The sequence below is a fragment of the Salvelinus sp. IW2-2015 genome, linkage group LG18 (genome assembly GCF_002910315.2).
Source record: "Salvelinus sp. IW2-2015 linkage group LG18, ASM291031v2, whole genome shotgun sequence".
NCBI classification, from domain to species: domain Eukaryota; kingdom Metazoa; phylum Chordata; class Actinopteri; order Salmoniformes; family Salmonidae; genus Salvelinus; species Salvelinus sp. IW2-2015.
The window spans coordinates 27,367,280-27,439,368 of NC_036858.1; positions in this window are offsets into that span (position 1 = coordinate 27,367,280).

The window sequence follows — 72,089 nt, forward strand, 5'->3', positions numbered from 1 at the left end:
GCTGCTGAGGTTGCTCTTTGTTTACCTTTCCTTCATTCCCTTCCTCTTAGTCTATCTGCCATTTGTAAATCCACATCCGTGCAGTACAGGTGTTGATTAATCCTCTCGACATTTCACCCAGACATTCTTTCACTCTTATTGGCATTCTTACTGCCACCAAGCGAGCACAGGGAAAATAAAGAGTTGCCCTGGTATTTTGGAAGCTCCTCTGTAGTCCAACTTACACGGGCTAGCTGCTGTGATGGCCTACATTATGGAGTTTATGGGCTGTGGGGTGTGCGTGTGTGTGCGTGTGTGTGTGTGTGTGCATACTGTACCAGTCAAAAGTTTGGACACATCTACTCATTCAAGGGTTTTTCTTTATTGTTCTATTTTCTACGTTATAGAATAATAGTGAAGACATCAAAACGACGAAATAACACATATGGAATCATGTAGTAACCAAAAAAGTGTTAAACAAATCAAAATATATTTTCTATTTGAGATTTTTCAAAGTAGCCACCCTTTGCCTTGATGACAGCTTTGCACACTCTTGGCATTCTCTCAATCAGCTTCACCTGGAATGCTTTTCCAACTGTCTTGAAGGAGTTCCCACATATGCACTTGTTGGCTGCTTTTCCTTCACTCTGCGGTCCAACTAATCCCAAACCATCTCAATTGGGTTGAGGTCGGGTGATTGTGGAGGCCAGGTCATTTGATGCAGCACTCCATCCCTCTCCTTGGTCAAATAGCCATTACACAGCCTGGAGTTGTGTTTTGGGTCATTGTCCTGTTGAAAAACAAATTATAGTCCCACTAAGCGCAAACCAGATAGGATGGTGTGTCGGTGCAGAATGCTGTGGTAGCCATGCTGGTTAAGTGTGCCTTAAATTCTAAATAAATCACTGACAGTGTCACCAGCAAAGCACCACCACACCATCACACCTCCTCCTCCATGCTTCATGGTGGGAACCACACAAGCAGAGATCGTTCATCTACTCTGCGTCTCACAAAGACAGGGCGGTTGGAACCAAAAATCTCAGATTTGGACTCATCAGACCAAAGAACAGATTTCCACCGGTCTAATGTCCATTGCTCATGTGCCTTGGCCCAAGCAAGTCTCTTCTTCCGATTGGTGTCCTTTAGTAGTGGTTTCTTTGCAGCAATTCGGCCATGAAGGCCTGATTCACGCAGTCTCCTCTGAACAGTTGATGTTGAGATGTGTCTGTTACTTGAACTCTGTGAAGCATTTATTTGTGCTGCAATCTGAGGTGCAGTTAACTCTAATTAACTTCTCTTCTGCAGCAGAGGTAACTCTGCATCTTCCTTTCCTGTGGCGGTCCTCATGAGAGCCAGTTTCATCATAGCTCTTTATGGTTTTTACAACTGCATTTGAAGAAACTTTTAAAGTTCTTGAAATTTTCCGGATTGACTGACCATGTCTTAAAGTAATGATGGACTGTCATTTCTCTTTGCTTATTTGAGCTGTTCTTGCCATAATATGGACTTGGTCTTTTACCAAATAGGTCTATCTTCTGTATACCACCCCTACCTTGTCACAACACAACTGATTGGCTCAAGCACATTAAGAAGGAAAGAAATTCCACAAATTAACTTTTAACAAGGCACACCTGTTAATTGAAATGCATTCCTGGTGACTACCTCATGATCTGGTTGAGAGAATGCCAAGAGTGTGCAAAGCTGTAATCAAGGCAAAGGGTGCCTACTATGAAGAATCTCAAATATAAAATGTATTTTGACTTGTTTAACAATTTTTTGGTTACTACATGATTCCATATGTGTTATTTCATAGTTTTGATGTCTTCACTATTATTCTACAATGTAGAAAATAGTAAAAATAAAGAAAAACCCTTGAATGAGTAGATGTGTCCAAACTTTTGACAGGTACTGTATGTGTGTGTGTACGGGGGGGGGTTGGGGGTGGCTGCTCTCTCCTGCACGATGGGAGAGGAGTAAAATACATTCCCCTGTTTGGCTTAGCCACATGCCAATCTTGACATTACCTCTTTACACTTTTACAGCATGATCATGTCAGACATGATCCAGCATCACTAGATCTGCCTGGTGAGAAAATCAATCTGTGTCTTTGCCGTACCAGCATCCTCACACACACATACCCAATGCTACCTTACCATTGTTTGTGCAAAATATGACTGTACAGACCTGCTGAGCTACAGGGCTTAAACATTACAAGTACAACTTAAGTACTTTTAGAGTTACTTTATTTGGTATGCAACATAAGAGGTCATAACTGTGGACGTACAGTATTTGTGAATCATCTCTGAAATCCCACTATGTGTATGTGTATGGGATTGCTATGTACATGGGATGGATGTTTGTGTTTGTATGTGTGGCACTGGCACAGCAGTAACGAGCAGCAATGTGTGCTGCCGTTGTGACTTTACTGTGACTGTGATACGCCTGACTGTGGTTGACTCCACACAGGAGCTGAAATGAATTTCATGGTGGCAGTTCAGCCCCAGATAAAGGTTTCTGTTCATTAAAAAATAAATAAGTGAAGGGGGAAGAAAATGATCTGTCAACACGTATTTTATGTAACGCTTTTTTTTCTGTCTCATTACAATTTCAGAGCGGTGTTTTTTTCCCCCTAAATTCAGATGGAACATTGTGCTCCAACTAATCAAACTAAAAGTATGATCGTATTTTGTAATGGGTGCTTTGAACTTCTGAGAACTCCCTGATGCACAACAAATGCATGTACGTACGTGTACACTCACACACGTACACGCACACACTGCCTAGTCTGAGTCTGAGTACTTCAGACTATTCTTTCATGTTATTTACCTTCAGAAAGTATTCACACCCCTTGACCTTGTCCATATTTGTTGTGTTAAAGCCTGAATTTAAATTTGATAAAAAATTGTATTTTGTGTCACTGGTCTACACACAATACCTCATAATGTCAAAGTGGAATTATGTTTTGAGAATCTTTTACAGATTAATTCCAAATGAAAAGCTGAAATGTCTCGAGTCAGTAAGTATTCAACCCCTTTGTTATGGCAAGCCTAAATTAGTTCAGGAGTAAACATTTACTTAATAAGTCACAGTTGCATGGACTCACTCTGTGTGCAATAATAGTGTTTACAATGATTTCTGAATGACTACCACATCTCTGTACCCCACACACACAATTATCTGTAAGGTCCCTCAGTCGAGCAATGAATTTCAAGCACAGATTCAAACACAAAGACCAGGGGGGCCTCGGGAAGGGCACCTATTGGTAGATGGGTAAAAAAACAAACAGACGTTGAATATACCTTTAAGCATGGTGAAGTTATTAATTACACTTTGGATGGTGTATCAATACACCCAGTTACTACAAAGACACAGGTGTCTTTCCTATCTCAGTTGCTGGAGAGTAAGGAAATTGTTTATGGATTTCACCATGAGAGCAAAGGTGACTATCAAACAGTTTAATGGCTGTGATAGGAGAAAACTGATGACGGATCAACAACTTTGTAGTTACTCCACAATACTAACCTAAATGACAGAGTGAAAAGAAGGAAGCCTGTACAGAATAAAAAATATTCCAAAACATGTATCCTGTTTGCAATAAGGCACTAAAGTAAAACTGCAAAAAATGTAACAAAGAAATTTACTTTATGTCCTGAATACAAAGCATTATTATGTTTGGTGTCACGTGTGCTCCCTCTCCGGCCTCTAGGTCACCAGGCTGCTCGTTATGGCGCACACCTGTCACCATCGTTACTCTCACCTGGACTCTATCACTTCCCTGATTATCTTCCCTATATATGTCACTCCCTTTGGTTCCTTCCCCAGGCATCATTGTTTCTGTTTCAGTTTTCTGTCTGTGCGTTGTTCGTGTTTCTTGGTTTGTATTATGTTTCATTTATTTATTAAAACACTCACTCCCTGAACTTGCTTCCCGACTCGCAGCAAACATCATTACAGAATGACGCCTCAACAAAGGGAAGCATCATTCTTTTTCTAGTGGGAATGACGTCAGGTCCGGGAGCCGCTACAGGCTCTCATACCTCCGACAGTTCGCCAGGCTCCCCTGCCTCCGCCGGTTCGTCAGGCTCTCATTCCTCAGCCGGATCGCCAGGCTCCCCTGCTACAGTCGGCTTGTCGGGCTTTCATGCCTTCACTGGATCGCCAGGCTCCCCTGCTTCCCCCGGCTCATCAGGCTCTCATGCCTCAGCCGGATCGCCAGGCTCCCCTGCTACAGTCGGCTTGTCGGGCTTTCATGCCTTCACCGGATCGCCAGGCTCCCCTGCTTCCCCCGTCTCGTCAGGCTCTCATGCCTCAGCCGGATCGCCAGGCCCCCTGCTACAGTCGGCTTGTCGGGCTTTCATGCCTTTACCGGATCGCCAGGCTCCCCTGCTTCCCCCGGCTCGTTAGGCTCTCATGCCTCAGCCGGATCGCCAGGCTCCCCTGCTTCCCCCGGCTCGTCATGCACTCATGCCTCAGCCGGATTGCCAGGCTCCCCTGCTTCCCCCGGCTCGTCAGGCTCTCATGCCTCAGCCGGATCGCCAGGCTCCCCTGCTACAGTCGGCTTGTCGGGCTTTCATGCCTTCACCGAATCGCCAGGCTCCCCTGCTTCCCCCGGCTCGTCAGGCTCTCATGCCTCAGCCGGATCGCCAGGCTCCCCTGCTTCCCCCGGCTCGTCAGGCTCTCATGCCTCAGCCGGATTGCCAGGCTCCCCTGCTTCCCCCGGCTCGTCAGGCTCTCATGCCTCAGCCGGTCTGTAAGGTTCCCGCACCCCAGCAGGCGACAGATTCCTGCGCATCAGCAGGGGTGATCGGTCCGCTCCTGATCCCCGGGATCGTCCCATTGGTTGGCGTCCTARGGCTGGAGCCGAACGCGTCGGGGATACCGTCACGTGTGCTCTCTCCGGTGCTCTAGGGCGCCATGCTCCCGCGTCTTAGTTGGACTGACAGGTTTCCCGTGCCTCAGCAGAGGTGACCGGATCCGCTCCTGATCCCCGGGATTGTCAGTTGGTCAGCGTCCTGCGGCTGGAGCCGCGCGTCAGAGAGGGGGTACTGTCACGTGTGCTCCCTCTCCGGCCTCTAGGTCACCAGGCTGCTCATTATGGCGCACACCTGTCACCATCGTTATGCTCACCTGGACTCCATCACTTCCCTGATTACCTTCCCTATATATGTCACTCCCTTTGGTTCCTTCTCCAGGCGTCACTGTTTCTGTTTCAGTTTCCTGTCTGTGCGTTGTTCGTGTTTCTTGTTTTGTATTATGTTTCATTTATTTATTAAAAAACTCACTCCCTGAACTTGCTTCCCAACTCTCAGCGCACATCGTTCCATTTTGTGGCAAATCCAGCACAACACATCACTGAGTACCACTCTTCATATTTTCAAGCATGGTGGTGGCTGCATCATGTTATGGGCATGCTTGTCATTGGCATGGAGTAGGACGTATGGAGTGGCGCAGCACTCTAAGGCCCTGCATCTCAGTGCTAGAAGTATCACTACAGGCACCCTGGTTAGAATCCAGGCTGTATCACAACTGGCCGCGATTAGGAGTCCCATAGGGCGGCGCACAATTGGCCCAGCGTCGTCCGGGTTTGGCCGGTGTAGGCCGTCATTGTAAATAAGAATTTGTTCTTAACCTACTTAGCTAAATGGAAAACGGAATAGAGTTCAGCACAGGCAAAATCCTAGAGGAAAACCTGGTTCAGTCTGCTTTCCAACAGACACTGGGAGACAAATTCACCTTTAAGCAGGTCAATAACCTAAATCACAAGGCCAAATATACACTTGAGTTGCTTACCAAGGATGACATTGAATGTTTCTGAGTGGCCTAGTTACAGTTTTGACCTAAATTGGCTGAAAATCTATTGCAAGACTTGCAAATGGCTGTCTAGCAACGATCAACAACCAACTTGACAGAGCTTGAAGAATTTGAAAAATAATCATTTGAAAATATTGTACAATCCAGGTGTGCAAAGCTATCAGAGTGTCACGGCCGTCCAAGGGAGGAGACCAAGGCGCAGCGTGGGATGCATACATACTTCTTTATTTCAAAGAACGAACACTAAACAAACTAACAAAATAACTGTGAAGCTATACAAAAATGAGTGCTGACAGGCAACTACACATAGACAACTACCCACCAATACAGGTGGGAAAAGGCAACCTAGTATGGTTCTCAATCAGAGACAACGATAGACAGTTGCCTCTGATTGAGAACCACACCCGGCCAAACACACAGAAATACAAATCATAGAAAAAAGAACATAGAACGCCCACCCAAATCACACCCTGACCAAACCAAAATAGAGACATAAAAAGCTCTCTACGGTCAGGGCGTGACACAGAGACTTACCCAGAAAGACTCACAGCTGTAATCGCTGCCAAAGGTGATTCTAACATGTAATGACTTAGGGGTGTGAATACTTACGCAAATTAGATAGTTCTGTATTTCATTTTCAAAACATTAGCAAACATTTCTAAAAACATGTCTTCACTGTGTCATTATGTGGTATTGTGTGTAGATGGGTGAGAAGAAACAAATATTTAATACATTTTGAATTCAGGTGTCACGCTCGTCGAAAAGAGTGGACCAAGATGCAGCGTGGTATGTTTCCATCTCTTTTAATAGGAAGAGAAAAACTCAAAGAACAAAAACAATAAAGCGAAACGTGAAGCTAATAATAGTGAACACAGGCAACTATACATTGTCAAGATCCCACAAAGCACAATGGGGAAATGGCTACCTAAATATGATCCCCAATCAGAGACAACGATAAACAGCTGCCTCTGATTGGGAACCACACCAGGCCAACATAGACATACAATTCCCCTAGATAACCCACCCTTAATCACACCCTGACCTAACCAACATAGAGAATAAACATCTCTCTATGGTCAGGGCGTGACATCAGGCTGTTACACAATAAAATGTGGAATAAGTCAAGGGGTATGAATACTTTCTGAAGGCACTGTAATTCCACTTGAATTATGTTTTTAGCTTTCGTAATTCATATCTCGAAATTCATAACAAACCAAATGCCTCTGTAGCAAATTTAAAAACATTTTTTTTTTTGCATAAACCTATTTATTTCTACAACAACACACTTACTCATCACAAATTGTAAGCAATCCAGTAACGGTGCCTCTTAAAGAAATTGACATTGGGAAAAGAAGGTGGGCTATCAGCTGATCATTGATGTTGGTGATTGATGTAATCTGCTAGTTAGCTAGCTCTATTTCTTTTACTGATTGCAATTCACATCTATGTCTTTTGCCTCTTTCTGCTATGCATATTAGCCAACCAGACCAAATACTGATGATGTAGGGTAAATCAAGTGTTATCAAGTGTTAATCAAATGTTATGCTGCTGTGGCAGTGCTGTTGATATTTAAACTAGGTAGCTAGCTACGCACACTTGACCGGTGACCGTATCTCTCAAGCCATGTATGTTTGGATACAGTGCGTGCGCAATCTCCATACAGGCCAGGCTGGGAAAAAGGCGTACAGGGCAGATCAACACGCGCAACCAACGGACAGGGTGGAGGGTGGCGAACTTGACGACAACTTGAGGGCAGTTGGTTCCAAACAACAATGACCAAAAATAAACTATTATGGGGAAATGATACCGCTACCCAAAAGGGCACTTTGGAGACTGAAAGGGCACGTGCATGCCAAATAGCATGCAATGTAATGTACACGTATTGGGCTTCTGACAATGGTTATTAGGGAATATGGGTTTAAGTTTGACAAGAAATCGCAAACAATACTTGAGCATGTGTGAAATCTCCATGTAAGCAGATTGTAAAGCACTGTTTCTAATGTTAAGGTGTTTATTACATTTGTTTTGGATTTCCGTAATGGGAAACCAGATGATTTCTGTTCCATACTGATGGAATCATGGTGCAAAGTTGACTTGTGAAGTTCGTGCAGTGTTCAGTCTTATAGTTCAAGACTATTTTGAGAGGGATCGATTATATTTAATTCCTTCGAAAATTGTTTGCCGTTGGAAGAGAGTTTTAGCTCCCTACTGAGTATTATGCAAAGAGGCAGCAACCCAACCAAAGGTATTTTTTAGGGTCAGGTTGAGAGCTTACTGATGGAGTAGTGTGAGGAATCTTGGCTTCTGCACTTATCTGGTGTGCAGAGCGTGGGGCACTTTCCTCCCTCTCTCCTCCATTTATTATTATTTATCTCTGGCACCAAACTTATCAAAATAATGTGGAGTAAGATCATTTTTGGCTTGCGCCTGACAAACTGATATAAATTTCAATCTGACTCTAACAGAAGTTTTCGTTTTGCCAAGAGTGCAAAAAAAAAGGCATGGGGATGTGGGGTATACACGTCTTGTGAACGAACACACGTTAAAATGTTACCATGGGAAAAGAGTTGTTGGCTATCGGGTTCTAACAGACATGATTTTGACTTGATTTGTGAAACTTAAATTKTTTTCCAATTGCATCTACTACTGCCAACATGTTTCCTCTCCATTACTGGTCCGCGAATCACCAAATGTAGATCACTATTCTATATTGTTTACTTTGATCATTATTACCACCTGTTGTGAACTCCAGTTCACAGTGTGGTGAGCATATTCTGTGAATTAGATCCAGGCCCTCTCTAACATGATACAGATTCAATGTGTTTCAGACTGGGTCTCCTCAGAGCTCATGAGAGCTCAGAATAGCAGACTGAGCTAAACCTACCGAGGTGGCAAACCCGTCTGGCTGGGACGCCAGTCCATGATGTGTGCCATCTCCAACCGGGTCCAGTTTGGCACTGGAAATAGTGAGGGGGAATCTTGCACCCTCATTACACCTCAGCCACTCTAATTACAACCTGCTCAAGAGCTGTTATCCTACACCTCACGGTGACAATGACAGCGCCTCCTCTTAGGAGCCCGCTTCTCTTGGCTTTGTGACAACCAGGGACGAGGTCCGTGACGCAACACAACACCCCTGCAAATAAATGAAGGCCCTCCTGCCTCCTGGAAAGTTGCCTCAGCAGGGACTGACTAAACGGTGATCTGTTGAGGGCATTGGTATGTATTAGTAGTAGCATTTGTAGTAGTACATTAGTAGTAGTAGTAGTAGTAGTAGTAGTAGTAGTAGTAGTAGCTGCGGTTGCTGCTGATGATGAAGATGATGARGATAATGAGGAAGATTATGGCGATGATGATATAGTTCATTCTGTCAGAGGTTAGTTAAACCAGTGTGAGTCATACCTCAGAGAAATCAATTTGTACAGCAGAAAGCAAGGTGTTCCATGGTCTGCTATCACACACACACAGTATTGTTTGAGATCCTATGTTATGCTGACAAATCCTCTTGTGGCAGCAATCACCTAAGCGTCTTCCATGAAAGGGATGTACTTACTCCACTTATTTCAGAATTGATTGTGTTCATCACTAATCCAAAGATGTTTTTTTTTATGTAATACCCACCATCTAATCATTCTTCGCATACCAGGGGCTTGTTGGACAAGATATAACAGAATGTAATTGTTTTGTCAGTTGATCGTGTAGAAAAGCCTAGATAACTCCTGGAATAGGAAACAAAATCAATGGCATGCAATTGGAGACAAATTCACTCATATACTCCAATAAATGGAAAATCTATGATAGATAATTATATGATAAAGTCATAGATAATAAATATATAATGCAGGGAGTTGAATTTCTAAAATCCATAAGCAGCTCACATGAATTCTCATAAAACATACGTGTGTTTAAGTATATTGTCCAATAAATAAAGTCCTTGAGAACTATAGCGTGAAGCGATAGCTTTCTCAGTCCTTGCTGAACATAAACATGTTACACAGCATAATGTTTTTATGGGTGGTCACATTAGGCTGCTCAGCTCTTAAAAGGTTTATGATGACCATTTAGCATCACGAGAGCGAAGCTTAACATGGCCATGTCAAGATAACATGCAAGCATCAGTGTTGTTTTCATTGGCTGTCAGAATAGATTTTACAGTGGCTAGAGGGAAGAGGGGCATATTATTCTCCAGCTAGGGCTGTCACTGCTGGAGAGGGAGGACAGGGACAGCAGCCTCAAAAATATAACATGAAAAGGAAAGAGTCTTTGTGTCCAAAAAGACGATGAGGAAGTGTACCAGACAGAAGATAACCCATAGAAATAGAATTACTAGAACATGCATCCCTATTCAAGTCAATGTAGCCGTGACAAATTTCAGTGGTCTGCGGGGCTTTTCCATTCTAGTAATTATATTTCTATAGAATAACTACACCAGAGTAAGAGGATGATGAGGGCTGCATTCTATTACAGAAAATTGTTCCTTCCGATCTGTCCCTGTTTACTTTCCTTTGCAGCTCTGATGGGAATGGATAGGGCCGAAACTAGGTGGAGCTATTGCTGATACATCTTCCCAGGCGTTTGACATTTGTGAAGGGGAGTGTACACGAGCAGAAGAGAAGTGTACAAGAAGAGAGGGGACAATGTTTTGGAATGAAATGCGGGCTAAGAGGGGGAAACAAGAGTAAAGGGAGAGAGGGTATGGGGGACTGGGTCAGAATAAGATGTTATGGGGAGGTAGTAAGAGGTCCTGCCCCTGTCCTACAGAGTTAGGAAGTGGACTCAGACTTTGAATTTAGGCCTGGACATAGCCTAAAAGTTAAAATATGTCATCTTCTCTGTAGTCTCATTATCTTACTCGTGGCCCTTTAGTCTCCTGAAGATGACACCCAACAGAAAATAATCTCAGGGGAGATTGTGTAGCAGTAATGCTGAGTTGAAATCTGCGGACTAAATGATTACTCTTTGCCTCTATCTCCCCTATCATCCATGCATACATAATAAATTAAGGCTGGGGTTTGGGAGAGATGAGTAATCTGGTTTCATTGCGTCTCTCGCCTCTCTCTCTCATCCACTCACCCCACCACACAATTGTCAGATGGCACAGGCAGCTTAGTCAACCCTTAGCTATAGGCCAGGATAATAATTGCTGTATTAATTGGTGTTGTCCAGGCTAGACAGAATATAAGAGATCCCACTGGGGCTAATAATTAATGTTTTTTTCCCCTCTCTCCCGCTCTACTCTCCCGCTCCTTCTTTCCCTCCCTTTTCACCCTCCCCCTCTCCTGCTCTCCCCGTGTCTGCTGTAGTATCATTAAGAAAGGGCTTCTTCCAAGAATCGAGTAGTTAGATATCAGAGTCTCATTAGAGTATTTTTAGTTAAGACATGGGCAACAAGAGTATTGCCTGTGCTCATTATGTTTATTTAGATTCTGTAATCTTGTGCTTCAGGAGAAGAAAAAAAACGATATGTGGATATCATGTTAGCCCTACCAGTTCACAGTTGTATGTAGGGATGAGGCAGTCTGATAAAGTCTGCTGTAGAAGCCTGTACTAAATAAATGACGCAGACTTGATGAGAGCTTGACTCGACTGTGGTCCGGTCAGTTACAAAGTACTAATGCCAAGGAAGCCTAATATACAGCAGTCCTTACAGCTTTAAGTCCGATCCTCATCCTTTACTGCCCTCAGTTATGGGTTCAACACTGCTGTTTCTCAACGGTTTTCACATCCGCTCTATTTATACAGGCATTCTGTATACTTCTGGTTTTACAAATAGTAGGCTCATGACTAGATTGTCTGTTTATAGAGAGTGGTTTAGCTACCGGTGTCCTTGCTGGTGTGAAGCGTCTTAATTTGCTTAGGTAAGGATCCAGCTGGGTAAATGGGTAATGTGGAACTATAAGCTCTGTGAGTCAGTCTGTAGATTTGACTGCCAAGCAAACATTATGAAACGCATAGAGGAGCTCAGAGCATTTTCATACAGCCACCTTCAGGAAATGGATAATTACATACTGTATTATGTCGTATCATGTCTAAAAGCACAGTAACGGGCTGCCCAGTGTTAGTGAATACACTATATTTTCCCCTCTAARAGCAAAATAGTAATAACAACAGAGAGTATGCATGGTCTCATACTTTTTTACTTGGATACCTATATTACTCAAAAGTGTCTGTCTCACAAATTGAAAGAACAAGTTGAGTTCATGTTGAAATTTCTATATTTTCTAACCTTTTAATAGCATGAAACGTTTGTCTTTGTTGACCATAAGCCGGATATGGAAGTCCCACTGGCTTGAGTGACTTTCCAGCCTAAAGCCAGCATTAGCAATAGATAAACATCTCTCCAGAGAAACCTGCTTCATTGAAAGGACATTTGTCTGGCATAAGGAAATGTAACACAAATATAGGAGAATATGATTCAGCATACCTTCTATAACTTGTTATGGGGTAGTTAGTGCCGAAACAGAAGATATTACAATTAACAAGCTTCTCTAACAGTAACTTGAGGTTACATCTGGCATGTTAGCGAGACAGTCGAATAAATGTCTTCCCTGATGTCCTCTCCCAGCAGTATTTACTATACAAGGTAATTGTACCCACAGCCATAATAAGACAGAATCGAAGCCCAGCAACAAACAACTTCACTGTAACAACGTGCTGAGGGAATTGGCCTCAGGAACACAGGTAAGCGAAGCTTTTCTTTTGCAAACAGACAGGGAATTAAGAGCTTGTTTAGGGCTCACTTTGTTAACCGTCTTGACAGGGTCATTTGACCATCTGGTTTAATTACAGGTACTGACACACTCCCGAGCCAATGCTTAGGTGTCACCCATGCAGAGGTGCAAATTACTTTCCACTTTAGAGGAACGGGGTTATGCCACAAATCAAACTAATGGCATTGATCGCCCCCAAGCTATAGCACAATCAACTTAAGTGACCATGCTAATCAATTTCTAGGGTTTCCTTTTTATCCTGTTCGGTCACCCAGATGCCCCCTATTAAGTTGTATTGCTTCATAAGCATGAACACAAAATACTGTGGATATGATTATAGTGTAACTTTAAGGACATGAATGCTAGGTGATCAAATTTGAGGAATGGAATCCTATTTCAGTGTATAAAACTGTAGAAAGTTTGAAGACTTGAATGTAAACATAACTTTGTGTCCCTTCCACGTGTCAACACCCTGTGAAAATCTATAGTAGTAGTAAGAAGTATGTGCCTCACTTGACTCCACATTACATGTGTACACATGTGCACAATGTAGGAAAGAATYTTCCCTTACAAAAAAAACACACATAGAGTTCACATGTCAACACCACCTTTTCACGTGAGAAGAAAAACATGTATTGGCATGTGACTTTCAGAAGCACATGTAACATTTGTGGTTTACCATGTGAAAAAGTTTCTTCGTGAAAATGTCTCTTTCAGGTGAGGAATTGCAAGTTCACATGTGAAAATCAGTCACGTGAAAATCAGTCACATGTGAAAATGTAGTTTGCAGTTTCACATGTAAGAAAACTCCACATTGCAAGTTCACATGTGGTGGTGAAGTAGTGTTATTCTCCTCACATGTGAAAGGGTGTTGTTAACATGTTGCAGTAGCGTGTTTTCACATATGGAATTGCAAATTCTGTAATGCCATTCTGTAAAAAGGTAACTTAGCCTACCTGAGTATAATAAAAAATGATATTTGTTTATTTCTGAGCCATCCATCCGGAGTGTTACTGCTGCAGGCACATCCTTCTCTTCCTCTTACATTGGTCAGTGGTCGTTGGAAGAAGCCCACTGAAAAAAAACGAGAAGCTAGCGTGCTCCTTATTTACCCTTTTCTTTCATGTTAAAATTTGTGCTGTCAGAGTTATCAGTTAACTAAATTGAACTTTTAGTAATTTTAGTGCACACATTTTTTATTGCATTGTCTGAAAGCATTCACAATACACTGAAAACATCCAAAATGCATTATCTATACAGCTTAAAACAACATTGCGATGTCAAAGCAAGTTGCCTTTGAGGTTAAAGAAAGTGCGTTTATCAATTCACCTGTTCTTTTCACATGCTTTTTTCACATATTTTTCTGTAAGGGTTTCCACCCGCTTCTTATTTTCGAGGCAAAGGTATATGAAGCCGTAAGGCAAAATCAAAATCAAACAGCTGCATTCTCAACATACCTAGCTTGCAACACACTGGCAGTTAACTTAGATTGTAGTGAATGCTTGATTCTTGGTATGTGTTGGTGGTACCCTTGCGGGTCTAACTAACCTCTTTCTCTCACATTTCAGTTGACGTGGTGACAAAGCCACAGTCATACTGCACTGTCTGTTGACTCCATCAGAACCTGTTGAAAGAGAGTCCTTCACTTCTTTATTCATAAAAAATACATCCCTCCAAGACAAATGGAGTGACTGAAATGCTTTCTTTCTGTGGTAGGTTGGTTTCAGTTCAAATGAAGTTGTAACCTCATTGTCGTTCAGGTCTAAAAAGAACCAGTCGTTATAGCGGATGAACAGAATGTCCTTTCTTTCAGCTCTTCTGTCATTCAGATTAACAAGCCTGAGTGCTGATACACGAACCCTTTAACACACACACAACCTGTCCTAAAGGACTAAGGGGACCAATGGTAATTAGGGAGGAGTCACACGGAGGCAATCAGTGTCACCTTCCAAATGCCACATTATACAGTATCCTAAACTCTAGACATGAATCCCACTTATTATCTCAAAAAAATAATAATAATACAAATATGAATATTTTAGTAGACTATATGGTCTCACTTGACATGAACAACAGCTACAATAACATTTTAAATTTGACTTTCTTATTTGCACTATAAGGTGTAGACCAGGGTCCCACTTTAGACGAACAACAAATGTAAAGGCTTTATGGCCTTCATAGATGCTTCACTATTTATTAGCACATTTCCCTCGACATACAGGCCTAAATAGGCCTTATAAAGGGTATACGGCTTGGATTTGAGAAAGGTGGACTGAAACTCAAATCTAAAAGATGTGCCTTTTCACATGGGTACACAGTCGTTTTTTTATCCAAGCAGAACAGTGTCTCACTGATCTGTTCCTGCAGGAGCCTGGTGTGTCGTCAACCACCCAACCCAGGCAATAACTGTCATTAATAACTGTCATTAATTAGTCTGATAAATTACGTTCAAAACAGTGACATGTTTAAATAGTCCAATTTAGCTCAAATCCTAAATGAGATATTACATCAAAAGCCAGCCATTTCTCGCATTTTTTTCCCATTTGAAAAGCCACGCTGCCTTCCTGAAAGCATTTTAAACGTTACGATTTCCTCAGATGATAAAGCGGCACCTTTTAATGAAATTCTAATTAGTAATTTCATGGACTTTGTAACTAACCATATCTGATTAGTGCACATTTTCACAGCCCTGCTTTAATTAAGAACACTTATAGTACAGTTTCAAACAATTCCCCTTTCAAAGATTAAGCAAATGTGTTGGAAACTTACTTCGTAAACAACGAATGTTGCAATTTTGGTGTGTTAGATTTTATTTCCTTTTTTTTGCTCCATATTTGGTTTGTTGTTCTTTAATGCTTTTTGTCCATGTGCATGAAAAAACACATTAACAGTCTTGTAACAAATCTTTGCAGAAATGATTTAGTTCTGCTGATGAGGAACAAAAATCTTCTTCCTCGTCATCAGTTCTGCAAAGATTTGACCATATGTAGTCTCCTTTTAAACTTTACAACGGAATAAAGCAGGGTTCCTGTCAGGAATATCACCGAAGGTGGCTCCCCTTCCCGTTCGGGTGGCGCTCGGTGGTCGTCGTCACCGGCCTACTAGCTGCCACCGATCCTTTTTTCCTTTTTCGTTTGGTTTTGTCTAATTGTTTTCACCTGTTTCTTGTTGGGGTGTTAGGGTGGTGTTATTTAAGTTCGATTAGCCCGCTTGTGTTTGTGCGGGCTTGTTTTCTGTATTGTGAGAGGTGTTCTTGTTTATTGGGTTTTTCGCTGTCCGGTTTGTTACCAAAGTGTACTTAGGTGGAGTGTATTACGCCTATGTTTGGCGTTACCTTTTGTACCCTTTTTGGTTGGACATTAAAGCGTGTTTTTCCCCTATCCTTTGCTCTCTGCGCCTGACTCCACACCCATTCACTCTTTGAACGTTACAGTTCCCCAACTGGCGGCCGGCCCGCGGGTGGTTTTATTTGGCTACTGAAGTTTTCTGAGCAAAAAAAAGAGAAAAAAACCCCAACAGGAAATCAGCTCCAAGTTATTTGAATTTAAGAAATCTATTCCCAAGTATTCCATGCATAATAGAGAGACACTTGTGATCATATACAAATGTAAGCAAGGTTTGAAATGATGATGTTTTTAGTCAAACATGATATCTCTTTGGGCTTCTTGGGGTCAATCTGCACTCGACAAATGATTTGTAATTATGTTCCGGCACCCCCAACCATTCGCTCAAGAAAGAATTGACAGAATCTAGTTGATTATCCCTGGAATAAAGGCTAATACACTTTGAATTCTTATTCACTTGATTTCATCAGACCATATTTGTCTGTCTACACTCAGAGTATGTGATTTTATTCACTATTCCTTTAGGATATCATAGGTCCTTAGCTTTACATGTTTTCACATTTTGTAAAAAATTAGTATGCACTGGTCTGTAGTAGAAACGTACAAACTGTTGACCAGAGCCCCAATAAAACATAATTTGATTTCACTTCCATTCAAATATTTTTGTACTCGAGAAATAAATCTAGGTTCTTGAATTTGAACTTTGGCCCGGAGTATGAACTGGACTGGAATTAGTATTAATGTTCATCAGGCCTCTGTGTGGTAGTCTTTTCCTCACAATGTAGTGCTTTTGACACAGACTTTACCCAGTGGCCCTAGAGTCGGCCCCAGAGAGGGCCCCTGTGGAACCTCTCAGGTCCCTAACCACTGAAGTGTTTCCACGGTGGTGAACTGTTTCAATCTGACTGACATCCCAGCGTTGGAGAACACATTTAACCATGCACCGAGCATGACAGACCCCCTCACCCCTACCCTCTGCGAGGTTGATAACAACCGGATGACGTGGCTTCCGCTTTGGACGATAACAAGGCGACACTCCATCTTAACTCTTCCTCCACATTTACTAGATTGGTTCAACAGTGCAGAAAAGGACCAGAAAGAAAGAAACATGGCTCAGGCATTTTTTTACGTCTGCTACGTTAGGTTACCTCACCCCCTACCTTCTTGCCCCATCCATCTTTTTTAAACATGGAGTTCACCTTGTCAAGTCAAATGCCGGACCCGTAATTTGGACTAATAATTACCAGACATCACCACAATGAAACATCAGTGTCTGAACTTCTTTGGGCCAAACTGAATTTTAATACATTTGGAAAAGGTTGGCCAGAGGCAGGAACCCTGCACACTGGGAAAAGGAGTGCACATGTGGAAGCACTTATAGGATGTGATAAATGATTTTAAATCCACAGCTTTCCACAGAATGGAAATTAGCGCGAACAGGTGTTAAATGTGAACCACTGGTGCATTTTTAATCTGAAAGAAAACGTCCAGGTCTTTGGGCCAGATGTTGGGGGCTGGGGATGGGAATCGGCTGGGGCATTGGTGAGTGTTCATGGCCTGAGGTGGAGATGTGCGGAGGCCCTATTTGCATGACCTCTCGCTCCACTGAGAAATAACGGATCGCTTGTATCAGCTGTTCTCCTATAGGGAAAGAGAACCTTTCGTTTTGCCTGCCCATCGGCGACCACACTGCACCTCTGCTATTCCAAGACAAACAGCTTTTCTGTAGAGGTTGGCCTGTAAAGAATATCACTAATATTTTTATGTATCCTAATGATAACATTTGTAAACTTATTCCAGATATAATTCAAAATAGTGTTTTAGGGCTGAGTAATATAATAACAGCCAAACGTCCGCAACAGAACGTTTCCAACACTTCTGGCAATATTACAAATTTGTATTGGTCCATAAGATGGATAACTGCCATAAATTGGGCTTTCGTCAGGAAATGGCCAAGCATAATATCCATCAGAAGTGCCTTTGTTTTCCATCGGAAATTTTCAGCCAGGAGTCAAACTTGAACATTACCTAAATGCCCATGATTTAATTAACCTTAGGTGTCACCTAAGAGAGACATGCTGGATGTGACGAGTCATTTACATTGTCAGAGATAATGAAGGAATAACAGAAAGGCAAATACAACCGGCTCTACAGAAACAACTCCAATACAAATGAAGAGAAGGAAATGGGATCATGTTTCATGCTGGAGCACAATACATTGCCTCTAATTTTGGACAGCCTCAATCTGAGCAGTATGCCAGCCTCCCCATAATTTCCACGGATTATTTGGTGCATTACACCATCATCTAATTTTCAAGGATCTCCTCACTCAATTATATACCCTCAACACCCCCCCCCCCCCTCTCTCTTTCTCACACACACGTACCGTACACACAAACACTAAACTAGTTGCTGTATGCAGGTTGACGTTTATTGTCGTGAGTCTTGCCCTGGAGGCAGAACTAAATTTCATAAAAATTCATGAAAATAACAATTTGCTTTTTGGTCTTAATAAAAGGTTAAGCTTAGGCATTAGGGTTAACAGTGTATTTAAGGTTAGAGTTAAGGTTAGGGTTAGCTTTAAAATCCGATTTTATGACACAGCACAGTATACTAAGCACTCTGTTCTCCGTTTCTCTCTTACCTCCCTTTCCTTCCCTTCCCTCCTCTGTCAATCTCACTTTCACTATTGATTTCATGGAAAGTTTCTCAGACACACATGGATTGTCCACTTGTTTTCACTTGAAACACTCTCAGGTTGTTTTGTCCCAGCTGTCTAAACAAGGACATTAGGCACGTTCTGAGGCTGGAGTGATGTTGATGCGTTCTATATTTTCTTCGTCCTGAGAGGATCCCACAGTATGCCTCACTCTGTGGTACTATGGTACTTTATATACATCTGAAATTCTAGAGGGAAATGGACAGCTGCTGAGACTATCTGCTGTAATTCAAGTGAATTGACATCATACCGGTAGGATGGCATGGTGCCCAGATGGAGCTTAATGTAATACTATCTTGACTCCAACCATTTCATTAGCAGCGTGTGACCCCTCTTCTCCTATAGCCTCTGCAAAGGTAYGCTATAGACCAGCATTGTTTTGCCATGGTGACAGTGCTTTCCGGGAGTCTAATTGGCTGTTCCATTAATAACATGGACAAACAAATTTAGCAGAACCTGTCCTCTTTAAAACTGCGGGAACAAAGAGGTGGGTGGAAATCAATCTTGGCTTTCTGCCTGAGCCGCTGACCCTTTCACGCTTTGAAGATTGTTGCTATAAAAAAAAACAGCATCTGAGAAGTTATTTAACTACAAACAGAGTCCTACCTTCCCCATTCCAGCTGCATAATCAGGCATAATAAGTGGCTGCAAAGGTCCACTTAATGTATTTCTAACACTGGAGACCTGCTAATCTTGTCAGGGGAATGAGATGGAGGGAGAAACGTGTTGGAAGTCCCGGCTGAGCATGGAGCTGAGCATTTAACTCCATAACCATGCAGGCAAATGCCTGGGCGCCTTTTCACACAAAAAGAGAAAAGAGAGGGGTGGAATAAGCCCCAGTTTCATATTTCAGCCCAAAGTGGGGTTCCATTTTTCCGCTTTAGTTGCCATCGAGGAACAGTGGCAAGGACAACAACAGCAGCCCCTGCAGTAACAGACTGCCTCAGCAGGCTGAAGCCTCATAAACCAGAGCCATTATCAGTCAGTATGGGCCTTTAAATAGAGAGCCCTTCACATCAGGCATGTGTGTGTGCTCTGTTAGGTGAACATCAACCCTTTCCTCATTCATGGATGGAGTATGTATGGCTGCAGACCACTGCATGTGATTATTGGACAGTATTTTTTTTWAATCATTAAGACATGTCCTTTAACCTGAAAGAACATCACATRTTTTGGCTCTGTAACCCAATTTTAAAGTTTCCTATTGTATTTAAACAAATACTGTGTTTGTCTGATGAAGATGTCCATTACAATATTAGCACGTAACGTTGTTTGTGGCTGGTCAATATTGTTTAATGGCCATCTGCTTGGAGTCTGCTCCAAATTCATGCTTTGTATAGGCCTATTTGGCACTTCCAAATGTGCAAAATAATACGTTGCATTACAGAATAGGCCTATCAAAATCTCTTGTGATATATGAAGTGCAATTATGCGCTACATTTCAGGACAGATTGTGTAGTATCCTGCTTTTGATCCAAATGAAACTATTAAAATGACAGCTTAGCTTACCGTCATCACTTCTGAAACACAAAAGCAAGTGAAGCCAGAGAAAACACAAAAGGAAGATGAAACAAATAAAGACTTCCAAAACAACACTCAAACTCATCAGATATCAAATTCCCTCCACTGTATTTGTCAAAACACCTTTATGAAAGTCTTTAAAATGCAGCATTCCCATTAACAGCTCAAGCATATAATCACATCTACGTAATGAGGTATTAATTAAGCAAAGGGCATCTATTGCCCTCACTAACAGCCTCATAAACAACTGACAGGAGATGTATGATTTTTGACTCCCTGACACCATTAAACAAATCAATATTGGGTTGTGCAGCCGTGTACTTTGGCTGGCTCTTCCTAGTCTTAGCCAATCAGCCGTGCTGAATACTAATGAGGGAATTAACTGCCTCATATTCGGCATGTGTCCCATCAAACAGATCCTTATCATGGGGGAGATGAACGTCTCATTTGCATGGAAAAAGACTGCTTTTGTAGGTAAAGATTTCACAATATGTCACTCATTATGTACCCCACGCACCTCCTTTCTCTCCTTTCTCCCTTGTTTCCCCTCTCACACACACACGCATACACAAACACACACACACAAACACACAGCCACCACCGCACTACAATATATAGTTGTCTGACATTCAGCATCCACTACAGTGGCTTACATATGCAGTGGGGGGGGGGGCTTGAAGATGCATCTTACAATAATGCATTACCATTCATGTCAGCACTGTGTTGAACATTTTTTCATTTATTTTTCCAGACACATTATTTTTCTAATCACGTCTATGATTTATTTGAAATATTTCTGTCTGTGTGTTGAGACAGACAACCTCACTTGGCATGCTGGTCCTTTTGATTGTTGCAGTAATCTTATTTGATAAATATTGCTCTTAGCGTACTTAATGAGGTTTGCTGTTCAAATCACAATGGTGAGCCTTCCAAGCCTGTCAGGTATAATACCATTTAAAAGAGTGTCAGATAAAATGGAGACTGCAGTGTTGTATTGGGTAACAAGCATACTATGTGTAAAATACAGGCACTAGCTTAGAGCTAGGTGCCATTCCTTCCTATAATGCATGGTTCGTCGAGCCAGATTCAAACCGATGGCTATCAGAAACACAGGTTATACCAGCCACAGATCCAATACAAGTTTGTAGTTGCCGGTTTATTTTCATTGTTGATCAATTTATCAATGTCATAAACAGTAATATCCCAAATAAGAAATAGTAGTTTATATAATCATATATAAACATTTTCTCTCCAGATCATAAAAACATATATTTTCTCTAGGCTTAAGTTTGACGAAGAGAAGCCCAGAATGCCAGAGCATCGTCTAATTTAGTCCCCTCTCACTGATCAGCCCAGTGAAATGAATGACAGGGGGGACGGCCTGTTGTCTTTGTTCCGTGTGTGTGGCCGCGGGGCGGCGAGTTAATGCAGGAGATTGACTCTTAATTGCACTGGGGGAACGAACGCTCATCTTTTCTCATTAATGAGACGCAGCGAGAGCCCYGAGATTTTCTCATCACACAAATACGTCTCCTCCATCTGTCAGGTTAAGTGCAGTTTAGATTATTGCCTTGAACTTCCAGAACATATCATTTCTCTGTGCACTGTGTCTTCAATTGTTGAACTTTGGGAGAGAAGGCGGGGCCTAGAGAGTCAGGTCGGGGTTAAGGGGTGGACCTCTGAAGTGAGGCAGTCACATATGTGATAGGAGGCCAGAAGGGGCAGAGCTCAACCTACAGTCCATAGTGAAACCTCTTCATAGAGCCTAACGAGGCAGATGAGAAGGCCATTTATAATATCAGGTTTCAATTGCGTTTTGTCCATTCTCCAGATCAAAAGACAATCTTAATTTGAGTGCTGTTCCAAAAGACAAGTTGTCCTATCGTAATACAGATGATGAGGGTGAAATGGATAGAGAGAGAAGGAGAGGGGATGAGAATGGAGTAATGTCGGGCTTTCTGGAGGTGTGAGTTGACCTCTGTCTGAGGAAATGACCATTGCCTCCTCATGAGCACAAAGCAGCAGACTTTTTTGGTGTAGCACTAAAATGTGCTCCTCTGGGGCTCATTGAAAAATGATAGCCGAATAAGTGTTTGAAGTCTGCCAAAGACGATTCTAGTGGGATGATGATGAAACTCTTATGCAGGCAATTTTCCCTCTCTTTTTTCCCCACTAACTGTACCATGATGCGTGTTCTCTTGTCGCGCCTGGAGTGGAGGTTGCCAAACTCATTTCACCTCTTGGACCTCAGCTTGACTCGAAGCCAGACAACCAAAAGTGATAAGGCTGAATTAAGCTGCTACTCTCCTGTGGGAATGTTATTATACCGCCAGAAAGAGGCATTGATTTCCCTATTAGAACAACAGGTAATGTTGTGTAAAATAACTCTGAGCCCTCTTAAATGGCAGGTAATACTGAGTGAATAAAGATACAATTATGTTAATGGATTATACCATACCCTCCAAGGTCCATTTAAATATGAAAAATTCACACATCATAATGTTTTGAGAACCATAATCATCATCCTGTCTACTATATTCCACTATGGAACCACTATGTAAATGCTGCTGAAATAAGTATATTTTTGTAATTTATTGAGCTTTTTTGAATTTTTGTGGGTACTGTAAAAAAAAACAATTGGGGGCTGGAGACAATGTGTAGACAGTGATGACAAGCCTAGCTTAGTGTTTCCATGGTTGCACCTCAATTCCCTCGAAACTGCAGCCCTCCCCGATATACGATCGTGTTACACTCATTTGTTTTCATTATTGCATCAAAGACGAACTGGTCGTGAAGCGGCCATTTGCCTCTGCACCACAGCGCATGCAGGCCCGAAGAACAAATGTGATTCTGAAGTCACTTCGGGGTTACGTAAGCAATAAGGAATCTGTACTTTAATAAAAGGTTAGAATCACATTCTTATGTTACGACCTAAAGAGAGAAACAGCCACTGAACTTTTAGGAAATAAATCCTGTATTACCCCTTATTAAAGCTGGTTGATTTTAAAATCCTGATCTGGAGTTAAAGTTCATCCGTGCCACACTGTGTAACTTTCATGAAATAAAAGACAAAACCTCTTCTGTAAAAAAGTCAAATTCAACAAAAATGGAGCTTACCCACTCCAAAAATTATAATTCTCCTCAGAATGACAACAAGTGTTGGTAAACGACGTTGATATTTTGTTTAAGGAGCTCAGCAGGGTATGTTAAGTAGTCTGTGCCGTGAATCACAGAAGAGCTGGAGGGTAAGGGGTGAAGGGAAATTCTGACCCCAGTGGACAGGTGGAGGTAAACTGAGACCCGTACCACCCGAGGGGAGGATGAACTTAAGACGTGTCCCTCACCGTCCTTTCGAGGTGGAGGTCAGCATATTTCCTTCGCTAATCTTCCAAACTGCCCTAATCAGAGGCCCTTTTTCTCCAGATGAAATAGAACCAACCACGAGGGCAGGGCAGTCACAATTAGGAGTCATAAAATATAATAAAAACCTCAAAAACTGAGCTGCAGTAACTGGGGGAGTCAGAGGAAGAACAGAGAAGATCTTTGTACAGGGAAAAATATGAGTCATGAATTAAACAGACACACCTTGTTCAAATGACTAAGATGTGTCTTAGTCACTCTCTCCATCACAAGGGAACTCACCATCTTCGCCAGATGGAATAATGGCTAAGATGGATAATAATAAAAAAAGATCAATTTATATCATAAGTGAAAGGGACACAATGCATGCACTTTGAGCCTTCAAGTCTTCAAAGTTATGATTGCATGAATCTACATTCACAAAGACGTAAGGATGTAAAGATAACTGTCTGAAATCACACAGGTTGTTTGTTTTTCCACGAGCATCTCTAAGACAGTGTTATTGTTTGTTTTTCGAAATCCTGTAATTAAGACAGCCGCAAATTTGTATTTCTGTTGTCTGAGGCCTTAGGCCAGGCTTAACAGTATTTAGCATTGTAGAGTGTACCCCCCATCCAACAGGATAGATCAAAAACAGGGTAAAAAGGAGAAAAATWGCATGTGGTCTCATAATCCACACAGTGAAATTGCAGACATTTTGTAAGTATGTATTATATACAGTAGGTCAAAAGTATTGATGTCATACAAACTTAAGGGGCACGGCAATACACTTTTGCTCTATTAATGTGAATTCACTACTCATTTATAGAAGAAAGTCAACATTAGTATCACACTAGTCATTTGCTGGCACATTTTTACCAAGAAACCAAGGTATGGGTATAGATATTGGGCATTTCAACTGTGTAGTGTACCTAGAGTGAGTCTGCCTCTCCCTTCAACCTTTACAACAGAAATATTTACTGATTGAAGCCAAAGGGAATTACAATGTCTTATTTCATACAATCAAAGCCAACTCACAGACAACTCTAACACACAACCTTTACCCAACGTAACAATTTTCCTCTTACATCTGGTTGGGTTGTCAGCTTGACACAAAAAGTGATAGATGATGCCAAAGGGTATTTGGAAACGCCTTGAGTTTTTGACACTCATTACGTTGGGATTACAAGATGTCAAGCTTGAACATATTTCTCATTTCTAAAGTATACCTCGAACAAAGAGTTACATTACAGGCCAGGAATCCTCAGGGACCCACCAGGTTGTGTTTGCGCAGGGCACTGCTCATGGGTGATATCTCAACTCCCAACGTTACTGAACCTGGCCATCACCCGTCAGGTCCCAATCACGACAAACAAACCATTAGCTGTCAAAGTGTGACCCGCCTGCAATATTGACCGCTCATAAGCTTACACACAATACACTAACATACACTTCAGAMGAAGTTTTCTGTGTACATAGACAAATACTTTGAGTGCTGATCAAGGGTTACTTTTTCATTGAGCTGGTAATGAATTTGATTAGCTTGTAATGAAATATATTGTATCAGAGAGATTCTTGTATATTGATTTATTTTCTACTTTCATGTAGTGGGTTCCACAAATTAAACTCCTAAGATACAGATAGCAGATATAGAGAATGGCAATGTATCCAGCTTGGTTCAGGTGGATATCAGTGCACTTTAAAAGTGCCTTGCGTCCTCTGAGTCTCAATCATCACTCAATCCACACCTAATGTTTCTTGCTTGTGCAGTCAAACATTTAACTATGTTACAGTGCATTGCTGTGACTTCATCACTTCAAAACTTCACTGCATGTCAGAACAGGGCTGCTAAGGGTCTGTCTGTGGTAGTGTTGTGAGATATCTGTGACATCGCTAAGGGAAAGGCCTGGCCACACCCCCCTGTGTTTGTGTCTTCGAGGCTGCTGCTTCCTTCCTCCTTCAGAAGGATATTGGTGAGGATTTGTTACATTCCTCCTCCACGATGCTTGCATCCAATCAGCACATTTATTCTCTTGTTTTTCGCAGTCCCCGCCCTTTTGAACTCAGGAAATGCCGCAAAGAGCAGGAATAGCTGCCCAGGGGTCAGTGGTTGGATGACGTGGGAGGGAGTGTGGGTCTTGCTCGGCGGGAGGTGGGGCACTCAATCCCTGATTGCCTGTAGTACTGAGATGGATGGGAGATGGAGGGATGTGGAGTGTGGGAGTTTAGCTAGAGCTAGACCTTTGGTATGCCCCGATGGTCCCGTAAAATCACAGGGGAACCATGTTAGCTGCAAGAAAATGTCAGATGTGACCAGGAATGAATGGGAATTAACTATCTTAAAGAACAAGGGAGAGCACTGACTGAGATCAGGTCTAACGCAGCACATACAGTGTCTTCTGAAAGTATTCAGACCTCTTTACTTTTTCCACATTTTGTTATGATACAGCCTTCTTCTAAAATGTATTGAATTGTTTTTTCCCCTCATCAATCTACACACAATACCCCATAAAGACAAGGCAAAAACAGGTCACATTTTATTTGTTGCTAATTTATAAAAAATAAAACTTAAATATTACATTTACGTAAGTATTCAGACACTTTACTCAGTACTTGGTTGAAGCACCTTTGGCGGTGATTACAGTTCAAGACTTCTTGGGTATGACGCTACAAGCTTGGCATACCTGTATTTGGGGAGTTCCTCCCATTCTTCTCTGCAGATCCTCTCAAGATCTGTCAGGTTGGATGGGGAGTGTTGKTGCAAAGCTATTTGCAGGTCTCTCCAGAGATGTTCAATCGGGTTCAAGTCCGGGCTCTGGTTGTGCCACTCAAGGACATTCAGAGACTTGTCCCAAAGCCACTCCTGCGTTGTCTTGGGTGTGTGCTTAGGGCCCTTGTCCTGTTGGAAGGTGAACCTTGCCCCAGTCTGAGGTCCTGAGTGCTCTGGAGCAGGTTTTTATCAAGAATCTCTCTGTACTTTGCTTCATTCATCTTTGCCTCGATCCTGACTTGTCTCACAGTCCCTACTGCTGAAAAACTCCCCACAACATTATGCTGCCACCACCATGCTTCACCGTAGGGGTGGTGCCAAGTTTCTTCCAGACATGACGCTTGGCATTCAGGCCAAAGAGTTCAATCTTGGGTTCATCAGACCAGAGAATCTTGTTTCTCATTGTTTCTTTAGGTGCCTTTTGGCAAACTCCAAGAGGGCTGTCATGTGCCTTTTACTGAGGAGTGGCTTCTGTCTAGCCACACTACCATAAAGGCCTGATTGGTGGAGTGATGCAGAGATGGAAGGCTATCCTATCTCTACAGACGAACTCCAGAGCTCTGTCAGAGTGACAATCGGGTTATTGGTCACCTCCCTGACCAAGGCCCTTCTACCTGACTGCTCAGTTTGGCCGGGCGGCCAGCTCTAGGAAGAGTCTTGGTGGTTCCAAAGTTCTTTCATTTAAGAATGATCGAGGCCACTGTGTTGTTGGGGATCTTCAATGCTGTAGACATATTTTGGTACCCTTCCCCAGATCTGTGCCTCGACACAATCCTGTCTCGGAGCTCTACGGACAATTCCTTCTACCTCATGGCTTGGTTTTTGCTCTGACATGCACTCTCAACTGTGGGACCTTATTGCTTCTTTAATCAGAAAAATAGTTTTCAGCTGTGCTAACATAATTGCAAAAGGGTTTTCTAATGATCAATTAGCCTTTTAAAATTATAAACTTGGATTAACTAACACAACTTGCCATTGGAACACTGGAGTGATGGTTGCTGATAATGGACCTCTGTACGCCTAAGTAGATAATCCATGAAAAATCTGCCGTTTCCAGCTACAATAGTAATTTACATTAACAATGTCTACACTGTATTTCTGATCAATTTGATGTTATTTTAATTTACCAAAAATTGCTTTTCTTTCAAAAACAAGGACATTTCTAAGTGACCCCAAACTTTTGAACAGTAATGTGTGTGAAATAATGAAATGGAAGATTGTGCCATTTAAGTCCGCCTGATGGATTAGGCACCATGGCATTAAAAAGGGTTGTACTGTGGTCTCATTGCATTTATTACCCTTCAGTGTATGATACACTGTATCATCTCAGCCCATCTTTTCTGATAGTCTAGTACATTGCCTTGCAAAAGKTTTTCCTATTTTGTTGCATTACAACCTGTAATATAAATAGATTTTTATCTGGATTTCATGTAATGGACATACACAAAATAGCCCAAAAATAACTTGTTTAAAAAAATAAAATAATAATAAATAAACTGAAAAGTGGTGCGTGTATACCGTTGAAGTCGGAAGTCTACATACACCTTAGCCAAATACATTTAAACACAGTATTTCACAATTCCTGACATTTAATCACAGTAAAAATTCCATGTATTAGGTCAGTTAGGATCACCACTTTATTTTAAGAATGTGAAATGTCAGAATAATAGTAGAGAGAATGATTTATTTCAGCTTTCATGTCTTTCATCACATTCCCAGTGGGTCAGAAGTTCACATACACTCAATTACTATTTGGTAGCATTGCATTAAATTGTTTAACTTGGGTCAAACGTTTCGGGTAGCCTTCCACAAGCTTCCCACAATAAGATGGGCGAATTTTGGCCCATTCCTCCTGACAGAGCTGGTGTAACTGAGTCAGGTTTGTAGGCCTCCTTGCACACACACACTTTTTCAGTTCTGCCCACACATTTTCAATAGGATTGAGGTCAGGGCTTTGTGATGGCCACTCCAATACCTGGACTTTGTTGTCTTCAAGCCATTTTGCCACAACTTTGGAAGTTTGCTTGGGGTCATTGTCCATTTGGAAGATCCATTTGCGACCAAGCTTTAACTTCCTGACTGATGTCTTGAGCTGTTGCTTCAATATATCCACATAATTTTCCATCCTCATGATGCCATCTATTTTGTGAAGTGCACCAGTCCCTCCTGCAGCAAACACCCCCACAACATGATGCTGCCACCCCCGTGCTTCACGGTTGGGATGGTGTTCTTCGGCTTGCAAGCCTCCCCCTTTTTCCTCCAAACTTAACGTTGGTCATTATGGCCAAACAGTTTTAGTTTTATTTCATCAGACCAGAGGACATTTCTCCAAAAAGTACGATCTTTGTCCCCATGTGCAGTTGCAAACCGTAGTCTGGCATTTTTATGCCGATTTTGGAGCAGTGGCTTCTTCCTTGCTGAGCGGTTATGTCGATATAGGACTCGTTTTACTGTGGATATAGATACTTTTGTATCTGTTTCCTCCAGCATCTTCACAAGGTCCTTTGCTGTTGTTCTGGGATATATTTGCGTTTTTCGCACCAAAGTACGTTCATCTCTAGGAGACAGAACGCATCTCCTTCCTGAGCGGTATGACGGCTGCATGGTCCCATGGTGTTTATACTTGCGTACTATTGTTTGTACAGATGAACATGGTACCTTCAGGCATTTGGAAATTGCTCCCAATGATGAACCAGACTTGTGGAGGTCTACAATTTATTTTCTGAGCTCTTGGCTGATTTCTTTTGATTTTCCCATGCCGTCAAGCAGAAAGGCACTGAGTTTGAAGGTCGGCCTTGAAACTTTTAACATCCCACGGAGCAACATTAAATGCATTATTTAAAAATGGGAAAAATATGGCACCACAACAAACCTGCCAAGAGAGTACCGCCCACCAAAACTCACAGGCCAGGCAAGGAGGGCATTAATCAGAGAGGCAACAAAGAGACCAAAGATAACCCTGAAGGAACTGCAAAGCTCCACAGCAGAGATTGGAGTACCTGTCCATAGGACCACTTTAAGCCGTACACTCCACAGAGCTGGGCTTCACAGAAGAGTGGCCAGAAAAAAACATTGCTTGAAGAAAAAAATAAGSAAACACGTTTGGTGTGCGAGACTCCCCAAACATATGTAAAAAGGTACTCTGGTCAGATGAGACTAAAATTGAGCTTTTTGGACATCTAGGAAAACGCTATGTCTGGCGCAAACCCAACACCTCTCATCACCCTGAGAACACCATCCCCACAGTGAAATTATGGTGGTGACAGCATCATGTTGTGGGGATGTTTTTCATCGGCAGGGACTGAGAAACTGGTCAGAATTGAAGGAATGATGGATGGTGCTAAATACAGGGAAATTRTTGAGGGAGACCTGTTTCAGTCTTCCACAGATTCGAAACTTCCAGTAGGACAATGACCCTAAGCATACTGCTAAAGCAACACTCAAGTGGTTTAAGGGGAAACATTTAAATGTCTTGGAATGGCCTAGTCAAAGCCCAGACCTCAATCCAATTGAGAATCTGTGGTATGACTTAACCCATCCAACTTGAAGGAGCTGGAGCAGTTTTGCCTGGAAGAATGGGCAATAATCCCAGTGGCTAGATGTGCCAACCTTATAGAGACATACCCCAAGTGACTTGCAGCTGTAATTGCTGCAAAAGGTGGCTCTACAAAGTTTTGACTTTAGGGGGGGGTGAGTTGATATGCACGCTCAAGTGTTCTGTTTTTTTGTCTTATTTCTTGTTTGTTTCACAATAAAAAATATTTAGCACCTTCAAAATGGTAGACGTGTTGTGTAAATTAAGTGATATACAAACCCCCAAAACATACATTTTAATTCCAGGTTGTAAGGCAACAAAATAGGAAAAATGCCAAGGGGGTGAATACTTTCACAAGCCACTGTAGGTGTCACTTTTTATGGGTGGATATGTTTCGTAGACAAGTTACACATTTGGATCATAACCAATGCATTGAGATTACAATTGGACTTGCACACCATACTTTCAGAAATCGGGACAATCACATTTGTTTTATTCTAAATAGTTTTACTTATAGAAATGCATGAAACCTGTCCATATCGTGAACCTGCTAAGGAATGAGACAAAATTAGTTTTCCCTCATATATCCCTCCACCTTAGCACTGTCATAAGCTATTTTCTGCTCTACTGCAAATCCTAATTGATCGCTCTCAATCTTAGCTTTACATTACATGGGGAGATGACATCATTTGATACCAATATTTCGTGCCGCTCTTGCAGCCTAATGTTGTTTTGCCAGCTTTACCGCAAAGCACTGTCTAGACAAAAGCATATGTACACAGAAACACAGAGTGGATAAATGTTTAGACAGTCATTATTTTAATTTTTAAAAATGGATTGACTTACCTCTAGGAGAGAGTGCCAGTCATTGTTGAATTGCGGCTTGGCAAGTGTTCTGCAAAGGCCTCTTGCGCCTTGCTCTCTATCAAGCGTAATGCTCACGTGCTTCAGGGGAGTAGGTCAACTATGAAGAGACAATAGTGTAATTGATGAAAGAAGTAGAGATGAGGTCTTGCTGTCAATCCATTTCCACCCAGGACTGTAGCAGTGGATATGTATCCTACCTGTTGACTGTTGCGCTTTTGAAGCTCAATGTGCACCTTTTGCCTCAATYACGAATCCTGTTGGTTCATATTCACCTGTCAATCTAAAAAATATTAGCAGTCATTTGAATGAAAGGGATAGATCCTTTCAAAACGAAGAGTGTGGTGTGTTGTGAAGAAAGGAACGGTGTAATGCAGACATACACATAACAGCCAGGTAGAATTTGTATTGATTTATACTCATCATGGCAAGCTCTCTCTTTTATCAGAACAATTATGACACCCACATTGTAAGGGTCCTGTGTGTAGCTGGTGTAGAGAGTCAGGCGCAGGACAGCAAATATGAGTAATCAACGTACTTTTACTCGAAACGACAAATGTACAAAGTAACATCACGAGCACACAAATGACGGACCGAAAATACAATAAACAATCACTCGCAAACAAACATGGGCAACAGAGGGTTAAATAATAAACAGGTAATTAATAATAAACAGGTAATTGAGTGAAACCAGGTGTGTAAGACTAAGAGAAAACAAAGGGGAAATGAAAAGTGGATCGGCGGTGGCTAGAAGGCCGGTGACGTCGACCGCCGAACGCCGCCCGAACAYGTAGAGGGACCGACTTCGGCGGAAGTCGTGACACACATACATCAGTCACGATCATGTTTAATTGCTGCTCATTTCTTCAGGGTACAACAGCAGCATCCCAGTAGGCCCAGGCCCCGTCCCTAACCCCTACTCCTTTCCTGCCTCCTCCTTCTCCTCTCACAGGTTGTCCTCACTCATGCGCTTACTAAAAAACAACAGATCAGCACCTGTGATGGCAGGTGATTTATTTGACACTAAACCGCCATGAAGAGAGCGCTGTAGAGAGGGAGGGACAGAGAGCCAGCAGACACACTAGCTAGCTGCAGCCCTGGAGGCCTGGAAGTCAACGCCCCCACTGTAAACCACTTACCGCTTGCTTCGTTCTGCTTCTCATGTGACTGTTTTCTTTATTTCCTCAGCTAAAAGACGGCAGAATCATTGCCATTCATCACCATGAGGTCATAAAAAGCCCGGAGGATGATATAATCATGTCTATTGAGGGGGTGTGGTTGGCTGATGTCCCCAGTGTGTGACATCACTGAACCTGGGTCCGGCCCCCAAGACCACAGGCTTTGGCCCCCTCACAGTCAGGACATATTGGGCCACCATGCCGCGGACCAATGGCTGAGGATTAAAGCATGTTTCCCCTGCGTCTGTCCATTTGATTGAGCTGATCAGACAACGCACAGTGCAGGATGTTGTCCAAGGACCTAACGAGAGTAGAATTATTGAGTAACAGGAAATGAAAAAATTCCTGCAATGCCGATCCACCACTCAAAGCAATTCTATCGCAATCTGGCCTGCCCCCTCTCTGAACTCCAGCCATGGAGGTTTCTTTCTTTCTTTTTTTTTTCATCCTTTAATACGGAGACTATTATGGGCTCAGAAACTACAGTACATGCTTGATGCTCTCTCACTGGTTTCCAGTCAACAAATAGCTTTTGATGTTAGATATGTTGTTAATAAAGCTGTATTCTTTACCTTTATAAGGATGTATGTAATACTATGTGGCCCTGGATAAATCAAACATCCAGGCCTCATGTTACTGTTACTTATGTTACTGAGGCCGTATAATCACAATACCTACAAGTTACCCTGTAACAGTCTTGAGTCGAGTAAGTTACAAAGGACACATAACCATCAGGGGGGCCCAGTATTCAAACCCACTGTCTGTCCCAAATCAGCTTAGCATTAAATGTGTACGTGGCACTGGGTTTGGRTGTGTTAGCGGCCTAATATGTTGTAACACTTGGAACATTTGGAAATCAGCTAGTGCAATGAGAGGAACAGCTAGATGACCTAAAAGCCTGGCCTAATGGTCCTGTTTAGGTCATTGTAAGGGCCATGGCATTGTAAGTACCTTGTGTAACAGGACCTTTCCTACAGCAGCATATCAATACCTGTGAAGTCAAGCAGAACTATTACCTTGGTGTTGGGATGTCAACCAACATCACAGGAACAGCCTTACCAGTCCAGAGTTCAAAACATGAATAGTAACGCATTTATACAGTTGATTACCAACCAATTTGATTTAAAAGTGAAAATAACACAACCCAAAGAGAGGAAGGCACAGTGTCTGTAAAATCTGTGGTGATTATCGTAGATAACTTACCTGAATAAGTAAGTTAAGCAAACATCGATATGTAAAAGAAAGTCTGTTTCTGTCAAACTGTAACCACGTGTAGATGAAAAGTGAAGGGAGGTATCAAACTGTGACCACACAGCCGCCAACCCACCAGAACCTTTATGACTCAGTAACACAGACTCACACTCGTGCTAAACGAGCGTGTCAAATATTAGCGAATAGAGGAAAAATGACAGGTGCATTACTTTAATATTTCAACCGCATGTGGGAATGTTTAACATGGCACTGCTAATGTGGCCCCACATGGCTGTTCTCGTTAACAGGACGGCTGGAGCAGGAGCTAGAGGTCACTGGGAGGCTGAGAACATTTATGCCCATTAGTCAAATAGCATTTTTGGGTTTGTTAAAACTTCAACACGGCTTAGAGCCATGTTTTGTGGTTTGTGAAACACTTCCTGTTCTATATGAGCTTCATTGCGTCACGGCTCTAGGGGCTGCACAGGTAATGATGCAGGACTTGACAACACATCTAGTCATGAATACTATTGCACTGTATCAGACGTACTAAATACTAACTGAACACCAGTTCTGTTATATACACATCTAGATGTGTATAAGAGACAGGTGGAGAACAGGAGGGCTTCTTAAAGAAAAACTAACAGGTCTGTGAGAGCCGGAATTCTTACTGGTTGGTAGGTGATCAAATACTTATGTCATGCAATAAAATGCAAATGAATTACTTAAAAATCATACAATGTGATTTTCTGGATTTTTGTTTTAGATTCCGTCTCTCACAGTTGAAGTGTACCTATGATAAAAATTACAGACCTCTACATGCTTTGTAAGTAGGAAAACCTGCAAAATCGGCAGTGTATCAAATACTTGTTCTCCCCACTGTATACTGTACGGTTATGAATCAACCAAACATGACAATTTCTGCATACTCAAATATACCCAAATCTGTCTCTCAGACAGAGAAAATGTGACCAGGTGGTTCTTTCAATGATTCCCGACTCATTACATTCCTCAAATACTTCAATTTGATCAAAAATAACAACCATTATCCCCTGCGCTCACACATCAAACCTGGGTAGACAGAACACTTAGATAGTGTCCAAAGAAGTGATTTTTGATACCACTGATGAGCTGCCCTTCACCTGCTGTGATGGACCTGAAATATGTATCTAATCAAATCAAATCAAATGTCATTTGTCACATGCACCAAATACAACAGGTGTAGTAGACCTCACGGTGAAATGCTTACTTACAAGCCCTTAACCAGCAATGTAGTTTTAAGACAAATAAGTGTTAAGTAAAAAATTGCTAAGTAAAACATTTCAATTAAAATAACAAATAGTTGAAGAGCAGCAGTAAAAGAACGGTAGCGAGGCTATATGCAGGAGTACCGGTACAGAGTCAATGTGTGGGGGTACAGGTTAGTCGAGGTAATTAAGGTAATATGTACATGTAGGTAGAGTTCATGTGACTATGCATAGATAATAACCAGAGAGTAAAAGCAGCGTAAAAGAGGGGGACGACGATGACGACAATGCAAACAGTCTGGGTAGCCATTTGATTAGCTGTTCAGGAGTATTATGGCTTGACAGGTGTTAGGGTCCAGCCACCCTAGCCACCCTGGTCTGTTCTCTCTGCTACCGCACAGCAAGCTGTTAAGAAGCCTTTTGGACATAGACTTGGCACTCCAGTACTGCTTGCCGTGCGGTATCAGAGAGAACAGACTAGGGTGGCTAGGGTGGCTGGAGTCTTTGACAATTTTTAGGGCTTTCCTCTGACACCGCCTGGTACAGAGGTCTTGGATGGCAGGAAGCTTGGCCCCAGTGATGTACTGGGCTGTACACACTACCCTTTGTAGTGCCTTGTGGTCGGAGGCCGAGCAGTTTCCATACCAAGCAGTGATGCAACCAGTCAGGAGGCTCTKGATGGTGCAGCTGTATAACTTTTTGAGGATCTGAGGACCCATGCCAAATKTTTTCAGTCTCCTGAGGGGGAATAGGCTTTGTTGTTCCCTCTTCACGACTGTCTTGTTGTATTTAGACCACGTTAGTTTGTTGGTGATGTGGACACCAAGGAACTTGGAGCTCTCAACCTGCTGCACTACAACCCCGTCAATGAGATTGGGGGCGTGCTCGGTCCTCCTTTTCCTGTAATCCACAATCTCCTTTGTCTTGATCACGTTGAGGGAGAGGTTGTTATCCTGGCACCACACGGCCAGGTCTCTGACCTACTCCCTATAGGCTGTCTTATTGTTGTCGGTGATCAGGCCTACCACTGMTGTGTTGTCGGCAAACTTAATGATGGTGTTGGAGTCGTAGCCTGGCCGTGCAGTCATGAGTGAACAGGGAGTATAGGAGGGGAATGATCACGCACCCCTGAGGGACCCCCGTGTTGAGGATCAGCGTGGCGGATGTGTTGTTGCCTACCCTTACCACCTGGGGGGCGGKCCGTCAGGAAGTCTAGGATCCAGTTGTAGAGGGAGGTGTTTCGTCCCAGGATCCTTAGCTTGGTGATGAGCTTTGAGAGCAATATGGTGTTGAACGCTGACCTGTAGTCAATGAATAGCAAAAAAGTGATCTGGTCACATCCATATGGACCATCGAAAAAAGTTATCTGCTCATCCAAAGATGTGATCTGGGACGCCTCTGTGGATTGTCCAAGAAAATTATCTGATCATCAACAACAATAAAAAGATAATGGCRAGCCCTATGAATCTTCCAAAAAATTTGGTCTGGGACACAAACCCTGATGGTCCAAAAACTTAAACAGGAAGACCAATAAAGTCTTGTGGTCACCTGTGGTTCAAGTAAGTTAACCTGTGGTTGGAGGAAGTGATCCGGGGTACTCCACCACTCCAACTAGTGATGCAATGCTATGCTTGAAGGGGATCATCCATGGGTTTGTAACTTTATCTAGAGCCTTGGACATTTGCTCCGGATAAATAACTACATTATCTCCCCCATTTAAAACATCCCCAAAAAATGCTAAATACTAACCATTTTGGGGTTCTTACCGAAACTAAACCCAAAAMCTAATGTTATCATTTTGACAAGCCAAGTGAGTGAAAAAATGTTATAATTTAATGATTCTGACAGTGTTCATATCAGTCGTCTGAGATAAGCAGAAAAGCCATCACATATTATACAGTATACTCACACAGAAAGAACTCCTGTAGTCACTTTCTTCTCAAATATAACACAGAGGTAACCAATGTACAATCATTTGTCTCTGTCACTAACGTAGGGAGCTGAGTGGAATGTGTTTTTTCTTTTGTGTGTAAACCTGCCAATTCCGAGGCTCTTTCATTCCCCCTCTTCATGCACATGAGGTACGGTTCAAAGGGTGACTCTCTGACATGGCGTGTGATCACTCCTCCGTCCTTTATCTGCCTCCCCACATTAGCACGTAAATGAGGCTGCACTTGGAGTTTCTACGAGCTGCGGCGCGCTCAGTGTGAACAGGAGTTGCGCCGTTATCATTATTGGACAGATTTCTGACATTCTTACACTTCAGTTTCATTAACATTCAAAATGGCTGTGTATTTGACACTGTTTAMGTTCAGAGGATTTTTGAATGCTTTCAGGGCTTTTCATCTACAAAACCAACCTGAGTATCCAAAGTTATGCGCCTCACTTTATAGTATTATAATGAGTTTTCATCAGTGTGCTGCTCTCTGTAAGAGTATCATCACTGCAATCATTTACCAATAATACTCCAAAAAATAAGTCAGTGTTCTTTGCAGAACTCCTGAGATTCTGACATGAATTAGCATTTTAGGCTGTAATATAGCTAATGAACAGCATTGTGATATTTCTAATGGGTCTGGATATGTCTGCTGCAGTAGTGTGTGTACCTAGGCCTGCGGTGGGGCGACTGTGAGGTCCTGAAACGCCATTGTGATTCAAGCAGAGCTTATCACATGGGATAGAACTGGCAGCCTCTTAAAAGGTATTATATGTACTCTCCTTCCTTCTTTCTGACAGGAGTCCTTGGGATGAAAGTGGAAAGCACTGGGAAAAGAGACACTGTTTCCATGGAGAAGTCTTTGTTTCTATTCTCTCCATCCCAAGTCTCTCCAGGAATCCTCATTTCCACCATTCACCCACCCATCCTCAGATAAAAGATGGCTGAAGGCGGGTATTTTCTCAATGGGGACAGCTTGTAACCAGTCTGCAGAAGGGAAGTGGCACAAAGCTCAAGACTGAGAGGTTGGAACACAGCTTTCAGACCTCTTTGAATTCGCTCGCACTGTGTAGGGATGCTGGCTATAGAAGAATTTTCAAGGGGTCTAATCAGACAGTGAGCTGCAGACAGGTGCCTWGGCTGAGGCCTGARAAAGGCACAAAATACCATCTAAATTGTTGCATTCATATGAAAACTGATCGTGGAAGGGGATAATGATACCACAATGTTTATGAGTCCATTTCAATCCAGGACCCCCCTTTTATCCCTGCGTTGGTTTGTTCAGGGCTCTAATAATTAAGCCTGTGTTCTTTTGGGGGGTGGCGCTTGGTGATGTCCAGGTTTAGAGAATGCCAGATTTGGCAGCTGGCGTTCCTAAAGCGGGTGCTTGGCATTAAGACGAGGGAGGGGAGAGTTCATGCCAGTCCCTGGGGAGTGGGAGGTGTTAACTTCTAATGGCTTTCTCCACCACAGCCCTGACATCTGCAGGACTACCAGAAAAGAGAGCGAGACGTTTTTTGAAAAATTAATGGAGCTGAATGCATCTCACAGTGAGGAGAGGGCTGGATTAATCAGCACATTAAGGGCTAGCTCCGGATTGGAAATAATTATGGGAGCTGACAAGGTGCTGAGGTGCCAGAGCGAGCTCCTTTCAGGAATGCATTTTAAAAAGCAGTTTAAAAAGCCTTCAGATGTTGGCATTATCTTGCGTGACCAAATTAGGGGCAAATGAGAAAAGTTTATCTGGCATTTTGGAGTATTGAAAGAGCTTAGGCTTTATAAATTATACAGTGTGTGTGTGTGTGTGTGTGTGTGTGTGTGTGTGTGTGTGTGTGGGGTGGGTGTGGGTGTGTGTGTGTGTGTGTGTGTGTGTGTGTGTGGTGTGTGTGTGTGTGGTGTGTGTGTGTGTGTGTGTGTGTGTGTGTGGGTGTGGTGTGTGCAAAGTGGGGAGGGGATGTCAGCAAAGAGAATTGTGGGTAAATCCTATTTTTCAGAAGAAGAAAAAACAGCTTTCGGTAGATTAAAAGTGGGTGGTTTGTTTTTCTCTGAGGGACGGWATAAAACTTAAAYGAGYATTAATTCAAARGGGTGCTTGAAACTATCATACTATTTGTYCAAATGAAAAGTGGATGTCTTAACACCCAGGAAGAGCCAGACGGTAAACTGATTATAGTTGACCACCCATGAAAAGCATGAAGAGGGGGAAAAAATAAATGATTTAATAAGCAGCATGTTTTGCTCCCTTTCAGGATTAATCTCCTATAATTTTTCCAGGGAAAGTGATTGGTCATGCGTTCTGCTTATCACTGATATTCCTTCACATTTGAAACATCATTTGTGTGATGATAGCCGTTTCCATCAGAACAGAATCAAGGTGATGTGCACCATGTCACTGATAAGACCTAGAGTTCTGTCAAACTGCGAGGTATTGGAAATATTCATATAATATTGAAACACATCGCTTAGATTCATTTCTTTGTCACGGTGGTGAGCATTAGTTGAGAAACAGAGCTGTAACAATATATCTTAGTCCTCCTGGTTCCCTCTATCATCAGAGACATGTGATACTGAGGCCCTCTATGTATTTGCAAAATAAAACAAATTGTATATCCACATTGTACTAACACTCAATGTCTCTCAGTGTTGTGGTGTGCATTAATCAGAATATCAGTCAATTATGATATCATTTTCATTGTATGAGACCTAAACAGACATAAATGGTGCACAAACAACATAAAACTGCAGATTCTTGCTGGATTATGATATGACATGTATTGTTTGTTACAAATCAGTTTCTCTCAAACTACTATGAGACAATGTATTTCCATTACTCATAGAGAGATGTAAACACTTTTTTATCAACAAAGCTATGAGCGGTCAATGATCTAACGCTCACTAAGTTTGGTCCATTTTGAACGAACTGAAGAAATACAGCATGCCCTGCATGCAATCAGAATATGCCTATATTGATTACAGGTCATAATGTTTACGTATTTATGGCAATGTGAAAACAATAGCTTCGAAGAGGTCCAGTGAAGGACATCAAAAGAGAAATGCTTGTGTGAAATGCCAAATGTTTGGCTGGACGTTTAATCTTTAAAGGCCCTGATCAGATATGTAACCTTGGATAGAGATCTCCATTATGGCTATTGTTCTCTTTTAACACAACTGCTCGCCGGGTAATGTCAACATGCCCAATGACCAATTGGAGAAGTTCAAAAACAAACAGCAAACTGCTTTAGCCTACAGTCTAATCTACCCAGCAACTGTGTAACAGTGCAAGAGTCATGATTCAATATTGGAAAGACAACTTTGTCATGAATAATTGCAGAAAGGGTTTGGACTATCCTCTAAAACTGCACGTTGTTGTTCAAAGTGTAATTCTTGTTTCTCTTACCATTGCCAAGGTAATAATTTACAATAGCTTGATTTACCGATCTAATCACATTTCTGAAATACCCAATCTGAGGGATACAAATTTGATTTAACTACTTCTACTGTTGTTGTATTAGAAAAGGTAATACTGAAAAGGTTCCTCAATTGAAAAAAATAAATGGGTATGAAATCAACTTAATTGCCTTGAAATGAGACTCATATTATATGGTTTGGATTCTAGAAACGGACAATAAGTTATAGGCTACTGCTCGCAAAGATGTTGAACAATTCAACATTGGAAAATATAATTGATTTAGTGACATAGATTGTAGATAAGAATGAGTTCATAGGAGTGAAATTATATTCCTCCATTCAAAATGTATAACAAGACAGAATAGAGCTGAACAAATAATAGCCTACTCTGTRGAATGGAAGTACGTTAGGCCTACTCGTGTGTGAGGGAGAGAGTGTCTGCATGTATATCTTTCCCCGCTCATAGCCTGTAGGTGTAATACTTAAGCTTTCACATTTGCAAAATCCGACAGGATATTTACCACATGTAAATGCTTACATTTACTTGGAATTCTAATTTCCCCTAATCTATGTGTGCATAATTATATTTCTCAGACCTCACCTTAGCCACGCTGCTCGAGGGTCTTGGCTGGATCAGCGCCATACTCGACATTACAGACACTAAACTGGACTGATTCCGATTATTTTGTTGCAGTACAGTACTCATCATAGAGTAGCGGTTACAAATAAATCAAACAGGTAAAGTGTTGTGAAGAAAAGTMTTGCGAAACGTTGTTGACTTACGAAACGCTTAATCATTTATCCAACTTTTTCCTTCGTCAAACAACACCGTTTGTCTTTGAACCAACTTCACAAAGGGGGAGTTACAAAAGACATCCACGGCTGCTCGTTAAGGCCTGCCCCACCTACTATTTTGGACTCAGCTCTCCAGGCCTGGGGGACACTGAGTCAGGGTTTGGTGTTTGAACACACCTCTACCTCCTCTGTAAAGATGGCTGATCAGATGAGAGGAAACAAAGGTCGTTATTTATAGACCCCTTTAGATATGCTTTTACTACCAACCACCTCCACCTCCAAACACGCACATGCGTGTGTACACACACACACACAGTCAGTCACACACACACGGCGCGCGCACACACACACACACACACACACACACACACACACACACAGACACACACACACACACACACACACACACACACACACACACACACACACACACACACACACACACACACACACACACACACACACACACACACACACACACACACACACACACACACACACACACACACACACACACACACACACACACACACACACACACACAACACACACACACCACACAACACACACACACACACAGCAGTCAGTAGGTTGGTTACTATTCCTGTGTAACTAGTTTAACAAAGAAGAGAGCACGCGGAGAGCGGTTCTACTGCACCCTGGGTCATGATCATTGCGATGACAACATCCGAACAGAAGAGAACAAATGGATCCAATTTACTATACTCAACACCTGGTGTGTTAGTCGCTAGGCTTTTAATGAACTCTAAAGCTATAGCAGTCATCCCTATTATCTGGTGATTTCTCACGAGAAATTACCATTCGTCCCCTTATTACACATGCTTACTCATTAGGTGACGGTAGCAAGGGGAGTATTAAGCAGGGAAGAAAGAGCAATCTCTTTCTGGATTCATTTTCTTTGCAAACCCACACAAATGATGCTTTTTAATAGAGTCGACAAGCACTGAATGAACACTCAGTATAACTGATGCTGTGCAGTAGGCTAAAGAGCAGTGATTGGTAGCATATTACAACCTCACCATCCAATGGAGTGCCATGTAACAGGTCTATCTGTTCACTCACGTAGTGAGTCTTGTAACGATGCCTTTCATTTTGTGTTTGACATGAAACAGATTGTTTCGAAAGTAGCTTGGTTCCCAAAAAGGCAACAAAAAATTGTTTCKCAGAATTGATTGGGCAATCAGTGTAGGCTACTCCAAATTATTGCAAGATAATTACTAACTAAAGGGTATTTTTAGCACTGAGGTCAGAGGCCACAGACTGGCACCTCTCTGCTGGCCTCCGTCGTGCAGCACAGTAGCTGGCATGGGCGGTTAGGGGTGTGGATGATAGGAGGGTGGTGAGGCCATTAACCAATCACAGTCTAATGAGGGGGAGCTGAGATAAAGGCCAGCTCCTGGTCTTTTTAATGAGGTAACTGAGGTAACCGGAGGCTCAGTGACACAGGCCGCGATGGCGACTCACAGCCTCTTAATGACACCCCTAATCCCTGCAGAGACGGCGCCACACACAATTGGCTTCCCCTCCATGTGGCGAAATATCCCAGCAACACCTTCTTGATCGCACCCTGTGACGCCAGTTAGCAGTCCGATGGCATTGGAAAATAGGACCTAATACACTTTTGAAAATTACATGTGTGGATCAAGTAACAACAGAGATCTCTGAAGTCTGAGGAGTGTTCTTGGGGTAGTAGTGCAGTCAGTTTAAAGAGCTGACCACAATGAGACACTTCCAGATCATTCGTGTTACCATTATCCTTCTTCACAACGTTTAGAGCTGAGAACTGACTTGTTGTGACAGGAAGTGTAAAGACGTCTCGCCATCACCTACAGCCACCTAGTCTGGTGAAGCCCTGTGTCATTAGTGCTTCACATGATTACTGAATTTTCTGAACATAGATGATGTTACGGCAATGATCACAAAAGGAAGGACAAGCCATGGCAGTCAATATTATGTTTGAGAGTAAGGTTTCAGTGCATGTGGATCCACAGAACTCCAGGTGATGAAGATGCTGAGCTTTCGTGGTAGTAATGCATTTATATATTCATCCAAAAGAAAGTATTTAGTCTTATTCAAAATAGAACTATCCTTTATTCATTTTAATATACAAGCTTAATTAGCTTCAACCCAATGCTAAGCTGGTCTGTATAACGAGTAGCTTGAAATAGGCTAGCTACTTGCAAACATTGTTCAATTTCACATTTTATTCAAAGCTAATGCTTTACAAAACAGATGACAGATTTTTTTTGCATATTCATGAGTGCCTTGCAAAAGTATTCATCCCCCTTGGCATTGTTCCTATTTTGCTGAATTACAACCTGTAATTGAAATAGATTTTTATTTAGATTTCATGTAATGGACATACACAAAATAGTCCAAATTGGTGAAGTGAAATTTGCACAAGTGGTGCGTGCATATGTATTCATCCACTTTGCCATGAAACCCCTAAATAAGATCTGGTGCAACCAATTACCTTCAGAAGTCACATAATTAGTTAAATAAAGTCTACCTGTGTGCAATCTAAATGTCACATGATCTCAGTATATAGACACCTGTTCTGAAAGGCCCCAGAGTCTGCAATACCACTAAGCAAGGGTCACCACCAAGCAAGCGGAACCATGAAGACCAAGGAGAAGTACAGATCAGGGTTGGGTTATAAAAAAGATCAGAAACTTTGAACATCCCAAGGAGCACCACTAAATCCATTATTAAAAAATGTTAAAGAATATGGCACTACAACAAACCTGCCAAGAGAGGACCGCTCACCAAAACTCACAGACCAGGCAAAGAGGGCATTAATCAGAGAATCAACAAAGAGACCAAAGATAACCCTGAAGGAGCTGCAAAACTCCACAGCGGAGATTGAAGTATCTGTCCTTAGGACCACTTTAAGCCATACACTCCACAGAGCTGGGCTTTACGGAAGAGTGGCCAGAAAATAGCCATTGCTTGAAGAAAAAATTAAGCAAACACGTTTGGTGTTTGTGGGAGACTCCCCAAACATATGGAAGAAGGTACTCTGGTCAGATGAGACTAAAATTMAGCTTTTTGGCCATCAAGGAAAACGCTATGTCTGGTGCAAACCCAACACCTCTCATCACCCCGAGAACACCATCCCCACAGTGAAGCACGGTGGTGGCAGCATCATGCTGTGGGGATGTTTTTCATTGGTAGGGACTGGGAAACTGGTCAGAATTGAAGGAATGATGGATGGCACTAAATAGAGGGAAATTCTTGAGGGAGACCTGTTTCAGTCTTCCAGAGATTTGAAACTGGGATGGAGGTTCCCCTTCCAGCAGGACAATGACCCTAAGCATWCTGCTAAAGCAACACTCGAGTGGTTTAAGGGGAAACATTTAAATGTCTTGGAATGGCCAAGTCAAAGCCCAGACCTCAATCCAATTGAGAATCTGTGGTATGACTTAAAGATTGGTGTATACCAGCAGAACCCATCCAACTTGAAGGAGCTGGAGCAGTTTGCCTTGAAGAATGGGGGATAAATCCCWGTGGCTAGATGTGCCAAGCTTAAAGAGACATACCCCAAGAGACGTGTAGCTGTAATTGCTGCAAAAGGTGGCTGTACAAAGTATTTACTTTGTGGGGTGAATAGTCATGCACGCTCAAGTTTTATTTCTTGTTTGTTTCACAAMAAAAAATATTTTGCATCTTCAAAGTGGTAGGCATGTTGTGTAAATCAAATGATACAAACCCCCAAAAAATCAATTTTATTTCCAGGTTGTAAGGCAACAAAATAGTAAAAATGCCAAGGGGGTGAATACTTTCGCAAGCCACTGTATATGACATGACAGTTTTTGCCAAGTGATTCTGTCTTGTATTCCTTTTCACATACAGTGGGGAGAAACAAGTATTGGACTACACTGGCCGATTTTGCAAAGGTTTCCTACTTCACAAGCATAGAAGTCGTAATTTTCTATCAGAGTACACTTCAACTTGAGAGACGAATCTAAAAACAAAAATCCAGAAATCACATTGTAGATTATTTAAAGTAATTAATTTGCATTTTATTGCATGACAAAGTATTGATACATCAGAAAAGCAGACTTAATATTTGTAGAGAAACCTTGTGCAATACAGAGATCATACGTTTCTTGTATTCTTGACTAGGTTTGCACACACTGCACAGGATTTGGCCCACTCCCGCCTACAAGATCTTCTCCAGATCCTTCAGGTTCGGGCTTCGCGGGCAATACGGACTTCAGCCCCTCCAAAGATTCTATTGGGTCAAGGTCTGGAGACGGCTAAGACACCTTGAGATGCTTCTTACGACCACTCCTAGTTGCCATGGCTTCTCTGTCGTGTCGGCCTGCTGGAAACCCAGCCACGACCACTTCAATGCCTACTGAGGAAGGGTTGTTGGCCAAAGACTCGCGATACATGGCCCCATCACATCTCCCCTCAATACGAGTCAGTCGTCCTGTCCCCTTTGCAGAAAAGCATCCCCAAAGAATGATGTTCTCACCCATGCTTCACGTTGGGATGGTCTGGGTGTGGTACACATACTTCTACTTCCTCAAAACACGGCGAGTGAGTTAGACCAAAACGCTCTATTTGTCTCACAGACCACATGACCCTTCTCCCATTCCTCCTCTGGAATCACCCAGAGGTATTGGCAAAACTTCAAGCAGGCCTGGACATGCACTGGCTTAAGGGGACCTTGCTCGCTGCAGGATTAATCCATGACGCGTAGTGGTACTAATGGTTTTCTTTGAGCCTGTGTCCCACTCTCTTCAGGTCATTGCCAGGTCCTGCACGTGTATTCTGGCTGACCTCACCTTCCTCTGACAGATCCGCCACAGTGAAATCTGCATGACCCCCAAGACCGGGAGGGTGATGACCGTCATCTTGAACTTCTCCATTTTCTAATAATTGCGCCAACATGTGTTCCTTCTCACCAACGCTTGCCTATTGTCCTGTAGCCATCCCAGCCTTGTGCAGGTCAACAATTGTATCCCTGAGGTCCTACACAGCTCTCTGGTCTTGGCCATTGTGGAGAGGTTGAATCTGTTTGATGATGTGGACAGGTGTCTTATACAGGTAACGAGTTTCAAACAGGCAGTTAATACAGGGTAATGAGGGAGAACAGGAGCTCTTAAAGAAAAACACACAGGGTCTGTTGAAGCGGAATTTAACTGGTTGGTAGGTGATCAAATACTTAATTACATGCAATAAATAGCAAATAATTATTTAAAAATCAAAAACAAGTGACTTCGATTTTTTAGACTCCGGTCTCACACAGTTGAAGTGTACCTATGATAAAAATTACAGACCTCTACATGCTTTGTAAGTAGGAAAACCTGCAAAATCGGCAGTGTATCAAATACTTGTTCTCCCCACTGTATATCCTACAATTGCCTCAAATCCCATCTAACAATGCCAACATACATGTGTTTTAGTGCAATCATCAAAGACAATGATTCCCAAACTCCTTTTTTGTTTAAATATGGTGAATGCAATTCTCTTGTTTATATTTAAACAGTCCCTTATTAGATCGAGTGGGAGAACTTGGATGGCTTGAATTCTTGATCCTCTCCCCAGACTCAGACTCAATGGACTTGCTGTGCAGGAGAACAGCAGAACATATGGAAAAGGATTTGCAAGTATAAATTCAAAAGTATGAGACTCAAAAACCGCACTCCACAAAAACATTCCATTCTTGAGATTGGTGGTTTGAAGAAGAGAGTACTTGCCGCATCCCATTCAGCAACGACAGATTCTGAGAAGTTATGAATTTAGCAGGGAATCTCAAAACAAATACATTGCCTWATAGTGAGACACCTCAATATGCTGTGTTGAAATTAACATAGTTCAGCTGAGATCTATAGACCTACACAAGGAGGACTACAGTCAGCTTGCCTGTTGTCTGGAAAATATACATATTTTCCTTGTCTGGATAATAATGTATAGATTTATTCTCTCACAGAGCATTTTCATACTTAGTTAAGTAACTACTTTAGTTTCAACAAGACATCAGGGCTATGTTCCTGCATATGTTCTTGTTTAGAAGTAGCTTCCTATACCTGGCTCCCGAGTGGCGCAGAGGTCTAAGGCACTGCATCTCAGTGCAAGAGGCATCACTACAGTCCCTGGTTTGAATCCAGGCTGTATCACATCCGTGATTGGGAGTCCCGTAGGGCGGCGCACAATCGGCCCTGTATCGTCCGGGTTTGACCTATGGGTAGGCCGTCATTCTAAATAAGAATTTGTTCTTAACTGACTTGCCTAGTTAAATATAAAATATTTGAGGTTCTACAGGAAGTCTGTTTTCTATTTGTGGTCAAGACTGATTCCAAAGATAGCACATGATTGAGAACAGACATACAGTATAATAATAATACAAATGTATTCAACTTTTATAGTGCTAGTCATTGCATAAAGAATCTCAAAMAAATTTAAAGCAAAACAAAAAAGACAAGCAACTTAGAAAACAACAACTACATCATTCATGAGATGGAAGGTCATGTGGAAGGCTGGGAAAGTGCATGGCTTGAGTGGTCAACGGAGGGAGGTGGTCAAATGGGGAGAGCAAGCAAAGATGGTCTCTGGAGCAAGTCCGGGGGCAGGCAGGCAGCAACCTCAATCTATATGCAGTAACACATGTAGTGCTACCACGTATTTCCATATTATGTGATTTATTTTGTTTCCGTGTACTCGTACAAGTGTTATCTTCAAGGTTCCAAGACATCAACAAACTGCTTCCACACTATACAGACAAATGCCACTTTCTCTCTCCCATCTCTCCCATCTCTCTCTCTCACTTTTTCTCTCTCTCTCTCTCTCTCTCTCTCTCTCTCTCTCACATACACACATTTCTTCTTTCTCACCATCCCTCACTCCGAGCCCCTGATCCAGATGTGCTGTGCTCCCGGCGAAGTCGGAGGTGCCAGCTGAGGCGAGAGCGTTACCCTGGCGAGGAGAGACAAGGCGAGATGAAAGAGACAGAGGGAGACAGTGGACGGATCCTTTTCTCCCTAACGTCTTTATTGGGAACCCACACTAGGAGCTCATCATGACACTAGGAGCTCCAGCCCATTGAGGCAGTCGCTCCAGAAAGCTGACCCCAAAATGCCTCATTACCCTGTTAAATTTCAGCGATTGCTCACTTGCAGTTTCGTTACTGACATATGCCACATGTTCGTCCCTCTATTAAAAGTTTGTGGAAACCACAGTGAAAACCCCTCTATGCTCATACAGTTTATTCATGTAAATGACTKTTTATGATATCAGTGGTAAAGTGAGATGGAGTTGTGTGTATTTATTGCAGGGAAACATGTACAGTGCATTTGGAAAGTAATTCAGACCTCTTGACTTTTTTCACATTTTGTTACGTTACAGACTTACTATAAAATTGAATACATTGTTTTTRCCCCCTTATCAATCTAGACACAATACCCCATAAGGACAAAGCAAAACCAGGTTTTTAGAAGAAAAAAAGGAAATATTACATTTACATAAGTATAGTGTTGTAGCTTCTTTGGCAGCGATTACAGCGTCAAATCTCCTTGGGTATGACTCTACAAGCTTGGCACACCTGTATTTGTGGAGTTTCTCTATTTCTTCCCTGCAGATCCTCTCAAGCTCTGTCAGGTTGGATGGGGAGCGTCACTGCACAGCTGTTTGCAGGTCTCTCCAGAGATGTTCGATTGGGTTCAAGTCCGGGCTCTGGCTGGGCCACTCAAGGATATTCAGAGACTTGTCCCGAAGCCACTCCTGCATTGTCTTGGCTGTGTGCTTAGGGTCCTTGTCCCGTTGGAAGGTGAACTTTCGCCCCAGTCTGAGATCCTGAGTGCTCTGGAGCTGGATTTCATCAAGGATCTCTCTGTACTTTGCTTCATTAATCTTTCCCTTGATCCTGACTAGTCTCCCAGTCCCTGCCGCTGAAAAACATCCCTACAGCACAATGCTGCCACCACCATGCTTCACCGTAGGGATGGTGCCAGGTTTCCTCCAGACGTTATGCTTGGCATTCCGACCATTCTTGGTTTCATAGTCTGAGACCAATCTGGTTTCATCAGACCAGACCAGAGAATCTTGTTTTTCATGGTCTGAGAGTCCTTTAGGTGCCTTTTGGCAAACTACAAGCGGGCTGTCATGTGCCTTTTACTGGGTAATGGCTTCTGTCTGGCCACTCTACCATAAAGGCCTGATTGATGGAGTGCTGCGGAAATGGTTGTACTTCTAGAAGGTTCTCCCATCTCCACAGAGGAACTCTGGAGCTCTGTCAGATTGACCATCGGGTTCTTGGTCACCTCCCTGACCAAAGCCCTTCTCTTCCCCAAATGCTCAGTTTGGCCAGGCGGCCAGCTCTAGGAAAAGTCTTGGTGGTTCTAAACTTATTTTTAAGAATGATGGAGGCCACTGTGTTCTTGGGGACCTTCAATGCTCAGAAATGTTTTGGTACCCTTCCTCAGATCTGTGGCTCGACACAATCCTGTCTCGGAGGTCTATTAATTTGACCTCATGGCTTGGTTTTTGCGCTGACATGCACTTATTTTTGCTCTGACATGCACTTTCTTATATAGACAGGTGTGTGTCTTTCCAAATCATGTCCAATCAATTTAATTTACCACACGTGGACTCCAATCAAGTTGTAAATCAATGAAAACAGGATGCACCTGAGCTCAATTTCAAGTCTTATAGCAAAGGGTCTGAATACRTATGTAAATAATGTTTTTATTTTTTTATTTTTTTATACATTTGTAAAAATTCTAAAAACCTGTTTTTGCTTTCTCAATATGGGGGTATAGTGTGTAGATTGATGAGGGAAACATTTTAATTTAATCAATTTTAGAACAAGGCTGTAACGTAACAAAATGTGGAAAAGGGGAAGTGGTCTGAAAACTTTCGGAATGCACTGTATGTAGGAGTGTTTTGTGATTCCAGGTACAAGGGGTTTTATCATTCTTGCGTTATCAGCCCACTGTAAGCCCATGATGATGGCACGGAGGAGGTTTTAGTGCAAGGAGTGAAGAAGCAGACCAGGGAGGTTAAACCTCTAAGGGTGGTTCCTCATATGTCATCCAAGAGGATTATGGGGATTTTATGTATAGTCACCAATCCGAACCAAATAGAGGTCACAGTGAATCAAATATAAAAATATTTAGACTTATGTCAATGAGAGAGAAATATGCTTTTCATTAGTTTTTGTTTAATTTTGTATGCTTTTAAGAATGTTGTTTTATAAAATGAATACAGCTTTCAGAATGTAATTGTTTATTCAGTCTCGTTTTCAAATAGTCAACATTGAAACTTGTTTTAAATGCGTGTTACAATTTGTTAAAATAGACAACCTAAAGACTAACAAGAGCGCTAGTCCAGTGTCACTTTGATTATTCCTGCACATCGTAGTTCACGAGCAGTTCCAAACCTCTAAAGAATAAGCTATAGACTAGGGTTGAATATTTTCCTGGTATTTCACAGATGTTCCATCCCGAGAATAACCCGCTATTGTTCCAGGTAACCCGCTATTTCCCGCCCAAACTGGAAAGGTCAGTCTAAAGCATATAAAGCATGTTAATATGTCTGGATTAGAGCCTTGATCGGCATGAAAAGTCAAGTCTGATGCTACCTGAGCCTGATGAGCCATACATTAAATATKATTTATTAGCCCCAACAAAGAAAAAGCCCAAATGATTGTGCAGTTATACAATAAATAGCCAATGATATTCAGTATTCAGACCCCTTGACTTTTCCCACATTTTGTCACGCTTCAGCCTTATTCAAAAATTGGTTAAATAAAAAAAAGTCCTCAGCAATCAACATACAATACCCCATAATGACAAAGCYAAAACAGGTTTTTAAACATTTTAGCAAATGTATAAAAAAAKCTGAAATAACTTATTTACATAAGCATTCAGACCCTTTGCTATGAAACTCAAAATTGAGCTCAGGTGCATCCTGTTTCCATTGATCATCCTTGAGATGTTTCTACAACTTGGTTGTTGTCCACCTGTGATAAATTCAATTCATTGGACATGATTTGGAAAGGCACACACCTGTCTATATAAGGTCCCACAGTTGATAGCACATGTCAGAGCAAAAAACAAGCCCTGAGGTTGAAGAAAATGTCCTTAAAGCTTCGAGACAGGATTGTGTCATGGCACAGATCTGGGGAAGGGTACCAAAAAATGTCTGAGCAAACGGGGGAGAAAGGCCTAGGTCAGGGAGGTGGCCAAGAACCTGATGGTCACTCTGACATAGCTCTAGAGTTCCTCTGTGGAGATGGGAGAACCTCCTAGAAGGAAGGACAACCAACTATGCAGAACTCCACCAATCAGGCCTTTATGGTAGAGTGGCCAGACAGAAGCCACTCCTCAGTAAAAGGCACATTACAGCCCGCTTTGAGTTTGCCAAAAGGCACCTAAAGGACTCTCAGACCATGAGAAACAAGATTCTCTGGTCTGATGAAACCAAGATTGAAGTCTTTGGCCTGAATGCCAAGCGTCATGTCTGGAGGAAACCTGGCACCATCCCTACGGTGAAGCATGGTGGTGGCATCTTCATGCTGTGGGGATATTTTCAGTAGCAGGGACTGGGAGACTAGTCAGGATCGAGGCAAAAATTAACAGAGCAAAGTACAGAGAGAACCAGAGATCCTGCTCCAGAGCGCTCAGGAGCTCAGACTGGGGTGAAGCTTCACCTTCCAACAGGAGAAGGACCCTAATCACACAGCCAAGTCAACGCAGGAGAGATTTCGGGACAAATGTCTGATTGTCCTTGAGTGGCCCAGCCAGAACCTGGACTTGAACCCGATCGAACATCTCTGGAAAGACCTGAAAATAGCTGTTTAGCAACGCTCCCCATCCAACCTGACAGAGCTTGAGAGGATCTGCAGAGAAGAATGGGAGAAACTCCCCAAATACAGGTGTGCCAAGCTTGTAGCGTCATACCCAAGAAGACTTGACGCTGTAATCGCTGCCAAAGGTGCTTCAACAAAGTACTGAGTAAAACGTCTGAATACTTATGTAAATGTGATATTTAAAAATATATATTTTAATAAATAAGCAAACATTTCTAAAAACCTATTTTTTTCTTTGTCATTATGGGGTATTGTGTGTAGATTGGTGAGTAAAAATATAAATGTAATACATTTTAGATTAAGACTGTAACGTAACAAAATGTGGAAAAAGTCAAGGGGTTCGAATACTTTCCGAAGGCACTGTACGCTACTGCACATTACACACGACAGAAAAACCTAAAAGTCCATAGAAGGAGCTATGTTCAAAAATAAGGTGACCCCCGAAAGCAAGACGGAGATGTGTAAATTAGACGTGCATTTAGTCCTAATATTATGGTTGCATATGCTGCAGCAAATGTAGGGACCACAATGGAAATAAGTCCCCGCCTTTATTGTGCAATCCCGGTCACTTTTTTAATTATTTGTGTATGTACTGACAAATAAAATCAATCCAAACTGTGCAGAGGCAATTTGATGAATGGACAGAGACATCTGTTAAAAAACACCAAAAAGTTGAATGACGTTCAGAGATTGTCAAACCAGGCCTTCGATACTGGGTAACCCTACAAGTTTGGGAGGTAGGGATGTGTTTTCTGTTTYTCGAGATTGACATAGTCTATTTATTGTGGTGTTGAAAACGCAAACCATGTCGGTATGTTTTGTTTATTGGTTGTGTGGTGCATTGGCACAGAAACCTGTCGGTGGAAAATTAATTGCACATATTTTATATAATTATAAATATGGCATCAAAATGTTGAAAATCTGATTTCAACATTTGAAACAGGCAGGTAGAGTGAGCTCCTCTGTGGTGGTCGTCTAACTCTCAACATTCTGTCCCGTAGCCCTGCGTGGCATCGACTGTGCCACAAAGGCAAAATAGATATCCCTGTTTATTAACACAGGGTGGCTACAGTTATTGTCATTTGTGATTGTGAATATTATTTTGAGGTAATTATATGAGGGGGGAGGGTGTTGCATTTATTTGACAGTACAAGGGGGGGTTCGTGAGAAGAAAAAAAATACGTTGGGGAAGGGGGGGGGGGTGCATTTCGATCTGCCCCTTAGTACCCTCCCCTTTATGTACCTTCTGTTCACAGAAGGCCGCCATCTCATTTGTAATGTGGAATTGTCCTTAGGTTTATTGCTTTTGGAAAAAATATCACTATATCCCTATCTAAAATACTTGAAGTTAATGTACCTTGCTCTCTTGTTGTGTTGCTGTTGAATTACAGCGCGTCAGTATCGATGTCATTAGATCACAAAATGGTGTGGCTAGCAGACCTAACCACTGCAAATAAAATGGTGGTTGCCTTAAGAAGGAAGCCCCCACACGCTGGCAAGGCTGCATTGGGTCTTCTCATTTTTAGATATTGTTATTCTGGAATTGTACACTGCTTGTTCTCATGGTGCCAATGAAAGAACCTTATTAATGTGGTCAAATGCAGCTGAAAGTGTAAGATCTCTTGAACCTTATTAATGTGGTCAAATGCAGCTGAAAGTGTAAGATCTCTTGAACCTTGATTAATGTGGTCAAATGCAGCCTGTAAAGTGTTTGACCTCTTGAACCTTATTAATGTGGTCAAATGCAGCTGGAAGTGTTTTGATTCTCTTGAACCTTATTAATGTGGTCAAATGCAGCTGGAAGTGTTTGATCTCTTGAACCTTATTAATGTGGTCAAATGCAGCTGAAAGTGTAAGATCTCTTGAACCTTATTAATGTGGTCAAATGCAGCTGGAAGTGTTTGATCTCTTGAACCTTATTAATGTGGCAAATGCAGCTGAAAAGTGTAAGATCTCTTGAACCTTATTAATGTGGTCAATTCAGCTGGAAGTGTTTGATCTCTTGAACCTTATTAATGTGGTCAAATGCAGGCTGAAAGTGTAAGATCTCTTGAACCTTATTAATGTGGTCAAATGCAGCTGAAAGTGTAAGATCTCTTGCAGTGATGAGTTAAGTCAAAAGGTTAACTCGGGTGGGAAGGGTGGGTTTTATTTAGGGTTTATATAATGAATCTTGTTTTATGTTTTACTTGTAATGGTGGAATCAGTTAGCGTATTATTGCTTGGTAGGTGCATGTACTATAAATGTAGCTTATGTTATTGATAAGCATGTAATGATTATCATGTGTTATACAAGTGGTGGGTCTAATCCTGAATGCTGATTGGTTTAAACCACATTCCACAAGTTACCACCGGCTTAAGCTATGACGTTAAAATGCCTATTTACTCTGTTCCATCTGACTGCGCAATCCACTGTCTCATCAGACCAGCCAGGCAATTTATTAACTTGATCTCCATTAAATAAAGCATCTAGACATTGTCTCACATTTCTTTTAGACTACCATTTAGTTTTCAACAGGGGAGATTTGTATAAACTTTGATGTCTGTCTCTCTGACATTTGCAACATTGTTTCAATATTCAAATTCGATCTCCAGCTGTCCCATAGTAATGAACGTGTCGGGGTCGGGAATCGGGACGAGACAGACAAGCAGGCGGCGTTTCTCAACCAGTCAAAATCATGAATCAGCTGACATCATTTTTATGGATATATACAAAGAAATGTCAATTGAAAAAAGGTAAAGCAAAACGAAGTGCTGCTAGTTTGCAGTCTTTCCAGCTTCAGTTTGAAGTGATTGTTTTAGCTGTGTTGTTGGCTGGCGCCTCTGACGAGTGAGCACATTTTCTATGCCAGGCAAAATTGCGCCTCATGAACTCATTGTTATTGATGTATCCAAATAAATGTCAGCTTAAACAAATGCAAATGCAACTACTTTGCTGTTATTCTGGCTGKCCTTTTTGATGTGACTGTAAGTTAGCCGTAGTTGGCTAGCTAGCAAGCAAAGGATAAGAATGTTGCCAGCCAGTATGGAAATGGAACATTTAGAACAAACGACTGGGTCGCGTCCATAGATACAGAACAAAAAGACTGAACAACTGGGTCACGTCTCGCAACCAAACCGATAGAACGAGCAACCAGCCGGCTTGGGTAGCAACCCTAGATTTGTGTCGGAACTATATCTTGTGGAAGGATGAAATAGTATGAATAAATTTATCAAAATAACGTTTTTTTATGAAAATATGTCAATCATTATTTGAAAATGTTGATAACCCGTTGTATAAAAGTGATAATGCCCTCGAGGCCGGTGTTTGGAGGATATGTTGCCGGCCCTCGAATTSGTCTCGGGCCTAACAACACATTGCCAATATATCCTCCAAACACCGGCTTCTCGTGCATTATCACTTAAATATGGCCGTGTGCTGACAAGGTATTTGTCATTTGTCCAATGCTGTTTATTCTGCCGATTGATTGAATACAGTCCGGTGGGTGCCATTATATTCATTTTGAGCATCTGCCCCCTGAAAGGTCTGTGCATGGCACTACATATGATGAACCACAAGTTCAAACAGAAATAGGTTGAAGCTCTTGCTCTCTATTGCACCCATCACTCTTGACAAATGGACCAATCATAGAGAGCCCTCTTTGAGTGAGTTGTAACTTTAAGCGGCCCATCGCAGGTGAAGGTGATTTTTCTCTCCCTGCTCCACCTCAGCCTCCGATCTCTGGCCTCCATCAAAGGTGAAAGCGCCGCCCCAGGTTCAGATTAACTCCACTGACAGACCAAAGGCCTCCCTTCCTGCCCCTTTCCACCTCAACTCACACATCTCCTACAACAGGGGAAATTAAGGCTAGTTTAGCAGATCTTACAGCACGACTAAACACCGCCCCAGATCGCTGACAGATTGACTGGCTGGCTCAATCCATTGTCACACTACTTGACTTATCTTTGCCTCTGGCCAAAAGCAGCTTCTCCAGGCCCACTCCCAATACTCTCTTTCTCTCTCTCGCTCTCCTTCTTTCTTTCTTTTCCTTGTTGGTTCTTCTTTTCTTTCTGTCTGTCTGTCTGTCTGTCTGTCTGTCTGTCTGTCTGTCTGTCTGTCTGTCTGTCTGTCTGTCTGTCTGTCTGTCTGTTGTCTGTCTGTCTGTCTGTCTGTTCCTGTCTGGTCTGTCTGTTCTGTCTGTCTGTCTGTCTGTCTGTCTGTTGTCTCGTCTGTCTGTCTGTCTGTCTGTTCTGTCTGCTGTCTGTCTGTCTGTCTGTCTGTCTGTCTGTCTGTCTGTCTGTCTGTCTCTCTCTCTCTCTCTCTCTCTTCTTCTTAGCTCATTACCAGGGGTGAAAGTAAACCAGTAAGTTCCAGTACGGCGTCCTGGCAAAATAAACGGTAGGGGTACACCGTACCGGTAAAATGTGAGCCTATCACAATCACCCAATGTCATTACACTTTCAGTTTTTTTTTTGTAACAGATGTGTCTTTCTACCTTGAAAGTAGGATAAAACGTAAATACATTGACTTAACCTGACTAACGGGTTGTTATATCAATCTAATTCTAACCTAATCATCAGAACTATGTACATGTTGAAAATGCGTTGAAAACTCCAAGTAAAATGTTACAAATCTTTTTAATCATATATTCAATAAGGGGGTTGAAATGATGTTGAATTTCGTATTTGATTAGACATATGTTATTTGACCTTGTTTCAATATTGATAGTAAAATGGTATGTTTGAATCAACATCATTGTTTAAAAGTCATGCCATTAACCTAAATAAAGAGGTATATTGCAATAAAAAGGTGAAGCCACAGTCTAACGATTCCTGCATGAGCAGTGGCTCCTACTGGTATATGAGGGGTAATGCACTTCAGTGAGAACAAGTCTACCATCCAGGGCCTCGTTTCCCAGAGCCTTTTGTAGTCTTAAGGTCATCGTTTGAACCATCTTATGATATACACTACATGACCAAATGTATGTGGACACCTGTTCGTCAAACATCTCATTCCAAAATCATGGGCATTAATATGGAGTTGGTCCCCCGTTTGCTGCTYTAACAGCCTCTACTCTTCTGGAAAGGCTTTCCACTAGATGTTGGAACATTGCTGCAGGGACTTGCTTCCATTCAGCCACAAGAGCATTAGTGAGGTCGGGCGATTAGGCCTGGCTTGCAGTCTACATTCCAATTCATCCAAAAGGTGTTTGATGGAGTTGAGGTCAGGGCTCTGTGCAGGCCAGTGAAGTTCTTCTGCATCGATCTTGACAAACCATTTCTGTATGGACCTTGCTTTGTGCACAGAGGCATTGCCATGCTGAAATAGGAAAGGGCCTTACACAAACTGTTGCCACAAAGTTGGAAACACAGAATCGTCTAGAATGTCGTTGTATGCTGTAGTGTTAAGATTTCCATTCACTGGAAGGAAGGGGCCTAGCCCAAACCATGAAAAACAGCCCCAGACCATTATTCCTCCTCCACCAAACTGCCAGATGGTGAAGCATGATTCATCACTCCAGAGAACATGTTTCTACTGCTGTAGAGTCCAATGGTGGRGAGCTTTACACCACTCCAGCCGACGCTTGGCATTGTGCATGGTGATCTTAGGCTTCTGTGCAGCTGCTCGGCCATAGAAACCTATTTCATGAAGCTCCCGATGAACCGTTCTTGTGCTGATGTTGCTTCCAGAGGCAGTTTGGAGTTTTGCAACCGAGGACAGACGATTTTTATACGTTACGGGCTTCAGCAATCGGTGGTCCCGTTCTGTAAGCTTGTGTGTCCTACCACTTCGTGGCTGAGCCGTTGTTGCTCCTAGACATTTCCCCTTCACAATAACAGCAGGGAAGGGAAGAAATTTGACGGACTGACTTGTTAGAAAGGTGACATCCTATGATGGTGCAACATTGAAAGTCACTGAGCTCTTCAGACGGGTCATTCTACTGTGAATGTTTGTCTGTGGATTGCAAGACTTTGTGCTCAATTTTATACAGCTGTCAGCAACGGGTATGACTGAAATAGCAGAATCCACACATTTGAAGGGGTATCCACATACCTTTGCATATATAGTGTATCTTTAGTAGTCAAGCTGTTTCCCAGAGCCTTTGTAACTTGGCTCTTAAAAACCTTTGCACATCTACAAGTGATCCAGTCCATAGAGACTCGTAGAGCAGCCAAAGTGCATCGTTAGATGCTTTTTTGCTCTTCCGCATCACTTTYTTCACAGAAGATCTCCGCTAAACATAGACTCAAGATGTTTAATGCAAGAAAACTTAAATCAATTTTACCTAATTTCTATCAGCACGTTAAATGTGCAACCAGAGAGAAAAAAAATCAAGACCACCTTTACTCCACACACAGAGATGCATACAAAGCTCTCCCTCGCCCTCCATTTGTCAAATCTGACCATAATACTATCCTCCTGATTCCTGCTTACAAGCAAAAATTAAAGCAGGAAGCACCAGTGACACGGTCTACAAAAACGTGGTCAGATGAAGCAGATGCTAAGTTACAGGACTGTTTTGCTAGCACAGACTGGAATATGTTCCGGGATTCTTCCGATGGCATTGAGGAGTACACCACATCAGTCACTGGCTTTATCATTAAGTGCACTGAGGACGTCCAGAAGCCATGGATTACAGGCAACATTCGCACTGAGCTAAAGGGTAYAGCTGCCACTTTCAAGGAGCGGGACTCTAACCCGGAAGCTTATAAGAAATCCCGCTATGTCCTCTGACTAACCATCAAACAGGCACACCTATGTGAGAATGCTAGTCATTGGGGCCTCCCGGGTGGAGCAGTGGTCTAGGGCACTGCAGCGCTAGCTGTGCCACCAGAGACTCTGGGTTCGCGCCCAGGCTCTGTCGCAGCCGGCCGCGACCGGGAGGTCTGTGGGGCGATGCACAATTGGGCTAGCTTCGTCCGGGTTAGGGAGGGTTTGGCCGGTAGGGATATCCTTGTCTCATCGCGCACCAGCGACTCATGTGGCGGGCTGGGCGCAGTGCACGCTAACCAAGGTCGCCAGGTGCACGGTGTTTCCTCCGACACATTGGTGCGGCTGGCTTCTGGGTTGGATACGCGCTGTGTTAAGAAGCAGTGCGGCTTGGTTGGGTTGTGTTTCAGAGGACGCATGGCTTTCGACCTTCGTCCCGAGCCCGTACGGGAGTTGTAGCGATGAGACAAGATAGTAACTACTAACAAGTGGATACCATGAAATTGGGGAGAAAAAGGGGGTAAAATTMWAATTTTAAATTTTAAAAAGAGAATTGACTACAGCTCAGCGTTCAACACCATTGTGCCCTCAAAGCTCATCACTAAGCTAAGGACCCTGGGACTAAACGCCTCCCTCTGCAACTGGATCCTGGACTTCCTGACGGGCCACCCCCAGGTGGTAAGGGTAGGTAAAAACACATCCGCCACGCTGATCCTCAACACGAGGCCCCCTCAAGGGTGTGTGCTCAGTCCCCTCCTGTACACCCTGTTCACGCATGACTGCACGGCCAGGCCACGACTCCAACACCATCATTAAGTTTGCCGATGACACAACAGTGATAGGCCTGATCACAGACAACAATGAGACAGCCTATAGGGAAGAGGTCAGAGACCTGACCGTGTGGTACAAGGACAACAACCTCTCCCTCAACGTGATCAAGACAAAGAAGATGATTGTGGACTACAGGAAAAGGAGGACCGAGCACACCCCCATTCTCATCGATGGGGCTGTAGTGGAGTAGGTTGAGAGCTTCAAGTTCCTTGGCGTCCACATCACCAACAAACTAAGGGGTCAAGGGGTCTAAATACTTTCCGAATGCACTGTAAAACTAGGCTACACTGCATTACACACTGTGATGGGTAGAATATCCCAATCATGAGCCCTGGCCAAAAAGGTCTATATCAGAGCATGCGGACTAGCTCTACTGATGTTCGGTTCAGTTTGAGAAGGAGAGCGTGAAGATGAGGAGAAGCGGTGGTAATCTTGCTACTACTATAATTGATTTTAATAAAAACAATTTGTTTTTTTGACCTCACAGTAAACCATATTCAAGTGATTAAAAGTATTTACATTACTATCAAGAGGCAGCCGCGGAGATGGACAGTGCATGAGCGCTGAAATTAGGCTAATTCGAGAAGGCCTAATTCATTTAAACAGTCTTCACAGTATAGGAAAAAGTAACAAAAAGTATACACTCACTACTGTATGTCGCTCTGGATAAGAGTGTCTGCTAAATGACTAAAATGTAAAAAATTATATATTATAACAATAGGTTACCAATAGGTTACTTTAGGTTACCAACAACAAAAGGGCTTTGTGTTGGAGCCTATTTCTTCCTTTTCAATAAATAAAAGGTAGGCCTAACGGTTTCACAGACAAAATTGTAGCCTACTATCTAAAGATTTTGTCAGCCAATTCCTTCAGTCACCATGCACTCCTTAAATAGCTCAGTGTCAATGAAGGGCTTGGTGTATTAAGTTAAAACCAGGACTCAAATTGAGGAGGTAAAAGCATAGGTCTACTACCCCTTTGTTAGCTTAAGATTTAAAAAGTTATTTAACGGACCTGATTACATAAAGCGATTTATAACGACACTTTAGTCCGCGATGCTAGAAACAAGCTGTAAAATGCCGGAGAAAGACGTGACTCCGATGCGTATGGGATATACTTTGCTTGTCTCTATGACATTCAGAGACTGCGCTACAAACTTCTATAGCCGAGGAGACAAAAATGTGACTTTGCTTGGGAAGTAATGTGTGATTCTGTCACTATGAATTGACGTTAAACATTTCAACACGCTATTAAACAACATACAAGAGCAAGCCAGGTAGCCTAAGAAGGAATGAAAATGAATTTTTMGGGCCATAATATTATTATTATTTCAAGCCTGCCATTTAAGAAATAAATTGTGAAGCATTTGTAACACGTTACAGGCTGGCAGGAGTGCTCAGCATTTCAACAACAGCACTTCAACAACATGCCTATAAATGTTGCATTTAGGCTGTATTAAAATGAAATGTAAAAATCAAACATGTTTTCCATGTGGTTGATAGCATTCCATTACTCCATTCTAGCCATTATTATGAGCTGACCTCCCCTTAGCAGCCTCCTGTAGCCCATGGAGATCATACAAACTTAATAGGGATTCTATATGTAATTCTATGATTAGACGCATAAAAAAAATTAACACATAGTAAGTCCCGTACTGGTAAGAAATGTAATCTACTTTCACCCCTGACACACACACACACACACATTTCCCATCTTTCTCCGCCCTATCTTTCCAGCTTGTCCAGAGAAAATATATAACACAGGTTATTGTTGAGTTAACAGGTTCTAAAGGGCGAATAGATAGCATCAGCTCAGAGACTTGCCATGTCACAATGTTGCTTTGTGGTTTTCAAGAGAAACACAGTGTCAGTTAATGTTTCTTTGAAATGAATAGAGACCTCATGCTCTGTTTATGAGAAACGCTTAGCTCCTGGAACCCTCCTTCATACGCTAGGTTATTATACAGACGTACATTTTCAGCTGTAACAAATTTACCAGGGATGTTTTTTCTCTGTATCCCCAAGTAGGCCTGATGCCCCATCATTTCAATATGTCTTCATGGAGATCACTGGAAAATGTGTTACTCTCAGTTACTATAGTAAAGCTCATGAATGTTTAGTGTTGAGAGTCCCATTTRTGAATTAAAGCTAACCTCTTAAAGGTCCAATGCAGCTGTTTTTATCTCAATATCAAATCATTTCTGGGTAACAATTAAGTACCTTATTGTAATTATTTTAAATTTCAATTMTAAAAAATTAACAAAAATAGCTTATTTTGCTAGGATTGTCTGGGATTGGTCTGAGTGGGGAGGGGAAAACTGAAAACAAACTGTTATTGGCAGAGAGGTTTGGAGCTATCTTTCTATTGGTCTATTAACTAATTTACCACCTTGTTATGTCAGCAGGCAGGCCAAAACTCCATCCCACCAAAAACAGCTCTTACACTAAAAGGGCATTATCATAATTTTCACAGTATTATCCCAACCTCGTAGTGTGGAAATATATACAGTGCCGTCGGAAAGTATTCAGACCCACATTTTGTTACGTTACAGCCTTGTTCTAAAATGGATTCAATAGTTTTTCCCCCCTCATCAATCTACACACAATACCCCATAATGACAAAGTGAAATCAGGTTTTTAGAAATGTTTGCAAATTTAGAAAAACWAAAATACCTTATTTACAAAAGTATTCAAACCCTTTGCTATGAGACTCGAAATTGAGCCTTTTCCATTGATCATCCTTGGAAAGATCTCTCTACAACTTGATTGGAATCCACCTGTGGTAAATTAAATTGATTGGACATGGTTTGTAAAGGCACACACCTGTCTATATAAGGTCCCACAGTTGACAGTGCATGTCAGAGCAAAAACCAAGCCATGAGGTCAAAGGAATTGTCCGCAGAGCTCTCAAGAGAGGATTGTGTCGAGGTACAGATCTGGGGAAGGGTACCAAAAAACGTCTGCAGCATTTAAGGTCCCTTAGTGGCCTCCATCATTCTTAAACGACAAAAGTTTGGAACCACCAAGACTCTCCCTAGAGCTGGCCGCCCGGCCAAATTGAGCAATCAGGGGAGAAGGGCCTTGGTCAGGGAGGTGACCAGCATCAGGTCTGAAAGAAACCTGGCACCATTCCTTCTGTGAAGCATGATGGTGGCAGCACCATGCTGTAGGGATGTTTTTCAGTGGCAGGTACAGAGAGATCCTTGATGAAAACCTGTTCCAGAGCGCTCAGGACCTCAGACTGGGGCGAAGCACACAGCCAAGAAAACGCAGGAGTGGCTTTGGGACAAGTCTCTGAATGTCCTTGAGTGGCCCAGCCAGAGCCCGGACTTGAACCCGATCGAACATCTCTGGAGAGACCTGAAAATAGCTGTGCACCAACCTGACAGAGCTTGAGAGGATCTGCAGAGAAGAATGGGAGAAACTCCCCAAATATAGATGTGCCAAGCTTGTAGAGTCATACCCAAGAAGACTCGAGGCTGTAATCGCTGCCAACGGTGCTTCAACAAAGTACTGATTAAAGGATCTGAATACTTATGTAAATGTCATATTTGTCACGTCCTGACCAGAGTTCTTATGTGTTGTGCTTGTTTTAGTGTTGGTCAGGACGTGAGCTGGGTGGGCATTCTATGTTGTGTGTCTAGTTTGTCTGTTTCTGTGTTCAGCCTAATATGGTTCTCAATCAGAGGCAGCTGTCTATCGTTGTCCCTGATTGAGAATCATATATAGGTGGCTTGTTTTGTGTTGGGATTTTGTGGGTGGTTGTTTTCTGTGTCAGTGTTTGTGCCACACGGGACTGTGACGGTTAGTTTGTTTTGTTATTTTGTAATTGTATATTGTTTTCATGTTATTAAATCATGGAAACTTACCACGCTGTACATTGGTCCTCCGATCCTTCTCGCCTCTCCTCGTRCGATGAGGAGGACGAAATAGACTGCCGTTACAATATTTCAGTTTTTTTTTWAATTTAAACAGTTTTTGCTTTGTCATTATGGGGTATTGTGTGCATTGATGAGGGAAAAAATGTATGAGMGAAAAAAACTATTTAATCAGTTTTAGAATAAGGCTGTAACGTAACTAAATGTCGAAAAAGTCAAGTGGTCTGAATACTTTCCGAATGCAGTGTATAAAACACAGGAAATCACATTTTTGACTGCACTGGGCCTTTAAGACATCTATTAAATTTAACAATGTTTATAATTAGTACTTTCGGGCAATGATAGATGATAAACCTTTACCAAAAGTTTGAAACCCCTTTGCTTGGGTGAGAGCTGTCATTTGTGTCTCTTGTCAGCGTCATGTTTTCCTGAACAACTCCCCTGACCTGGCAAATCTCCTGCCCCCAAAAGCACTATCCCTTTCCCTATTCTGTGTAAGGATGGGAAGGGGGGGGGGGGGGGGGGGCATTGCTCRGATCAGTGAGCTGCTCACTGGGCCTATCCAAACACAGGGGTTTGTTTTGCTAAAGCTGTGGGGAGAAGAAGTACCCTCTTAATAAATCAATGCTTTATTTACTGCACTCGCACATGCAAGGTTGTTATGCGTGAAACCACGGGAGGCAGAGGTGTGCCAGCCAACTCCTGCAAGCATACCTCTCACTATGGAGGGAAAAAGTAGGCTACAAGGGGAAAATATATTTAGCATGGGTATATATGGTGTATTAATGTATATCAATTTCTATCCAATTGTTTTTATGTATACCTAAATATGACGTTGTTTATATGATATTATAAGTATACAACTATGTGCCTCACTACTTACAGTACATGAAAAATAATTGAATGGTACTGTACAGGTTCATTTCTGCATCTGTGCGTATTCATCCAAATCCCTAACCATTTTCATAGCTATAGTGGTAGGAGATTAGGGCCTAGATTCAATCTGTAGCACAATAGCGCGATTGTGATTGAAATTTAAAGGCAATGTTCCTACGTTCACGGAGACAGCATTTACGGTAAACTACTGCATATATCGGCTCAATCGGAAAMGACCTTTACATTTCAATTGCGCTATAACGCAGATCTTCCGCGCCACGCATTGAACCTAGCCCTAGGTCATCAAACTGCAATGGGTTGAGTCCATTGTTGACAGATTTTGAGTTGTTTCAGGATTGACATGGGAGAGTGTGCCTGCTGTCCAGGTGTCATTCGATCTGAAGAGGAACGTAGAAATAACACAGATGTATTGTTCCTTTTTGAGTGAGTGTTTGTAATGGCAAGAAGAMAAATGATTTCCTTACCTGGAGGAGGCATTTAAACAGTTTTTAAGTAGTCGTGAGGCTTTCAGCGCACTCCATTGCCTTGATACGTGAAGGCCACATGCATTTCAGATTGCAAAGGTGAATTGTCATTTTGATTGAATTTTTATTGCCGGCCGATGGCACTTCTCTGAAATGAACAAAGTCTGGAGGTACTTTCCATCCACTACGACAGTGTCATGTAGTGTTCTTTTATGAGACATTGGAAAGGAATTCAAAATGGCTGTTTTGTCTTGTATCTCAAACACCTGTTTGGGTACTTCAGCATCCAACCTGCATAAATGACCTAGATTAAATGTTAACCTAAATAGTGATATTAAAGGAGCTACATTGTATGTTGTAATTGTAATTTCAATAAATGTCCTTAATATATCTACAGTAATAGTGGAATGCAGTGGAGTGCTGCTGAGGGGAGAACGGCTCGTACTAATGGCTGGAACGGAGCAAATGGAATGGCATCAAACACATGTATTTGATACCATTCCACCAATTCTACTCCAGCCATTAACACAAGCCCACCCTCCTCAAATAAGGTACCACGAACCTCCTGTGGTGGAATGATGTGTTTCACAATATTTTTTCACCCCAAAATGTAATGGGACCACAATAATGGTGCAGCCTTCTTATTGGTCAACAAAAGACAGGCTGTCTCTTATTGTCAAATCGTCTGGGTTTGAGCGATATCTACATGTTTGACGCTTGTCCTTTGCTGGCCCCACTCAATTTGACAACAAGAGAGAGTCTGTCTTTTGTTGACCAATAAGAAGGCTGCACCATTAGAATACAATTTTGTGCGGGCCCAATATACATTTTTTGTGAGGAAAAATATTGTGAAACACCATCATTCCACTACTGTAGCTACATTGAGAACATTTTCAGAAATTACAATGCAAAAATAATACATATAGCTCCTTTAAGAGTCATATGAGGCATAAACAACTGGTCACTGGTTAAAAGGCCCTTGTTGTGACTGTAAACAAAGGCTCTAACTCTAGATAATGGTTCACTCTGTCCCTTGCTCAGGGAGATGCAACGGCCAGTCTCAGTTGCTTAATTATCGTCCTAATTTGTATTAGTGCTAGCTATCCTCTCAGGGATAATTATGTATCTAGTGTGTGGGAGCGCTTAATGAGGTTCAACTTAAGTCTTTCCATGGAATAAAGGTTCAGCAGCCTCACTATGGGAAACAAACAGTGCAAAGCTTCCACTGCAGTTTTGTACTTATTTTTTTGTCTTATATTGTAGATGTTTATGGTGCTCCTTAAGTGGCGCGAGGCTTCTCCACAAGTCCCTTTTGAACACGGCGCACAGGAGCACTATCTATCTGAAGGCCACACGTTAAGGGCTGACGGCTACAGGGCTGTGCTGAGCCTCTTAAACATGACACTTCTCTAGCTAGTGGTATTTCAGTGCTCGCTCTCTATTGCATCTCCACCTCTCTGGGTGCACTGACCCTATACGTGATAAAAATCAAAGAATGCTCTTATCAGATCCATGTCGTCCACCATTTTTCACTGTGTTATTGCTCCCCCTCCTCCAGTGACATTTCCAAGGAACACCGACTACTAATGTGCAACGAAATTCCAAGTGCACTGAAACTAATCCTGTTTGGTAGGTGTTGATCGCACTGTTAAGAGCTCTTATCCTGGGTCTTGATATCAACTGGATTTTCCATGCCTTATCATAAAAAACGCAATCGCTCTCTCTCTCTCTCTCTCTTTCTTTCTCTATCCTCGTGTTTGTAAATGATACCAAACCTGTAACATGCTACTCATTCATTTTCCCTTGTGATTGAACGTAGGAGGCTACATGGCTAACAATCGTTAATTTACAAACTAAACCCCAACCACCTGGGTGCTTGGTTTCTCGGCACCTAGGTTGTTTTTACTGAGGGTTAGGAAGGGAAACCATCTCATCTGTGACTTGGGGGATTTATTAGTGAGAAAAAGATAATTGCTACCCATAGGCCACTGAGGGCTGATTTACAACTGCTAATACTTGGGGTTCCTTGAGCCATTCTTCAGCGTACTTATCTCCAACCATGCCTGCGGCGCTGAGGAGAGAGGGGTCACGGTGAACGATGAGGGATGGGCTCGGCAAACCCTCCACTCAAAGCAATTTGGCTGAGACTAATGTGTGAGGAAGCAGCTAGCCTCCACACGTCAACAGTGTAGGTCAGCTTGGAGCTGACAGGCATCTGTTGTTCTAAGCCAGCCCTGCACACAACCTGTCTAGATCTATGCCTTTCTGTTTCGGAAGGAGAAACTCCATCTTCTCCACATCAGTTTCCCTTACAGAGGAGAACACTTCTAGAATAGGCTGAGACCAAGGTTATAATGTTCTCAACAGGACATGATTTCTTGAATAAACGTGTGGTCATATGTACAATGCAGTGGAGGCTGCTGATGGGTGGATGGCTCATTATAAAGGCTGGAATGAGTCAATCGAATGGTATCAAACATGTTGTTTCCATGTGGTTGATACCATTCCATTGACTCCATTCCAGCCATTACTAATAGCCGTCCTCCCCTCACCAGCCTCCACTGGTACAATGAACTTGGCCTGCTTCTTGACCTGCAAAACTGGCTTGAAAGTTTTCAGTGACAACATTACATTTAGTCACAGACTAAAGCCCCGCTTATACCTGCTTCTAACATGCATCCTTTTTCCTGATCTTGTCCACATTCTAATTGTGCCCACATTTTTAAACAGGTGTAGATTACTAAAATACACATTGTGATCTGATTGTTATCAGACAGGCATTGTGTCTGAATATCTTACAAGTGTAAGATCCCGCCCTCTAAAATCCTTGACAGGTGATGTCATCGACTTATATCATCAATATGTCTCTTACATATTATTGTTAAAGAATATCTGTCAAGTAATTTGCATACAGGTAGGGACCAGGATATCTGGTCACAATGCAGACACAGTGGATGGATAATTGACACGTTTTAATACCATGGTAGATGCAACAGCTACAATGTGGGCACAGTCAAAATGTGGGTAAGATCAGGACAAAGAATGCATGTTAGCCCCAGGTATAAACACGGCTTAAAAGTAGATCATAAAAGTAGASACAGCAGGTGTGAATGTGTGCAAATGTGCTTGTGAGTGCCTGTGTTTGTGTAAATGTTGGGTTTTGTCCTCATCCAGGTCAGGACCATGTTGGTAATGTTGATTARAGTACCTCCACACAGGTACGTAAAAATGTTTTAGAGGGGAGCATGGTTGGAGGCGAAACAGGAAATGAAGAGTCTTGGGCCTGTCTGTCCACGATGATCCTCTAGCTGACCGGGAGGCAGGAGGGCTTCAGTGATCGCACTCAGCTGTGAGGTCACGGGTTCAAAACCCAGGTGTTGTGCCTTGCAGCAGGCCACTTCCAGTCTAAACAGTGTAAATTATTTTGTGGAATGCGAACGCTAACCCGGGATCAAAGAGGCCTGGCCTAATAAGAGGCCGTTTCTTCTACTGTATCTGTGAGCAGGGGCGTTTTGCAAACATTATTTTAGAGGAGGCACGAAGTATGTGAGCATGGAGGGGGGAGAATTTAGCATTTTAAATTTTTCAAACACCAAAAGCAGCTTTTTCATGCAATCTAGAGCCATTATCATTATGCCTAATTTTATGTAAATATAAAGATGTATATTTTGCTGCATAGGTTATCTAAGCAAACAGATGTCGGATCTTCATTTCTTAAATGCCTCGTGATTTAGATATACGTTCCCAAAAATATATATATATACGTGCATATAAACATACAGTTCTATTTCTCTCCATGCGGGGGCAGTCGAGTCATTCGGACTCCTGCCAGCTATCAAAATCACCCTCCCTCTTTTGCTCGCTCAAAGTCTTAAGCCAGACAGAATATTAYTACATGTCCTACTGCTACTATAGGCCTATAGGTRCTATTACTGCAACATTCAAATGAACAAAAATGTATCTGAAATGCATCCACACACATCAACAACCGTCGTGTCATATAGCTTGATAACACAAGATAGATTTTGGTCTCTACTACGATATATAAGTGTCAAGTGTTTCAAAATGCAGCCGTACAGTAGGCTACAACTATACCATAGCCTACTGTAGCCTATCAAAATTAGTTGCACACATAGGCCTATAATATCAGAAGTAAAGTGAAGATGAAAGTGAGAATAGTAAGGTAGAAACCCACTCAAAAACACAGCCCATGATTTTTTTGATCTACAGTATATATTATCGAAAAAGAGGACATCGTAAGGTTTCTAGCGAATCAACTGTCAAAATTGAGTTCAATTGTGTTCTAGCAGTTAGGGCCCCTGCATATAGGCCTACTCTGTTCGTGTGGTTTTGATTCTGGCCCATGCCCTTATGGCCAAGATAACTTGATTTAGTTACACATTTCAAATATGGACAGTCCAGGGATATTTTTACCCCCGATCTTGATAACAAATGACCATACCAGACACTTTTATTTTAAAGACAYTTGTATTTAAAGTGGAACTGACAGTGTTTGAACTACTTTGCAGATATGAAACAAACAGATCAATCATAATATCAGTGGAGAAAAAAATCCCAGTTTATGCTACAAAACCAACTTTATAAGAGGTTTCTATTTTACTCAAAATTTCATGAAGTACAGTGGCTTGCAAAGGTATTCACCCTCATTGGCATTTTTCCTATTTTGTTGCTTTAAAACCTGGAAATAAAATAGATTTTGGGGGGGTTTGTATCATTTGATTTACACAACATGCCTACCACTTTGAAGATGCAAAATATTTTTTATTGTGAAACAAACAAGAAATAAGACATAAAAACAGAAAACTTGAGAGTGCACGACTATTCACCCCCCCACACACACACTTTGTAGAGCCACCTTTGGCAGCAATTACAGCTGCAAGTCTCTTGGGGTATGTCTCTATAAGCTTGGCACATCTAGCCACTGGGATTTTTGCTCATTCTTCAATGCAAAACTGCTTCAGCTCCTTCAAGTTGGATGGGTTCCGCTTGTGTACAATTGGATTGAGGTCTGGGCTTTGACTAGGCCATTCCAAMACATTTAAATGTTTCCCCTTAAACCACTCYAGTGTTGCTTTAGCAGTATGCTCAGGGTCATGGTCCTGCTGGAAGGGGAACCTCCGTCCCAGTCTCAAATCTCTGGAAGACTGAAACAGATCTCCCTCAAGAATGTCGCTCTATTTAGCGCCATCCATCATTCCTTCAATTCTGACCAGTTTCCCAGTCCCTACCAATGAAAACATCCCCACAGCATGATGCTGCCACCACCGTGCTTCACTGTGGGGATGGTGTTCTCAGGGTGATGAGAGGTGTTGGGTTTACGCCAGACATAGCATTTTCCTTGATGGCCAAAAAAGCTACATTTTAGTCTCACCTGACCAGAGCACCTTCTTCCATATGTTTGGGGAGTCTCCCACATGCCTTTTGGCAAACACCAAACATGTTTGCTTATTTTTTTCTTTAATCAATGGCTTTTTTCTGGCCACTCTTCCTTAAATCCCAGCTCTGTGGAGAGTACGGCTTAAWGTGGCCCTATGGACAGATACTCCAATCCCCGCTGTGAWGCTTCGCAGCTCCTTCAGGGTTATCTTTGSTCTCTTTGTTGCCTCTCTGATTAATGCCCTCCTTGCCTGGTCCGTGAGTTTTGATGGGCAGCCCTCTCTTGGCAGGTTTGTTCTGGTGCCATATTCTTWKAAWWWTTTAATAATGGATTTAGTGGCGCTCTGTGGGATGTTCAAAGTTTCTGATATTTTTTTGTAACCCAACCCTGATCTGTACTTCTCCACAACTTTGTRCCTGGCCTGTTTGAAGAGCTCCTTGGTCTTCATGATGCCGCTTGCTTGGTTGTGCCCCTTGCTTAGTGGTGTTACTCTGGGGCCTTTCAGAACAGGTGCATAAATACTGAGATCATGTGACAGATCATGTGACACTTAGATTGCACATAGGTGGACTTGATTTAACTAATTATGTGACTTGTGAAGGTACTTGGTTGCACCAGATCTTATTTAGTGGCTTCATAGCAAAGTGGGTAAAAACATATGCACGCACCACTTTTCCGTTAAATTATTTTTTTAAACAAGTTATTTTTTTATTTTCACTTCACCAATTTGAACAATTTTGTGTATGTCCATTACATGAAATCCAAATAAAAAATATATATTTTAATTACAGGTTGTAATGCAACAAAATAGGAAAAACGCCAAGGGGGATGAATACTTTTGCAAGGCACTGTAGTGGCATTGTTGACATTCTATGACCAAATCTATGTCCTCGCTTGTCAGGAAAAAGTAAAACAATAATAAAAAAAATGTTTTATTAAAGGCGTCATATTCTTCATGGCGGTGTACAGTTGAAGTTGAAAGTTTACATACACTTGGAGTCATAAAAACTTGTTTTTCAACCACTCCACAAATTTCTTGTTCACAAACTATAGTTTTGGCAAGTCGTTTATGACATCTACTTTGTGCATGACACAAGTAATTTTTACAACAATTGTTTACAGACAGATTATTTCATTTATAATTCACTGTATCACAGTTCCAGTGGGTCTGAAGTTTACATACACTTTAAACATCTTGGAAAAATCCAGAAAAGATTTTGAATTTGAAGCTTCTGAAGCTTCTGATAGTCTAATTGACATCATTTGAGTCAATTGGAGGTGTACCTGTGGATGTATTTCAAGGCCTACCTTCAAACTCAGTGCCTCTTTGCTTGACATCATGYGAAAATCAAAAGAAATCAGCCAAGACCTCAGAACAAAAAATTGTAGACCTCCACAAGTTTGGTTCATCCTTGGGAGCATTTCCAAATGCCTGAAGGTACCACGTTCATCTGTACAAACAATAGTACGCAAGTATAAACACCATGGGACCACGCAGCCGTCATACCGCTCAGGAAGGAGATGTGTTCTGTCCTAGAGATGAACGCCTTGGTGCGAAAAGTGCAAATCAATCCCAGAACAACAGCAAAGGAACTTGTGAAGATGCTGGAGGAAACAGGTACACAAGTATTTATATCCACAGTAAAACGAGTCCTATATCGAAATAACCTGAAAGGCCGCTCAGCAAGGAAGAAGCCACTGCTCCAAAACCGCCATAAAAAAGCCAGACTACGGTTTGCAACTGCACATGGGACAAAGATCGCTCTTGGAGAAATGTCCTCGGTCTGGTGAAACAAAAATAGAACTGTTTGGCCGTAATGACCATTGTTATGTTTGGAGGAAAAAGGGGGACGCTTGCAAGCCGAGGAACACCATCCCAACCATGAGGCACGAGCTTGGCAGCATCATGTTGTGGGGTGCTTTGCTGCAGGAGGGACTGTGGCACTTCACAAAATAGATGGCATCATAAAGTAGGAAAATTATGTGGATATGTTGAAGCAACATCTCAAGAACATCATCAGGAATTAAAGCTTGGTCACAAAAGGTCTTCCAAATGGACAATGACCCAAGCCATACTTCCAAAGTTTGGGCAAATGGCTTAAGGACAACAAAGTCAAGATATTGGAGTGGCCATCACAAAGCTCAATCCCATAGAAAACTTGTGGGCAGAACTGAAAAAGCGTGTGTGAGCAAGGAGGCCTACAAACCTGACTCAGTTACACCAGCTCTGTCAGGAGGAATGGGCCAAAATTCACCCAACTTATTTTGGGAAGCTTGTGGAAGGCTACCCAAAACGTTTGACCCAAGTTAAACAATTTAAAGGCAATGCTACCAAATAATAATTGAGTGTATGTAAACTTCTGACCCACTGGGAATGTGATGAAGCTGAAATAAATCATTCTCTCTACTATTATTCACATGCTCAAAATAAAGTGGTAATCCTAACTGACCTTAAACAGGGAATTTTTACTTGGATTAAATGTCAGGAATTGTGAAATACTGAGTTCAAACGTAATTGGCTAAGGTGTATGTAAACTTCCGACTTCAACTGTATATGACCAGATTTTAATCAAATGTAATGTTGCTAAATCACTGTCAGTTCCACTTGAATGGATAACATAAATAGGAAAGAAATAAAATAATAACAGTAGGCTACACCAAAATTAGTTTCCATTCATACAAAGTGTTGGGTAAACTGCCACAGTAGATTTGCCTTGATAAACAAGGAAATACTTTATTTCTATTGT